At 41.0% G+C, this 72,089-nt stretch overlaps 2 protein-coding genes across 2 annotated transcripts; one reads left to right on the top strand and one right to left on the bottom strand.

Annotated features, from left to right (window-relative positions):
- Positions 1–22,353: 22,353 nt before the first annotated feature.
- On the top strand, positions 22,354–24,459 carry LOC125892883 (zinc finger BED domain-containing protein 4-like). Its single transcript, XM_049583215.1, has 2 exons — positions 22,354–22,850; positions 23,340–24,459. Exons 1-2 carry the CDS (start codon positions 22,470–22,472, stop codon positions 23,724–23,726), a joined length of 768 nt encoding a protein of 255 aa, XP_049439172.1. The 5' UTR covers positions 22,354–22,469; the 3' UTR covers positions 23,727–24,459.
- A 10,086-nt stretch (positions 24,460–34,545) lies between these two features.
- On the bottom strand, positions 34,546–51,630 carry LOC125892578 (uncharacterized). The gene is made up of 8 exons (XM_049582585.1): positions 51,551–51,630; positions 51,269–51,348; positions 50,473–50,915; positions 40,906–41,006; positions 38,060–38,249; positions 37,689–37,829; positions 37,408–37,557; positions 34,546–34,959 (listed from the first exon to the last, which is right to left on the bottom strand). The coding sequence occupies exons 1-8, from the start codon at positions 51,553–51,555 to the stop codon at positions 34,723–34,725; spliced, it is 1,347 nt and encodes a 448-aa protein (XP_049438542.1). The 5' UTR covers positions 51,556–51,630; the 3' UTR covers positions 34,546–34,722.
- Between the last annotated feature and the right edge of the window lie 20,459 nt (positions 51,631–72,089).

The raw sequence follows: 72,089 nt of genomic DNA, 5'->3' as shown, positions 1-72,089 counted from the left end.
GTTACACTGATGATAGCAGAAGGTTATGAGTATCATCATTTGGGTCCAATGGTCAGACGTGCACTTCAGGTGCGAGAATGGTTACCCACCAAGAACAAAGACATCCACATTTCAGATGTCAAACAATACATCAGAATCTCAACTAAGACAGGTGATGAAACAGTCGCAGACAAGGTACATGTAGATGGTACTACTCCCACACAGATAGCAGTCACAGAAGAACACGCACAGTTGTTGAGTAAAGTTCCACCACAGCTATGGACAGCACATAAAACAGACGTAGGCTTGATAAAATCAGCAAAACCTGTTCGCATCACACTAAAACCACATGCTAACCTATCATACCAGAGGCAGTATCCTCTCCAGCAGCATGCCATTGACGGTATCCAACCCACAATTAAAGGCTTGGTAAAAGCCGGAGTTCTGGTCAAAACTAGAAAGTCCCTGCAACATGCCCATTTTTCCAATCAAGAAACCAAATTCCTCAGAAGAGCAGCTAATGCAGTGGTGGAAACAGAGATGCCACATGTGCCAGATTCACACACATTGCTTTCAAATATACCACCCGACACACAGTGGTATACAATCATTTATTTATGTTGTTTTTTTTTCAGTGTACCGCTACACCCAGACTCTCAGTATTTGTTTGCGTTCACTTATGAATGTCAGCATTATGACCTAGCTAATTTGAACATGCCAAGCACTGTATTACAATATGCAGATGATTTGCTTGTTTGTTGCTCTTCAAAAGAATAATGTCAAAAGATTCCATTGCAGTGCTCATAGCATTAGCAGAGGGGGGACACAAGGTTAGTAAAGACGAATTGCAGTTCTGCCAGCAGTCTGTAGAGTACTTGGGCAGACAGTTGAGTGGGGATAAAAAGTGCATTGCCCCATCTCAGATAGAGGCAGTAAGTAAGGCTTCTCAAACGCAGACGGTGGGCCAAATGCTGTCTTACACTACACTTTGTAATACAAGAAACACTGAAGCAACTAGGCATCAAACAAAAGTTTGGCTGTGTCTACCACCCTCAATCACAGGGGGCAGTAGAAAGAGCACATGGGATTCCGAAAACAAAAACAGCAAAAATAGTAGTAGATAGTGGGGACAAGCTTAACTGGGTGGATGCTTTACCACTTGCACTAATGTCAATGCGCTCACAAGCTAGCAGAATCACGCATCTAACACCGCATGAAATGCTTGCAGGTTCACCCATGCCAATACCATATTTGAGGGGTCCCTACGAAGGGCCCCCATTGGAGCAACTTCAAAATGAAGTGTTTGACTATTTACGAAGGGTCGAAATCCCAGAAGACCTTCAACGCATACTTCCTGGAGAGTGGGCGTACGTCAAGGTGTTCAAAAGGAAGTGGGACCAGCCACACAGAGAAGGTCCATACAAGGTCATATTAGCTACACCAACTGCCTTGAAAGTTGAAGGTAAGGACGTTTGGTTCCATCTTAACCACTGCTGCAGAGCTAACAACCCAGAGAGGGTGTCGACAGAGAGCACCTCAGAGGAAAACACCCAATCCTCAGTGGCTGACGATGAACCTCATGAGCATCCAAAAGAGTGAACAACAATTTATATGAAACCTCAATTGACAATACGGACGTATGTGAGAATATGGCTGACAATATAAACTTATATGAGCCAATGAAGGGGAACCTGGAAGGGGAATACAAGGTTGTATAGAGGGAGAGCCGATTCAGAAATAACCAAATAATTGGCAATAGATTCAGGAAAAACCTTGCTGTTACCAAACCCATACTAACAATCGACTGATTAACATATATAGGTTATCTATACCACGGGGAAATTAGGAGGAAAAGGAGGGAAGTGAATTGAACTAAACAATGTCCTTTCCAACACACAGATAGGTGCAGAGCATGGCCAGCATATGGAGATCCCTGTATCCAGAGCAGCAGAATCCAGGGTTGGCCTACCAAGAGCGCCCAGCCATGTCAGAGGACCAGCCACCATTTGAGCCCAGGCTAGGGATGACCTACAGCGACAACTGGTCAACCACCACGAGCTGCAACAGGATATCGAGATGCTGAGGGACCAGGTGGCGTCCTACTGGCGCCTGCGGATGACTGGCACATCCGCCTATGTGCCCGACGGATAGTAACTAGGCAGCATTAACAGCAAAGATAACTATGTACCTTGCTTACTGTAACCTGTATATGAGAAAGTTACAGGGATTAATCACGCATATAATGGTAAATGACAGCAAGGGCACCCAGTTTAACTCTTGTACTCAAAACACTACTACATCAATAACATTCAGAGCAATTAGATAGAAGTGTGTTCATGGGAATTATTGCTGGAACTGTTTTATGTGTGATGTATATTGATAATGGTTCTGTAGTATGGGACTTTTCAAGTCCCACAGGAAGGAATATATTTTTTCCTCTGTCAAGCTTGCTGATTCATGTAGATTATAGTATGGGACCTTCTGGTCCCAAAGGGGGGAATGTATATTTTCCTCCCTCAGTATTTAGTGGGAAGTTTAGTGAAGTTGATTAAGGTTGGAGTTCATGTAATCATGTTTTATGTATCCATGTATGGCAAAGCACTTTTATACAAGTTTGCATATTCATATATTGAAACACACACATACCATACCATGTATTGCCTGGAAGTGTAATAGTAGACAGTAGTAGTAGTAGTAGGCCGGGAGAAAAAGATTAAACCACAGGGACATGTCTGGGCATGTCCAGGCATGTCTGAACAAAGGCAAAAAGGCCTGCCTCCAGTGGGTAGGATGGACTAAAGGAAAAAGGTGGAGATTCTCTCGAATCCTCACCAGCACGAATCCTCACCAGCATAAAAGGGAGCAGTGCAGAAAGTGAAACTTCAGTCCTGCTCCGGAGCTTGACTCATTGAGTTGTGATGTGTTTGTTGCCTGCGAGCACATTAAACTCAGTTGCATCTGATTCTACGTGTCTCCGTGATTTTTTTCTGACCTGAGTATTTGAGTTTTTGATATCTAATGGAAGACAAAGAAAGTCCGTTTGAGAAGAAAAGAGCGAGGTCGCGAGCTTTCTGGCACTGCTTGGGACCTTGACTTTTTTGCTTCAACAACTGTAGCACTGTACAGCCCTGCTGTAATATTTAGTGACATTTATGAGGCCAACAATCAGACATCAGAAAAAACACTATTGTCACATCACAAGTGTACAGCTGTAAAACCTCATGTTACATGTTACATGAGTGAGAGGGGACAGGGGACAGACCCAAAGAATAGTCAGGTGGGTAAAGAGTGGCCAGCTTCATTTTTGGGCAATTTCAATTGTCACAGGTGCGTTCAGGTTTTGGTGCAGTACCTCAGCCAAGCACTCCATCTGCTGGCAGAGCAGAGGTACGGCACATGTGCCGTACCTCTGTTCTGCCAGTGGATGGAGTGTTTTCCCACCAATCTTTTAGTATGTCCAAATGGACACAACTTATTTAGTAGGTAGGAGTAGTATCTAGTGGTAGTATGTAGTAGTAGTATGCAGTATGCCAGTGGGCCTTTCGGACCCAGCCCAGGACTTACCAAAAAGCCCCTTGGAGGCATGCTCCAAACCCAACAGGAAGTCAGACATTTTGAATTTACTGTGCAATTTTGGTGCATTTTTGGCCATTTCCAGGGGTCATAAATTAACAAACTAGTCCTAGAGATTTCATCTGATCAATTTCAAACCTTTGTCAGTCTCACCCCAAGACCTTGAAGATCAAAAGTTATTAGAAGCTTGAGTTTTCGTCAATGTGTATGACCATGGCTTCAAAGTTAGGGGTCTTGCCAATAAACAGTCAGTCAGTCAGTCAGTCAGTCAGTCAGTCAATCAATCAATCAATCAATCAATTTTATTCATAAAGCCCAATATCACAAATCACAATTTGCCTCAAAGGGCTTTACAGCATACGACATCCCTTTGTCCTTAGGACCCTCACAGCGGATAAGGAAAAACTCCCCCCAAAAAACCCTTTAACGGGGGAAAAAAATGGTAGAAACCTCAGGAAGAGCAACTGAAGAGGGATCCCTCTTCCAGGACGGACAAACATGCAACAGATATCGTACAGAACAGATCAGCATAATAAATTAACAGTAATGCGTATGACACAATGAGTCAGAAAGAGAGACAGATAGAGAGACAGAGAGCGATGCAGGACAGATGGTAATGACAGTAGCTTACAACAACATTAATGAAAGTAATAATAATATTGTTATAATTCTGGCTATTTTGGTACAATATGTTGAAAGTACAGTACAGGCCAAAAGTCTGGACACACCTTCTCATTCAATGCGTTTTCTTTATTTTCATGACTATTTACATTGTAGATTCTCACTGAAGGCATCAAAACTATGAATGAACACATGTGGAGTTATGTACTTAACAAAAAAAGGTGAAATAACTGAAAACATGTTTTATATTCTAGTTTCTTCAAAATAGCCACCCTTTGCTCTGATTACTGCTTTGCACACTCTTGGCATTCTCTCCATGAGCTTCAAGAGGTAGTCACCTGAAATGGTTTCCACTTCACAGGTGTGCCTTATCAGGGTTAATTAGTGGAATTTCTTGCTTTATCAATGGGGTTGGGACCATCAGTTGTGTTGTGCAGAAGTCAGGTTAATACACAGCCGACAGCCCTATTGGACAACTGTTAAAATTCATATTATGGCAAGAACCAATCAGCTAACTGAAGAAAAACGAGTGGCCATCATTACTTTAAGAAATGAAGGTCAGTCAGTCTGGAAAATTGCAAAAACTTTAAATGTGTCCCCAAGTGAAGTCGCAAAAACCATCAAGCGCTACAACGAAACTGGCACACATGAGGACCGACCCAGGAAAGGAAGACCAAGAGTCACCTCTGCTTCTGAGGATAAGTTCATCCGAGTCACCAGCCTCAGAAATCGCAAGTTAACAGCAGCTCAGATCAGAGACCAGATGAATGCCACACAGAGTTCTAGCAGCAGACCCATCTCTAGAACAACTGTTGAGAGGAGACTGCGCGAATCAGGCCTTCATGGTCAAATAGCTGCTAGGAAACCACTGCTAAGGAGAGGCAACAAGCAGAAGAGATTTGTTTGGGCCAAGAAACACAAGGAATGGACATTAGACCAGTGGAAATCTGTGCTTTGGTCTGATGAGTCCAAATTTGAGATCTTTGGTTCCAACCGCCATGTCTTTGTGAGACGCAGAAAAGGTGAACGGATGGATTCCACATGCCTGGTTCCCACTGTGAAGCATGGAGGAGGAGGTGTGATGGTGTGGGGGTGTTTTGCTGGTGACACTGTTGGGGATTTATTCAAAATTGAAGGCACACTGAACCAGCATGGCTACCACAGCATCCTGCAGCGACATGCCATCCCATCCGGTTTGCGTTTAGTTGAACGATCATTTATTTTTCAACAGGACAATGACCCCAAACACACCTCCAGGCTGTGTAAGGGCTATTTGACCAAGAAGGAGAGTGATGGAGTGCTGCGGCAGATGACCTGGCCTCCACAGTCACCGGACCTGAACCCAATCGAGATGGTTTGGGGTGAGCTGGACCGCAGAGTGAAGGCAAAGAGGCCAACAAGTGCTAAACACCTCTGGGAAGTCCTTCAAGACTGTTGGAAAACCATTTCAGGTGACTACCTCTTGAAGCTCATGGAGAGAATGCCAAGAGTGTGCAAAGCAGTAATCAGAGCAAAGGGTGGCTATTTTGAAGAAACTAGAATATAAAACATGTTTTCAGTTATTTCACCTTTTTTTGTTAAGTACATAACTCCACATGTGTTCATTCATAGTTTTGATGCCTTCAGTGAGAATCTACAATGTAAATAGTCATGAAAATAAAGAAAAGGTGTGTCCAAACTTTTGGCCTGTACTGTATATATTACTATCTGACAGTATACATATGTGACAATAATCATATGTGTATAATAACAGAAGAAGTGTGACTAATGATAACAGCAGCAGCAGGAGGCATCTGGCAGGACCACTGCAGCAGCACAACCACAAACATCACACTATCCAGCTACACCGCTGTGATATGAATTAACCTGCGAGACAGTAGAGCACAAAGGCTCTGGAGAAGAAGCCGAGTTAGTGACATGCAGTACGGTCGAGTTAGCAAGATGCAGCAACAGGACAGCCTGAGCCAGCCCTAACTATAAGCTTTATTAAACAGGAAAGTCTTAAGTCTAGTCTTAAATGTGGAGACGGTGTCTGCCTCCCGGACTGCAACAGGAAGATGATTTCACAGGAAGAGGAGCCTGATAGCTGAAGGCTCTGGCTCCTGATCTACTTTTGGAGACTTTAGAGACCACGAGTAACCCTGCATTCTCAGAGCGCAGTGTTCTGGTGGGATAATATGGCACTATGAGCTCTCTAAGATATGACGGAGCCTGACCGTTTAGAGCATTCTAAGTTAACAGTAGGATTTTAAATTCACTTCTGGATTTTACAGGGAGCCAGTGCAGAGAAGCTAAAACAGAAGAAATATGATCTCGTTTCTTAGTTCTTGTTAGTACACGTGCCTCTGCATTCTGAATTAGCTGGAGATTTTTTAAAGACTTACTAAGGCTACCTGATAATAGGGAGTTACAGTAATCCAGCCTTGAGGTAACAAAAGCGTGGACCAATTTTTCTGCATCTTTTTGGGTCAAGGTAGGCCAAATTTTCGCAATATTACGCAGATGAAAAAATGCAGTCCATGAGGTTTGTTTTAATTGAAAATTAAAAGACAAATCTTGATCAAATATTACTCCAAGGTTTCTTACAGTAGCGCTAGAGGCCAGAGCAATGCCATCTAGAGAAACTATGTCATCAGATACAGAGTCTCTGAGTTGTTTGGGGCCAAGAACAATAACTTCAGTTTTGTCTGAATTTAACATAAGGAAATTGGTGCCCATCCAGGTTTGTATGTCTTTTAGGCAATTATGAAGTTTCGTTAATTGATTAGTTTCTTCTGGCTTCATTGATAAATACAACTGTGTATCATCCACATAACAATGGAAATTTACAGAGTAATTTCTAATGATGTCACCTAAACAAAGCATATATAGAGTAAATAGGATTGGTCTGAGCACAGAATCTTGCGGAACTCCAAAACAAACTTTAGATCATAAGGATGATTCATCATGAACGTGAACAAACTGAAAACGATCAGATAAATAAGATTTAAACCAGCTTAGTGCAGAACCATTTCGGCCAATTAAGTGTTCCAATCTCTGTAGGAAAATTTGATCGTCAATTGTGTGAAACGCCGCACTAAGATCTAATAAAACAAGTACAAAGACGAGTCCTTTGTCCAAAGCAATGAGAAGATCATTTGTAATTTTAACTAGAGCTGTCTCAGTGCTATGATGTACTCTAAATCCTGACTGAAATTCCTCAAATAAATTATTATCGTGGAGAAAATCACACAACTGGTCTGCGACTACTTTCTCAAGTATCTTTGAATGAAAGGGAAGATCAGATATTGGTCTATAGTTGGCTAACACCTCTGGATCCAGGGTGGGCTTTTTTTTTAGGGGAGGTTTAATTACAGCTACCTTAAAAGACTGTGGTACATAGCCTGTTAATAAGGATATATTGATCATATCTAATATATGAGTGTTAACTAAAGGTAAGACTTCCTTAAGTAGCCTAGTTGGGATGGGGTCTAAGAGACACGTTGATGATTTAGATGAAGAAATCACTGCGGTCAATTCTTGAAGAGAAATTGAGGAGAATCAATCTAAATATATATTAGGTCTTACAGCTGTGTTTGAGGTTAGATAGGTACTATCTGAGGACAGGAGGTCATGAATTTTGCCTCTAATAGTTTTGTTCTTGTTTGAGTTTTTTGATGCATGTTTTGTGGCTGCCCTTGTGTTGTGTTTTCTTTTGTTTTCCTGTCCTTCCATGACCTGCAGGGCTGGTGTGTTGTGGAGGCGGGACTGACCTACTATTCCACCATGGGCGGTGAGGCACACCTGGTTTCCATTTCACCTCATCAACTTCACTATGAAGCCGGCTCTGACTTCACTTCGGTACCAGATAATTCCGTCTCGTTCGGTAGCACTACCCTTGCTTGAGTTTTTCACCTCATGAGTACTTTGCCCGTTTCTCTTTTGGACCAGCTCCACTGACTCATTTTTGTCTCTGTTGTTTACAGTTTGGTGCCTCGCCGCCTTTGTTCTCCGGAGCTCTCGCCTCCTGCCACCGCCAGGCAGCTCACTTCACCATGCAGCTGTTTTTGTGTTTTGCTGCTGCTTTTTGTAATAAATTATTGTAAACTTTACTCCGCCTGTTTCCTGCTACTTGAGTTCCTTTGGGTTTTTGCCAGTCCGTAACAAATTTTGTCGTTAAAAAAGCTCATAAAATCATTACTGCTAAGGGCTAAAGGAATACAAGGCTCAGTAGAGCTGTGACTCTCAGTCAGCCTGGCTACAGTGCTGAAAAGAAACCTGGGGTTATTCTTTTTTTCTTCTATTAAAGCTGAGTAATAGTTTGCTCTGGCATTGCGGAGGCCCCACTTATTCATTTTGAGACTGTCTGCCCAGATTAAACAAGATTATTCCAGTTTAGTTAATCGCTAATTCCATTTGTTTTAACTTATGGGTTTGAGAGTTACACCAAGGAGCGAACTTTCTTTGCTTTGTTAACTTCTTTTTAAGAAGAACTACAGAGTCAAATGTTGTTTGCAGCGAGCCTACGGCACTATCGACAAGATGATCAATTCGGGAGAGGTTAAAGTAGGTACGGGAAACCTCTGTTACTGAAGGACATGGTATTAAATTTAACGACAGAGGAATAATTTCCTTAAATTTTAAGACAGCAGTATCTGATAAACATCTAGTATAGTAACTGTTGATGAGTGGCGTGTAATCGAGTCAAAAGAAATCTAAAGTAATCAAATAATGATCCGATAGCGAGGGATCCTGTGGAAACACTGTTAGGTTATCAATTTCAATTCCATACTTCAGAACTAGAACGAGGGTATGGTTAAAACAGTGAGCTGGTTCATGCACACCCTGACTGAAGCCAGTGGAGTCTAATAATGAGATAAACGCGGTAGCCAGGGAGTCATTATCAACGTCAACATGAATGTTATCTGATTTAAGAACTAAACTGGATAAAAACTCTGAGAATTCAGATACAAATTCAGAATACGGGCCAGGAGCATGGTACACTATCACAAATAAAAGTGGCTGTGAGGTTTTCCAGGTCGGATGTAAAAGACTAAGAAAAAGGCTTTCAAATGAATTACAATCTAGTTTAGGTTTAGGGCTGATTGATGAATATTAATTTTAGTGACCTCTGATTGGCATAACTGGGTGTCATTGCCGCCGACGTGAATAACGATCTTACTAAATCTACATTTAGCCTTAGCCAGCAGTTTTAAATTTGATTCAGTGTCGCCCGCTCTGGCCCCAGGGATATATTTGACTATGGCCGCTGGTGTTGCTAACTTCACATTCCTCAGAATAGAGCTGCCAATAACCAGAGTTTTCTCCCCAGCGGGTGTGTCGCTGAGTGGGGAAAAGTGGTTAGAAACATGAACAGGCTGGTGGTGAACCGTGGGCTTCGGCTTGGAGCTACGCTTCTCTCGGACAGTTACCCAGCCTCCCGGCTGCACAGAGGTTACCGGGGGACCGCTGGCAGAGGCTATGCTATGCGGCTCTGCACCGCCTACAGGGGACTAGCTAACTACCACAGCTACCGAGTGATTTTCCATGGTGCGGAGCCACGCTTCTAATTCACTGAGCCTCACCTCCAATGCAGCAAATAAGCTACACTTTTTACAATTGTCACTATCGCTAAAGGAGGCAGAGACATAACTAAACATCTGGCATGTCGAGCAAGAATGAGCAGGAGGAGATGCCATCGCTGACAATTAAGCTAATATAGCTAACAAGGCTAATAACGTGCAAACAACAACTAAGAGATTAGCAAGAAAGTCGTAAAAAGGAGGAGAGATATAAGTGCTTAAACAGAACTAGTGTGGGTTAAGACTTGAATTAGATGTTAAGCAACTGAAGTGAGGAAAGCAGACAGCAGGCTAGTAGAATTCACTAGAGCACCACAGAGACACTGTCACAGAAAACACCAGAAATGACACAACATGCTTACCGCAATACGTCAGCACGTCAGCCTGGGACTTGGGGTCGAAAAATCCTAATAGAAATAATTGTAACTTCATCTTCTACTGTTTTTAATGATGGATTATAGTTAAGATGAAACAACTCTGACAGCCTGGGAGAAATGTCAATACCTAAGTATCTAATATTCCCAGTGCAAAGTGGAAGTGATAAGTTTTGTCTTGCAGAATCCCAAGTGGGTGAGTGGAAATTTACTGGGCTAACTGAGAGAGTGACATGTATGGCAGGTCAGAAATGCACACACTATTGCAGCGAAAAAATCTCTGCACCCCAAAAATAATTTTTCCTGTAGGCCAGCATTATAAAAGAAACATCTGTAAAACAGTTGACAGGACATCTCAAACTGCAAACAAGGTGAATTATGAATCTTCTTTCATCTTTCTATTATGAATTTTTGATCCATTGAGGTTTTATATTTGGAGCCAAGAAAAGCATAAATCCTTAACGTCATCTCAGTGTAACATCTATGAGAACTTGAAACACTACTGCACATATTCAGTGGGCTTGAAGCAAAACTTGAAGCTAAAAACTTTCATGGTTTGTGCGCCATGCAAACAACGTGGAATTGGACTGAAATTGGAAATTGGAACGAATACGCACCATCCGGTATCTAGGCATTATTATATGTGCCAAACTCAAGGCTTCAAAACAGGAGTCCACAAACCAATGAATGATATCACGGTAACTACATCGATTGATTTTACAATCTCTGTGTTTGACCCATGCACGGACCCATCCACCCACCCTACTCAAACTTATTTGCTTTTTATACAAAGGCATATATTCTTTCCTAATTCTTTCAGCTGTTAAGAATGTCACTCCAAAATTTCAAGATCTTACTGCTGAAACTTGCTGCTCATTAATGGTGAGATATGTAACAATAAGCCATTATTTCTTAATGTCTAGAAATGTTTCAGTTGATGACAGGCACTGTGGAGTCTGATGGACCTTGCTGTCTGCCCTTTAAGGTTCACCATTTTGTGAAATTGAATTCAGTCTAAGTCAGGTATGAAACTAGGTAGGCGTTAGGTATGAAACTAGTGTCAGGACACGATTAGCCCAGCCTGGCATGAATACTGGAAGCAGAGAACACAACTGGCCTAGCTCCAGAGTTCAGGAAAATATACCATCACGTCTAAAGCTCTTTTCAGACATGCACCCCTTGCATTAATCTGAAAGCAAATTTTGGTCTTATGTTTGAATAAGCACCATATCACTTTCAACTCGACATGTCTGTATAAAGTACAGACATGTCGACATGTCAGATTAATGTAAAGGCTGCAGGAGCAGGCTCCTCCAGGAGTACATCCCCTCCCACTCCCTGCGCTCTTCCTCTGCTGGTCTCCTGGCCATCCCCACCTCAGCACCATCGGCACCATGGCTTTCAGCTGCACTGCCCCCAGGCTCTGGAACTCCCTACCTCCACACATGCGACGGTCCAACAGCATTACATCCTTCAAATCCAGTCTCAAAACCCACCTGTTCAAACTGGCCTATATGCACTTTGACATTAGCTGTGACCCAATTCAGGGTCTGCAGGGCGAAAGGCGAATTTGAAGGCCAATTACGTCACAACGCTGCGCGAAGGCTGTCTCAATTCGTCCAAATTTGAAGGCTCCTCCAAATGCAGCCGACAAATGCATTCTCCTTTTCCCTGTATTCGGAGGATGCACCGCTACTATCCTTCGCAGCCTCCCATATCCCAAGATTTTTTGCACGCCTCTATTCAACCCTGATTTTTCTTTACAATGGTGGCAAGCACCGGTACTGGCAGCAGCACTGAATGTAAGTAACGGATTTTTACTTAACGCCAGAAGTTCAAGGGGCCTTAAAACCTCTAAATGGCTGTTAAATACGTGACATTAGTAATGCTAGCCAGCTCCACGATGGAGCTTAAGGCTAATCTGTTGATACAAGGAGCTCAGTTAGCCTTTAAAAGTGATGGTAAAGCCTAAAACCCCTTCACTTTCAATTGTTACAAGCAAGGAGGGTGATTTATATCTTAGTGTACTGTGGAGATGTTGTAGGCTGTTTATACCTCACATCAGGTGCATAAACGCCTCACAATGAACAAATATAAAGTTAATGATAGGATAGGTTGTGAGCCCCGCTGCATTTCTAGGCTGTAGAACTGTAAGCGTTTGGATTGGAGCATTATTATTATTATTATTATTATTATTATTATTATTATTATTATTATCATTATTATTATAATATAGAACAATCATTTTGCCTGTTGACATAACAGAAAATATGTCTTACATTTCATATTGTTGTAGGGAGCAAGGAGCAAACGGAGGAGTTTATAAAACTCCATGGTGAAAACGACCACCTGTTCACAGGGGCCAAGATTACAGCCACACTCGGATGGAGGTACCTGTTAAGGCAATAATAAATAGTCCATTTGTACTCTATACATACTTGTATGTAAAGGTTACTTAAATCAACCCAAATCCTGTACAGAGAACAGTACAAAATTAATCTTAAGATCACAATAAGTGAATGTTGTTTTTGGGTGGGGGTTTTATGTCTGTCCTAATGTCACCTTTTGTGATCTTGTGTGTTTACCTTTTATCATGCTTCTCTCTTGTTTAGAACAATCCTTCAAAAAATGGGCCTGGAGGGAAAAGTGGAGCCTCAACATGCGAAAAAAGTGTGACAACTTAAAAAAACAAAAAAAAAAAAAACAAAGTATGTGCAGGTGTGGATAATGATATGGAAACTACATTTGTTTTACCCAAGTTAATACTTTGATAAAGAAATGTAGAAAAAACTCCAAAGCACTCTGCCATAGTAGTTAAAATGCATTATTCTTTATTCCTTGAATCTGTTTAACTTTCTGATGAAGGCTTGATGCCAAAACGTGTCAAAGGACTGTGCTTTTAAGGTTTATATGACCATGCCATAAGAATAAAGTCATATTAACTGCTTTGGGAGAGTGCCTTGGAGTTTTTTCTTCTTTGAATCCCATTCCAAAGAGCACCTCAAACCTACCTCTTTTTGATTCCATGATGCACTCCTTTTTCATTTTTCCTCATGGATGAGGTTTTAGGACAGAGGCCCTCCATTGCCCCTCCTGTCCTGTTGTCTCTTGCCCTGAGGACACACCAGGGCCAGGTGCTGCAGTGGATGAGCAGCATGAGGAGGAGGATGAGGAGAGGCAGCCAGGGCCAGCGACAGGAGGTATTATACATTATCGGTTCAATTTCTTATTTACAACTAGAGTAAACTTTTGAACTACTTTTCAGTGACAACACAATTAATTTATTTTTTTCTTTGATAACCAAGTATTTACAAAGATACAATCCGAACACTTCTAACTATTTACAAGTTTACAAGTGGGCACTCTTAACATGTACAACTATTTACAAAAGATCAGCAGAAATCACTATTTACAGAGAACAATTATAAAATTATGTAAAACTTGTCCAGCAGCACCTCCAGGGATTCTCCGCTCAGCCTGAAATCTTGCCTTGTGTCACCATGATTAAAGAAGTTTTGCAGCACCGGCACAGCCAGGTTTATTCTGCAGTACAGGGGCCTGGGGCCTCATTTATAAAAGAGTGCTTAGGATTCATACTAAAAGTTGATGTGCGCCCAAAAGCTGAAAATGGCGTGCGCCAAAAAATAATCTGATTTATAAAACTGTGTGCACGCACACTTGCACGCAATGTTCTCTTTATAAATCACAGACCTCCTGGAGTTGTGCACACCCAGATCCGCCTCATATTCCGCTCTCTACACGCCCTAGTTCAACCATAAATGGTCATACAAATCACCTCATGAATGCGATCTGCATATAAATAAGCCGGCATGCGAGTGTTCTCTCGTTGTGTGTCACAGTGACAGGTGTGAGAAACGAACCAAAAAACGGAATTTCTCCGAGACTGAGCTCGAGACCCTTTAACGGGAAGTGGAGGACTGAAGAAAGATTTTATTTGGTGGCCGCAGCAGCAGGATCACTAATAAAGCCAAAAAAGTGGCAACACATCAACGCTGCTGATGTTGTCAGCTGTGTCTGTGGGACTGCACGGACAGTGACAGAGAAAAAAAAAGTGGTCTGATCTAAAGGTAGACCAAATATTTCTACTCCTTTACCAACATGTGGTTAATGTGTTGCTTTTAAATTTGAGGATGTTTGACATTGATGTGCGACATAAAGAATCACATTTATTAAAGGTGGAGGCAAAAAGGAGTATGTGCCATCTTGCGCAATTACACACGAGGGTCACCGCAGTATTTATATGTTTATGGCAATTAGTCTGATCAGACACCTAGCAATGAATTACAACATGAACCAGTGGTATCCCTGTCCCAAAATACAACGTGTAATTTGAAATACAATTCAAAGATGAAAGTGTAATAGGCGAACATGTTTCTTCATGCCGGTTTTGTCATGAACAGCACATGTCTAAGTAGTGCTGATGAAATTAGTGTAACGGTTGTGCTTAATGGCTGTATTTCGAGACGTGATAAATGCACTGGAAATATTTAGTTAAATATATTCCTTGCAGTCGTGCCGTCCTCTCCCCCTCCTGCGCTCACAGAGTGGACAATGAGACTGTTGAGAACACTGGGGGAACCCACACGGAGGACACAAACAGTTGGTGGAAAAAATAAGGATTTATTCCAACAAAAGGAAAAAATGGTGAATGGTGGTGAGCAGGGTCCAAGGGTCAAGTGAGAAGGGTGAGGGGGATGATGAGCAGGGCTGGCTGGGGAGCAGATGGGTGGATGGCTGGCAGGTTGGTTGGAGGCAGATGCGTACTGGTCCTGGAACATACGGAGAATCAGGATTAACAAAAAGGCGGAAACAACACAGGGAATCACAAGCAATAAATTGTCCTTTTTTAAAGTCTGGCCTGAGAGAACTACCACAGAGGGTTGAACAACATTCTGGCGATGAGTGGGTGAGAACCAGGGGTAGATATAGACTGGAGGTTGATGAGCTTGATAGAAGGCAGGTGTGTGTAATCAGTCAGGTGTGTGTAGTCAGCCAGGTGAGTGTAATCAGCCAGGAGCCAGGGAAGGGAAGCCACAAGACACAGACAGACACTGGGGAAAGGGGCGGGGAAAACACAGGAGAACACTGGGAAATGCAGTCCAATAGCACACAGCTGCAACAGAGACGTTAGAGGCAGTGCGGATTAAATACGTATTTAGAAAGAATTTCAATTCAGGATTTGAGTTGGATTTTACAATGTTTTTATGAAACAATTATCACTCACCCCAAGCGCAAAATAAGGCTGCTGGATTTAATTTCAATGATAACGTGGCTCTAAGGTGGATATAGCGTGACATTAAATTTGTGTGAGACATCAATAAAAATCTGACTCCACTTCTCCACCTCGCCACTTCCCAGTGTCTCCAAAATGTGCGCATGCATGACTCAGAGTTTGCTTACAGGTGCGCACATTCTCCCGCCAAGTTTATTTTTATAAATCATAACCTTTGCGTGGGAAGTGGCGTACGCCACTTTCAAGCCCCGTTTTGTGCGTAAGCAAACTTTATAAATGAGGCCCCTGGTCTGAATGGGGAAAGGAGGGTAAGAATAGGAGTACATAAATGATCAAAGCAACAATAGCTATTTAATTTTAGTTAATAAGACAATTCTAGTTAATGCTATAACTTAGATAAACAATGCTATATCTGTCCATCTATCCACTTTGGCTTCTCAATATGGTTTTGATGTTTAATGACAAAATATTTTAATATTGAAATTAAGTAAATTAAATATTTACAGGGTTCATACACATTTTACTAGGTCCATTTCAAGCACTTTACTCTCCCTTTCAAGCATTTAAACTAAACTTAAAGTACTTCTCAGACCTTGAAAATTCAGCATTAATATTACAGCATTTTCAAAGATTTTAAGCACCTGTATGATCCCTATATCAAGTGTAATGGTTAACCCTCCCGCTGCCTCTCTGAACAGTGGTACAGTTCATAGCAGTCAATCTGCCCGTTGTCAAGACGTTGAACCCAGTATGATTGGCCGACGCTGTCCGTTGCCCCTATTGATGTGTATGTATCAATCAATCAATCAATCAATCACTTTTATTTATAAAGCTCAATATCACAAATCACAATTTGCCTCACAGGGCTTTACACAGCATACAACATCCCTCTGTCCTTAGGGTTAACCCTCCCGCTGCCCTAAGGAGGTTAACCCTCCCGCTGCCCCAGACCCGGGGCTCTCGAGTGGTAGTCTTCCTTTGTACGTCCAGCAGTCCGCTGCCCCAAGGGGTCAAAGCGACCCGGGGCTCTCGAGTGGCAGTAGTAGTAGTAGTAGTAGTAGTAGTAGTAGTAGTCCCCCTCTACCCCCTTAATGCCCCAGCGCCCGCTGTCCTAAGGGGTCAGAACGACCCGGGGCTCTTGAGTGGCAGTAGTAGTAGTAGTAATAGTAGTAGTAGTAGTCCCCCTCCATCCCCTTAGTATACCCGGGTAGTTACCACCCTCCACCCCTCGTCCTCCTCCTCCTTCTTCTTCTTCTTACTAAAACGCTGCATGTGTCTCTTACTAACGGCATCCAACTGCACGCGCGCGCATCTGTGTGTGTGTATTGTGCGTCTCTGCATAGAGTTGTGTGATGGCACAAGGATGGCGGCAAGGATGACAGCAAGGACGACCGCCCGTTTCACAGTCCAAGAGGTTCTGGAGCAGCTTGCTGACGATCCGCACCATAAACACTCGGACTCTCCCTCGGGACTATATCATGGTCTCTGGCTCCACGATGCATTTAAATGTCAGAGTGCCAAGCACCACCCACCAGCCAGACTAACTTTCATATATTACAGCTAAACAGTACATGAACATATGTTTTTGAAAACATTTGAGGGGAGAAACAGACAATGCAGTTACAGAATCTTGATTCATATTTGATCAGTGCTGCCTAGTTTGACAGTTTGATCGCAGTTCACCAGCACTGATTCACATTACAGCTGTGACAGAGACTCCTTGGCTCTAATTGGTTGGTGATGACTGCGCTACTGCCTGATTCTAGTAAATACCAGTAGAGGTGGTAGGAGGGGAAGAGGGACATGATTTTTTTCACAGCCTAACTGTCTCATGTACTTCACAATAAAGGGATAGTTACAGAGAATGTGACACTAAGTAATTTTCATAAAAGTTAGTGACTATCACTTTAAACGTGGTCAGAATCAGAATCAGAATCAGAAATACTTTATTGATCCCAGAGGGGAAATTATTTATGTTACAGGTGCTCCTTGCAGGAGAGGAAAGATACGTGAAAATATAAGAAATTTAAACCGTAGTATTAACAAATATATAGTTAAATAAACAGAAATTATTAACAAACATAAACGTAAATAAATATATATATACATATATATATTGTAAACTGAACAAGATTATTTAAACAAACAGAATATATACAGTCAGGGTGAAATGGGGTTATTGCACAAGTTAAATTAAATTATTGCAGTGTGTGAAGAACTCTCAGGGCCACTCAGAGGGAGAAGTTGTACAGTTTGATGGCCACAGGCAGGAATGATTTCCTGTGGCTCTCAGTGGTACATCTAGGTGGTATGAGTCTCCCACTGAAAGTACTCTTGTGCCAGCACATGGTGGAGTGGGTGTGAGACATTGTCCAAGATAGTTCGTAGCTTAGACAGCATCCTCCTCTCTGACACCACCATCAGAGAGTCACACTCCATTCCCACAACGTCACTGGCCTTGAGGATCAGTTTGTTGAGTCTGTTGGCGTCCGCCACCCTCAGCCTGCTGCCCCAGCACACAACAGCATAGAGGATAGCACTGGCCACCACAGACTCATTGAAAATCCTGAGCATAGTCCAGCAGATGTTGAAGGACCTCAGTCGCCTCAGAAAATAGAGACGGCTCTGGCCCTTCCTGTAGAGAGCGTTAGTGTTCTTAACCCAGTCCAGTTTATTGTCAGTGTGTACCCCCAGGTACTTATAGTCCTCTACAATGTCCACACTGACCCCTTGGATGGAAACAGAGGTCACTGGTGTCTTGGTCCTCCTCAGATCCACAGCCAGTTCCTTTGTCTTTGCCACGTTGAGCTGCAGATGGTTCTGCTCACACCATGTGACAAAGTTATCCACAACAGCCCTGTACTCATCCTCATCACCCTTGCTGATACATCCAACTATAGCAGAGTCATCAGAAAACTTCTGAAGATGGCAGGTCTCAGTGCAATAGCTGAAGTCCGTGGTATAGAGGATGAAAAGGAAGGGAGAGAGGACAGTCCCCTGTGGAGCCCTGGTATTGCTGACCACTCTGTCTGACACACAGCGTTGCAAGCGCACACAGACTCCCGCGCCATAACTTGAGAGACCATTGGTCAGGATTGTCACCTGCGGGGACCACCCTTTCCAGGGCTCGTACAGCTCTGAAAAAAATCACCAATGATCAGCAACAGTCAGAGATGACAAAAGTCTGTTTAAATAAGCAGAATTCCAAAAAAAAGAATTCACAGGAGTCAGGGTTGTCACCTATGGGGACCACTCTCACGCTTTGTCACTTGTTGCGCCCATTTTACACACTTCTCTTACAATGTCACTTTTGAGCCCCTGTGTTACACACTTCTCTAATTTTGTCACTTGTTGCACCCATTTTACACACTTCTCTGTGTCACTTATTGGACCCATATTATTACACACCTCTCTAATTTTGTCACCTGTTGCACCCATTTTACACACTTCTCTGTGTCACTTATTGGACCCATATTATTACACATCTCTCTAATTTTGTCACTTGTTGTACCCATTTTACACACTTCTCTGTGTCACTTATTGGACCCATATTATTACACACCTCTCTAAAGCTGTCACTTGTTGCACCCATTTTACACACTTCTCTGTGTCACTTATTGGACCCATATTATTACACACCTCTCTAATTTTGTCACTTGTTGCACCCATTTTAAACACTTCTCTGTGTCACCTATTGGACCCATATTATTACCCACTTCTCTAACTACCACTTGTGGACGCTATGTTATCAACTAGGGATGGGTCACGATTTTCGAATTTTGAATAGTCATTTTATTTTTGAAAAATCGATTTTTTAATGCAACTATTAATATTGGCCGCCTTATTTCCCCCCTTTATTTGACATGCAATTCAGCTACTAACCACACGAGGGCAGTATAGGATTGCTACAGTGGTGTGAGATGGGCTACCAGGTAGTTTGATGCTCTTCTACAAACAGGAGAAAGTAGGAGGAGAATTATTCGAAAAATTGTCGAATAGTTGCCATGATTTTCGAATAGTGTTTTTGCTTGTGCGGCCCATCCCTATTATCAACGTCTCTAATTAATAATCATTAGATTTTTGGGCTATTGCAGCATACTATTTTAGAATTAAGTTTTCAGATAGTAGTGTAATGCTCATTGAGGGTGGAAGAAGGTTGCAAAAGTTACCTTTTGACAGACAAAATCACAACGTACTATTCATTTATGTGCACAATTTTGGAATGAAAAAGATAACTGTTACCTAAAAGGTGATTAGTTTGTCTTTCTGTATGTTAAAATCAAACTATAATGTGTAACATTAAATACCCAATTTGTGGCTATAGATTAATTATATAGTAACAAAGAGAGCAAGACCACTGAGTGTACATTAATGATAAATCCAAGCATGAGATAACCATAAACTCTTCATTTTACCTAACACAAACACATACTCAACCTCCATGGCAAGTGGAAACCTCCTAGAGCGAAATATTTGGCAATGACAGATTGGAGAGTTTGTGCCGACCCAGAAATCAGCCAATCATTCATCCTCCTTTAAACCAAATGGGATGAAACAAAATACAGATATTTACAGACAAACACTCAATCTCCGTGCCGAATAGCAACCTCTGAGAATGAACACTTTGGCAACCACAGGCGACTTCAAGAAGAGAGAGATATTCTGAGTTCAATGACAACATTAGGAAACAGACTCTGGATTGAGACTGTTACTCTTAGAAGACAGAGGTTGGCACCGCTTCAAAACAGCAGCAAGTTAAAAAAAAAAGGCAATAGCAGCTGCCCTGAACAATGACTGTTTATTGAGGCAGTGGATCATTTTTGCTGATGAATGAGATATATAGAATATATTTCACCATGTACAAGTGTAAACAGCTCAGATAGTAAGTGAATGACTGATCAGATTGATTCCAAGAGAGGATAACTCAAATGTAGGATATCGAAAGGTTTGCAAAAAGTTAAAGCAATACTGAATGTGTCTATGCATCTTAGCCTCTCCCCAGTGGCACAGGCAGACATGACATTTTCGGTGTGCTTGATAAAAATGGGTGGGCCTAGTGCTGTGCGATATTACGATATATATCGCTGTGCGATATAAAAATGTCTACCGTGCGATATAACCCTCTATTGTTTATATCGTAATTTTAACGTGTGGGTTAGGCTACTGGGTTACTATGGGTCGCAGGACGCGTCCGTTCTGGTGATACAAGTCAGCAGTGTAAAACTCGAGGATGTGGGACTTTGAAACATCCCTGGATGCTACGAGTGACAGGCAAACAACCAATCATTTAACTGCTGTGTAGTTCAGTTGCAGCACGTGTTTGTTTACAACAGAACAGCTATAGTGAGAATGTGATGCCGAAGGAGACGAGATTATAAACTAAAAAGAACATGTTAGCTCATTGGTACGGTAACGGTAACAGGTGACTGTTTATATGAGTTGTGGAAAAAAAATGTTGTGTGGAAAACCACACTGTGGTCCGTGATTGAGGTGAAGACGAGAGAGCGAGACGACGCGGCCGTAGCCGCCGTGATATGACAACCCCGTCCACGCTGAGGAGGAACTATGAAGAACTCAGCTGTAATGGAAAAGCACCAAAACCAAGTTGAGTAGAGCCGAGCCGAGTAGAGCTGCAACTGTGTAGTGGAAAGGGGCCATTACTGTGCGTCTGCCCCAACTCTGACTTAGCGGTGGTAATAATGAAGCAGCGGCAGCTCACCGTCACTGAAACACTCAATGAAATCTATTACTCAATTAAATACGATGAGCCGCGAGCGCCGTATCTCACTCAGTAGAGCATGCCTGCTGCAGCGACCCTTGGTTCGATTCCACCCGGCAGCTTTTGCTGTGTGAGGGTTTTCCTGTGTACATTATCCAGGGTTTTTCCTGGCACCAAATAGGGTGGTGGTGGTCGTTCAGAGGCAGGTGACCCATCAAATAAATTTTTGCGACAAAAACATCTGGATCGATCATTTTCATATTTTAAAACTAATCACTAACTTTACAACAACTCAAAATGATTGAAGTAGCCTATATTTTATTTAAAGTAGTAGGCAACATTGTTTTGGTATAATTGAGTAAAAATTTCATAATATCCTCTAAGCATAATGTAAATCAAGTGGTCTGAGACAAAGGTTTCTGCACCTCACCATGGCTCTGTGGTCAGCCTCTAAAGAATCAGTATCGTGCCGATGTGTATCAACCAATCAAAGGTCAGCTCAGACCACTGTGTTCCTATTGGCTGTTCTACTGCGTATGCACGTTCCCGTGCCGCCGGCAGAAGGGGAGAGCAAGCGGCAATGATGACAAAGACACCAAATGCACAAAATGTGGTAGTATTTTAAAGTACAACAACTCCACAACTTTGTTGAATTACCACCTGAATACGACACATTCAGTCATGCTGCATGGAGCGAGTGGATTGGCTTCACAGCCGACAATCACCACAACGTTGGGACGGACGGTATGTGACGCTGAGAAAGCGGAGGGCATTATTCAGAGAATATGTAACATGGTTACAACAGACATGCTGCCGATAAACGTCGTTAACGGACAGGGATTTCGAGAAGTGATAAAGTACATTGAGCCAGGGTATAATATCCCCTCTAGAACGACCATAACTACCCACGTGGAAGCAAGCTATGTGAGGAAGAAGGCTGAGTTGAAAACACAACTTGCAGCTGCGAATGTGGCCCTCACAACCGACTGTTGGACTTCCTTAAATACAGAAAGCTACATCACAATTACATGCCACTACACTGAAAAGGATTGGCAGGTAATGTCAGCAGTCCTACTCACAGAGTGCATGGCAGTGAGACATACAGCTGACAATTTAGCTGACAAGTTGAACGAGGCTGTGGAAACATGGGGACTCACCGGGCGTGTAGTTGCTTGGGTACAGACAATGCACGGAATATTATCTCAGCAAACAGTCCCACACGAGTCAGTTGGCACCCGGTTTCATGCTTCGCGCATACCCTGCAGCTGGCCATTAATGACGGGTTCGCTACCTACATTAACTGAGTCATTGTAGCTGCCAGCAGACTGGTACAACACTTCAATAATAGCAATCCAGCAAACAAAGCGCTTGAAGCAAAACAGAAACAGATGCAGCTGCCGTCTCATAAACTCATCCAATCCTGTAAAACCAGGTGGAATTCTGTCTGTGACATGTTTAGCAGAGTAACGGAGCAGCGGTGGGCCGTGTCTGCTGTACTATCAGACCGCACAGTGACCAAACTCACAGACGCGAGGACGCTGGAGTTGAGAGATGAGTTCTGGCAGTTGATGGAGGATGTAGCGCCAGTGCTGGAAACACTCAAGTGTGCAACTACCGTCATGTCTACTGAGACTGAGGTGTCCATATCAGACACGTATCCCATCACCTTCAGCCTGATCAACGTGCATCTCAAGACAGACGAGGGAGACACCAGCAAAGTGGGGGAATTCAAATCCAGAGTGCGCACTTCACTGGGTGAAAGGATGAAGGTAAGCTAGGTCCATTAATTAAATTATTGTTAAATTATTGCAGATCTTTTTAACTGTATGCACAAAAAGCACTTTATGTTTGACAGTTGTATTTTTGAACTGCTTCTACTGTCTATCTAATTAATAATTAATAGCAACTAAGCAATTAATAAGGGACCACTATTGGGGGCACTGGTGGCTTGGTGGTGGAGCAGGTGCCCCATGTACAAGGCTGTTGCCGCAGCGGCCCGGGTTCGGCTCCGGCCTGTGGCCCTCTGCTGCATGTCACTCCCTCTATCTCCCCCCTTCACGCTTGTCTGTCCTATACATTAAAGGCGAAAAAGCCCCCAAAAATATCTTTAAAAAAAAATAAAATAATGGACCACTATTAAATGATTAATAGTGGTCCATTCATTATATGATAAAACACTACCTGTTGGCAGTTATGATTAAAAACTAAACACTAACTAAATCACATTTAATTCTAATTTATTGTCTTTTTATTTAAAGATTGATTCTGATGACCTGATGTCAACACCACCAATGCTAACCATTATGTTGGATCCTCGACACAAGCACCTGGCATTTCTGATCCCAACGAGGAGGTTTGCAGCTCATGCCAAACTGCTTCAACTGCTAGCAGAAGCAGAACATGCGAGCTCCACATCAGCAGATGCAGACGCCGCTGGAGACCAGGAGCAGGTGGTCGGTGAAGTGCCAGTCCAGGAAGCTGTGCACAGACACAGTTCTTATGCTTTACTCATGGGTGAAAACTATGCCACCAGGAGCACCAATGACGTGGAAAAAGAAGTGGACAGCTTTCTGAAGGATCCACCACCACTCCTTGATTCTAGTCCCACAGCATGGTGGAAAGTCAATGAAGGTTTCCAAGGCTGACAAACCTGGCACAAAAATACTTGGCCATACCGAGCACGTCAGTCCCAGCTGAACGTGTATTCTCAGCAGCTGGCCTCATTGTAAACAGGCTGCGCACACGACTTACTCCTGACCATGTTGATATGCTGATATTCTTGAACAAAAATAGATAGGTCTACAGTATCTATGCTATGAGGAGCACCAGGGATGTGTTTTTGGTTCTGTTTTAGGCAGGTGGGCACACATATCTTTCTCAGGGATGTTTTTTGTTGTTTTCAGGCAGCCTGTATTTTAGTTGACTAGAGCTACGATAGTCCAGTCCTGGTCTACTAATGTTATTGTGATATTGTCACATTTCCCAGGGATTTATAAATGCTGCTAATATTCCACATGTGACAGATGAGACAGTGCACAATTTATTACCTTAACCTTATTTAATTTTCTTTTCAGAATTTATTTTATTTGGTGCTATTTATATGCTGCTAAGAGACAGTGCACTAATTTATTTTCATATTAAAGTAGCCTACATATTGTATTCTTCTCTTCAGGAATGTGAAGCTGCTGCTATTAATGTTTCCCATGTCACAGATGAGAGAATGCCCAATTTACTTTCATGTTAAGTAGCCTGCGTAATATTGATATTTACTGTTCAGAATATCTTTGATATGCTACCAAAATGCTGTCCTCAAATATATCCCAAAATAAATCTTTGATTAAGGAATATGATTTGCATTTGTTCTGTATATCATAAGGAAGATATGGCTTTTTATGTTATGTATAGATAGAACCTATTGATTCACAGGGAAATTCAGCTTCTCTTCGCCGCTTATCAATTAATCAATCATCGATCGATAAGATGAAACAACTATCAATTAATGAATTAATCGATAATTTGCATCCCTAATCATCATTATTATTATCATTATCTATATTACTCTTATTACTATCATTATTATTACAACAACATACTGCATCTTCTCTTACTCATTAGTCTAACTATAGACATTCTGGGCATTATATTTGTAACACATTTTATTTGTGAGGATTGTTAAGAAGTTAATATTTATGTTCAGTAAATGTGGTAAATATTTAGTCAAAAGAAGACTGTACATTTCATTTGAAAATTTGATTTTGAAGTAACGAGTATAGAAGTTCATTTCCAAGTAAATGCCTTACTTTGTATGAAAAGGGACTTCACTACCCAGTACATATCACGTGATGACGTCACTTAGCTTCTGTTGCTGTTAGCGCCAATGCTGTGTTAGCAGCAGTTGAGCTGTGTACCCCTTGTTTGCACGAGCTAACGTGTCTGTGCCTTTATTCATTCACTAAAGATGACTTTTGATTTTAAGTCCAGTCTCGTCTCGTCATTTGTAAGGTTGTAGACGAAGCTGCAACAACATCCGGGCAACAAAATATGAATTAACAACGTAAGCATTTTGTAACATGAGCTCGACCGGCTCTGACACACACCCTTGTGTCTCTAGGCTACACAGCGAGGCGGCGTCCCAGATTCAGATCAGCATCTGCGTCCTGGAGTCTGCTCTCATCAAATCATCAAACCACTTTTCTCGCCTTTATTACTATCTCTAGATAGACAATTGGTGGAACAAATCTGACACCCCATGCCAATGTGTGCCTTACACAGCACAGCGAAACGGGAACACACAGGTGGCACACAGCATGCACGGGAGCAGAGAGCCTCAGACTGATGCAGAGTTGTAGGGGAAATATGCGGATTTAACCTCTCAAAATGAACAGACCCGATCATAAAAACAGGAAAACACAAACACACGGTTTCACTTTAAAATCTGAGAGAAACTGATAAGTATGTTGGATGATTATACTGCATTGTGTTAGTTTCAGCCCACATTGACCATTTTAGGCGGTGGCAGCCGCCACCAAAATTAATATGCAGGAAAAAAATCAACCTTATTATCTGTTTCATGCCTGCGAATAAAAACAACCACCCAAATTGACATTAGAGCCAAGTCCTGTTTACTTCTGAGGCCCGATAAGGAGATAAACACATGCTTGATGTGTGATTTTACAGCTTGGTTGTAAATGTCTGAACAAGTTGAAAAAGCAACAATGCACACTTTGAATACCTACAGTACAGGCCAAAAGTTTGGACACACCTTCTCATTCAATGCGTTTTCTTTATTTTCATGACTATTTACATTGTAGATTCTCACTGAAGGCATCAAAACTATGAATGAACACATGTGGAGTTATGTACTTAACAAAAAATTAGGTGAAATAACTGAAAACATGTTTTATATTCTAGTTTCTTCAAAATAGCCACCCTTTGCTCTGATTACTGCTTTGCACACTCTTGGCATTCTCTCCATGAGCTTCAAGAGGTAGTCACCTGAAATGGTTTCCACTTCACAGGTGTGCCTTATCAGGGTTAATTAGTGGAATTTCTTGCTTTATCAATGGGGTTGGGACCATCAGTTGTGTTGTGCAGAAGTCAGGTTAATACACAGCCGACAGCCCTATTGGACAACTGTTAAAATTCATATTATGGCAAGAACCAATCAGCTAACTAAAGAAAAACGAGTGGCTATCATTACTTTAAGAAATGAAGGTCAGTCAGTCCAGAAAATTGCAAAAACTTTAAATGTGTCCCCAAGTGGAGTCGCAAAAACCATCAAGCGCTACAACGAAACTGGCACACATGAGGACTGACCCAGGAAAGGAAGACCAAGAGTCACCTCTGCTTCTGAGGATAAGTTCATCCGAGTCACCAGCCTCAGAAATCGCAAGTTAACAGCAGCTCAGATCAGAGACCAGATGAATGCCACACAGAGTTCTGCAGCAGACCCATCTCTAGAACAACTGTTAAGAGGAGACTGTGAATCAGGCCTTCATGGTCAAATAGCTGCTAGGAAACCACTGCTAAGGAGGCAACAAGCAGAAGAGATTTGTTTGGGCCAAGAAACACAAGGAATGGACATTAGACCAGTGGAAATCTGTGCTTTGGTCTGATGAGTCCAAATTTGAGATCTTTGGTTCCAACCGCCGTGTCTTTGTGAGACGCAGAAAAGGTGAACGGATGGATTCCACATGCCTGGTTCCCACTGTGAAGCATGGAGGAGGAGGTGTGATAGTGTGGGGGTGTTTTGCTGGTGACACTGTTGGGGATTTATTCAAAATTGAAGGCACACTGAACCAGCATGGCTACCACAGCATCCTGCAGCGACATGCCATCCCATCCAGTTTGCGTTTAGTTGGACGATCATTTATTTTTCAACAGGACAATGACCCCAAACACACCTCCAGGCTGTGTAAGGGCTATTTGACCAAGAAGGAGAGTGATGGAGTGCTGCGGCAGATGACCTGGCCTCCACAGTCACCGGACCTGAACCCAATCGAGATGGTTTGGGGTGAGCTGGACCGCAGAGTGAAGGCAAAGGGGCCAACAAGTGCTAAACACCTCTGGGAACTCCTTCAAGACTGTTGGAAAACCATTTCAGGTGACTACCTCTTGAAGCTCATGGAGAGAATGCCAAGAGTGTGCAAAGCAGTAATCAGAGCAAAGGGTGGCTATTTTGAAGAAACTAGAATATAAAACATGTTTTCAGTTATTTCACCTTTTTTTGTTAAGTACATAACTCCACATGTGTTCATTCATAGTTTTGATGCCTTCAGTGAGAATCTACAATGTAAATAGTCATGAAAATAAAGAAAACGCATTGAATGAGAAGGTGTGTCCAAACTTTTGGCCTGTACTGTACGTCGGTTTAACCCTCCCCCTGACTCCATTCTGAGACCACAGAACCAGCCGCACCAAAATGAAATCAGCTGGAAACAAAACCAAACTGTTCCACAACCAAGCTGGTTGTAAAATTTCGCCACCTATTAGGCAAGGCAATTTTATTTGTATAGCCCAACAGTTTGTCTCAAAAGGCTTTACATAGCATCATAACAACATCCTCTGCCCTTAAACCCTCACATCGACTGAAGAAAAACTCCCAGGAAAACCTTTAACAGGGAAAAAATTGGAGAAACCTCAGGGTGAGCAACAGAGGAGGGATCCCTCACCCAGGACAGGCAGACATGCAATAGATGTTGTATACAGACAAGAAAACAGTTTACAACACAGAATATGCAAAACATGGAAATGGTTAACAAGAGCTGATGAAGGCAGCTTCTGGTTGGAGGGAAGGCAGGGAGAGCAGGCCAGCTTAATGGGAGTACTATTAGAGTGACATGCTTGGCTGCTATAGGCTGTGGTTTCGAGAACTCAGATGCCTACTCTGCAACAGTCCCTTCACAGCCAATTGACATGTGACAGCGCCCAGCACACCTTAACAAACTCACACTCAGCCTCTATGACAAATGGCAACCTTCTAGGGTAAACATGGTGACCGCAACAACTTTTTCTCCATGATATGCACACATATACACCCACAAGTCAAATGGGCCCCACGAGTGGAGTGGGCTTACTCCTTTTCGTCCCCACAAGCGATGGCATGGGAGAGCAAACATACGTACTGTACATGCAAAGGCTACTGTACATACACACAAACTACATCATGATGTCGATTCGTAAAAAGTCTGAATTAATGCTTTGTCTGGCTCGTCAGCATGACGAAAAGCAAAAAACTTTTAAAATGCTTGTTTTCTGAATGGGGTTCAGATCGGTCAGGGTTATCATCTTAGCTGCTCCATCTGCACTCAAAATAACGTCATCTAAAGGCATGAATATGACAGCGACATTATTATTTATATGTATAAATATCTACACACTGCATAACTTTAAAATTATATAAACTCACTGCCACCGGCATTTAAGACGTTTCAGCACCTCCTGAGCTGAGGGTCTTTAAGTCCGGGGTTAGCTCCGGCTAACATTAGGTTGTCGGATCCAAAGAGTTCAAAAAATAAACTCCCTTCGCCCGTGAACAGCTCCGAAGAGAACTCCTACCGCCCAGAGAACTTGGTGCGGTGGCCCGGTTTGTGTTTTTTCCTCCAGCAGCAACATGCTAACGTGTAGCTGCTACGTAGCATACAGGTTGTCGGATCCTAAAAGTTAAAAATAAATAAATAAATAAACTCCTCCCGTCCATAAACAGCTCCGGAATTAGTGGAGAACTTGGAGTGGTGGCCCGGTCTATGTTTGAACCTTCAGAAACCCTCCACTTGTATTCCTCAAGCAGCTACATGCGACGTAGCCTCGCGTCGCCGGCTCTTCACGTACGGCGAAGAGAGGTTCCGGTCTATAGAGCGGATGCGAAATTCACCAAAGTAAAAGTGTTCACCAAAGTAAAACTTTAAATTCTGGCGCACCATCGATTTGGGGTGATGAGGGTTATAAGAAAATCGATTAGCTGAATGGCTCGGAGCTATTCATGTAAATTATATTCTTTAAATTAAAAAGTTTCACCGCATTTTCATTAGCTTGCTGCTTTTATTTTGGCGGAAAGGCGCATCAATCGAATTACGGATCCTGTCTCACTCACCCTGGTTCCGGTTCCTTATCAAAACTACCCAGACTAGTGACGTGCCACCTTAACTTTACTCTGCATGCCCATATAAAATGAAAAAAACCCTCCAGCAAACTTTATGCAAACAACTTTTGCTGTCTTTTGTAACAAGATGTAGCACCTCTTGAATAAGGTGTACTGCATAGTGTTTGTCTATCTGTCTAACTGTCCTTTTTTTTCCCTTCTGTTTTTTGTATGAAACCATAGAGGATGTTGGGGGTGGGAGGAAGGGATGATTTGTTGTTCATTTGTTAAATGCTAATAAAAAAAAACCTTATGCAAACAAATCAGTGGGGACACTGTCCAAAGTGAGGCATATGACTTTTCCAAGAACAGTAGGAGTAAATCAGATTATCTTAATTTTTGATTTATTGCAATTTTTCAACATTTTTTATGACAATATTAGCGCTCCATCATTAAAACAGGCAATGAAAGGGTTAATTTATAAACATATTGATGAAATAACACATCACACATCTGAAAACAAATAAAATTAAGCAAATATTACAAACAATTGTCATACATATTTCTACTTTTATGTGGTGTCTGGGGGGATCATAGGGTCCAAAAATGGGCCCAACAGGAACAAAACAGGTCCCCATAAGTCACTTAAATCTCCAAAAATAAAGGTAAAAAACACTTTTCTTTAATATTTCATAAACGCTTTGAGCCAGACGGCTGAAAATTTAGTATGTGCATTGTGACTTGCAGTGTGACAAGTGTGCTGAGTTTCGAATGAGTTTAAAATGATCAGACTTCCACGACTTTTAGAAAAGAATTTGCTTCAAGCTGGCCAGCTGTGTCAGAGGCTGTTGGAGTGTATGCACCTGACACCCTCTTGAATTTGATTTTGTGAGACATCCAGTTAAGAAAACTAAATGACTTGAGGAGTTCTTGTATAAGGGCCCGATCGCATCGTCTGTGCTGACTTTGGGGTCTCTAGGGTGACAGGGGACTGCACAGGTGCCCCTAAAGGCACTAAAATCTGCAAAAATAAAGGGAAAAATGCTTTTCTTTAATATTTCATAAACGCTTTGAGCCAGACGGCTGAAAATTTAGTATGTGCATTGTGACCAGGAGCGTGACGAGTGTGCTGAGTGTCGGACGCGAGCGACCTTCAGAAGTGTCAAAGGTCAGGGGGTATCTGGCAGGAGAGGCCTCATCCTGAGCTTAACTGTTTAACCCCTGACCTCAGCCTAATCCTTACCATTTTTGAATATGTTGCTCAACAGAGGGTGTTGTGCATGGATTCGCTGGTCCTGTTGCAATACGACCACCGTAGAGCTACTTAGCTTTCAAAAGGCCTACTGGCTTGACACTGGAGGTCATCAATCTATGTCCAAAATAAAGTTCACACACCAAGTTTCAAGTCATTTGGTTCATTTTTGTGCTACCCTCTGGTCCTGTTGGCCCATAAATGGGCCCACCCTCTATTTCATTTGGTCGTCTTTTTGGCTGTAATCATGCTATTAAGTTCCTACGTTGCACAGAGGTCACTTTTCCAGGGTACATCATGCTCATGGAAGATCTCCTGTCTACACCTCAAAATGTGCTGTATACAACTTTGGGCCCTGTTCTCCTGTTACGGCCAAAAATGGGCCCTATTGAAACCCATTATAAAATGTAAAAAACACACATTTTTACCTGGTGGTTATTTTTTCTCAGATAGATGACTTCTCTATTTTCATGGCTTAATTCACAACAGGGAAAGTCAAAATTTAGGTTTCTGAGCAATTTTTGAAAATTAATTCCAGAATACCATTTTAGCACCTTTGCAAAAAAACAAAAAACAAAAAACAGGCTGCTCCCCCCATGCACCGCTGGCAGCTACCTGGCCAGAAACAAGAGGAGGAAACTGGTCCTGTGTGCAAATCATTTGCTTGAATTCATGATTAGGGTAAAGTTCCTATGTGCATTCAAATATACCAGCTGCTAATTGTGAAGTTATGTTGACTGAATTTTACCAGCTTGCAAATTTGATCAAAACTTGTCCAGCTGCTCCAAATTTCCTTTATTTTAGTCCTAAAATATGCATTGCAGTAAGTGTGCGCTCATGCCCGCAGGGCCCGTTCATGTGTGTGTGAGGGGGTACGTGTATGCGACATAAGCATGTGTGACTTGAAGGGAGTTGACATATTATCTTTATTTGCAAGCAGCAGCTGTAAAACTAAAACTTGTCACAGCAGCTCCACACCCGGAGATCCAGGCCGGTTCTATCAGCGGAGCCTCCCAGAGCGCTCGCGGGGAATGCTGCCTTGCTTCCCCGCTAAGATGCGGGAGGGACATCGCTGAAAAATTTTCCGCTTTTTTCAAAACTCTGATCTAAATATTATCTTCATTTGCAAGCAGCAGCTGTAAAACTAAAACTAGTCACAGTAGCTCCAGACCCGGAGATCCAGCCTGGTTCTCTCAGCAGGTGCTCCCACAGTGCTCCCCGACAATGCTGCCTCGCTTCCCCGCTAAGTTGCGCGAGGCAGACCACTGAAAGATTTGATGCTTTTTTCAAAACTCTGATCTAAAATATCAGATTACACCGCTTCCTCTTGGTCGATTGAGGTCAAATAAAAAGTATAATGATCTTTGAAATCCCCTCTTTGCGATTTGTGCCCGATGACAGCTCAGCTTGACACAGAAAGTCACGTGATCAGGTCATTAAAAAATCAGACTTCCACAACTTTTAGAAAAGAATTTGCTTCAAGCTGGCCAGCTGTGTCAGAGGCTGTTGGAGTGTATGCACCTGACACCCTCTTGAATTTGATTTTGTGAGACATCCACTTAAGAAAACTAAATGACTTGAGGGGTTTGCTTTTTGTATTCTTGTATAGGGGCCCGATCGCATCGTCTGTGCTGACTTTGGGGTCTCTAGGGTGACAGGGGTGCACAGGTCCCCATAAGTCACTTAAATCTCCAAAAATGGAGGGAAAAACGCTTTTCTTTAATATTTCATTTATTCATCACTTCGAGCCAGGAGGCTGCTATGTGCATCTTGACCTGGTGTGTGACAAGTGCGCCGAGTCTCGGACCCCAGCGACCTTCCCAAGTGTCAGACGTCTCCCCATTGCAACTTGAAGAGTGGGCACCTCGGTAGAGTAGGCACCTCAGTGTTCAATTCACAATTTAGTCCAAAATGTGAAGGGGAAAAAAAAATCAATAATTATGAAAATGATCTGAATTATGTTCAAATCATGTCCACTTTACATTATTTCAGTCTATTTTCCAAATTCTTCTCTTTTTACATTTTGGACAAAGTTTTTAAAAGCAACATGACACTCTTTTTATTCTCTTTTAATCATGCCAATCTTTGAATATTGTGGCAAGCCAGGGGAAACCTCTGGGTCACCACAGCAGAGCGGGCAGACCCACAGGCTCAGGGCCTGCAGCCCATCAAGTGATCAGAGAGAGAGATTTACTTGCCTTTCTCCCAAGCACTCAGTTTGGTTGAGGACAAGCAGCAGTCAACATTTCTCTGGTTTCCACATGATTGAAGATCCTCAGTTCACGTGAGATTTGATGAACTTTGATGAACCCCACACCACAATGGAACCATGTGCAAAGTTAATAATGTTTGTGACTCACCTGGTCTTTCTCCCTCCTCTCCACCCAGGGAAGCTGGGCTGCATCCCCCACATCAAGTGTAACTAAATTGAAAGCCTCACCACTCTCTCTCTCTGTGCCACCTTGGATTGATATGGCCATGAATCCTTCAGCCACAGGTGGACTATGAGAGAACAGGCCCTAATATGGCCTGGTAAAAGGCCCCTTGTAGAAGTATTTTGAATAGCAATAGGATCTACAGTGCACATACATAGGCTACACTTATCAATGGAGCCATGGTTCCCCCACTTTTTGGTCTGGGGTAGCAGGGTTAGTGGGTCAAGGTCAAATATCACCTATCTACAATAGTTATGGCTATATATCAAGACTATGCCTGCAAGGTCAGTAAAAGTGAACTACTCAAAATGAATAAGTACTACAGTTCCTTGTTCAAAGGCTTTGCTTGGTTGAGTAGTTTGTAATGGGTTTGTCTCAATGAAAGCAGTGTTGATGAGCCAGTTATAATTGTAACTAGGTTCTCAGGATCACACTTCTTGTTTGCCTGGGAGTAGGGGTTTTCTTCCTACCTGTTGCATCTAACTGCAATTATACAGTGTTATAAGCAGATGCAAAGCATTTATACTTGACCTTGTCATTATAAAATGCTTTATATTGTGAGTATTTAGTGCTTATAATTGCAATTTTAGTGTTATAAGAAGATTATAATTTATCATAAGCATGACTATAATGCATTATAAACATGGGATGCATCGCTGCTGTTACCCAGCATTCTATTGATATTAAAAAGAAAATGTACTATTTAATACTTTTTTAAAAGCAACTACTCTAGCACTTTAACTCAAATAGAGAATCATCCATCTTCATAACATTCAAGAGGCTTCTGAAGGTGTGGATTAGGACCAACCAGATCTGTGACCATGTGTAATCACCTCCATGAACTTGATGTAACAGAGCAGTGTACAACAGGGCCATGTGCAATTTCTTAAGCACTTTAATATGCAGTATGCACTTCATATTTATAACTGTACTATTTATTAGTAATATGTAGTAGGACAATGTGCAATCTTCATTTAGTACTGGTCAATTTTCTGTTATGCAGTAGCACTTTATCTAATATCCACTAGCACTTTGTAAGACCATTGTGCAATTTAGATTTGTATTATTTAAATCTGTGCAATCCATGTTATCTATGCAACAGCACTTTATTTACATGCACCAGCACTTTATGGTAAGCACTTTCCTTTTTTGCACACTAGCTCGACCAGTCTCTGTACTCTGTTCTGTGTACTTGTATGTATATGTCTTGAATGATCTGTGTACTTTTATTGTGTATGTTCTGTTTCTTTTCTTTTTTTGTATTTTATCTGAAGTAATATCAACCTGCCAAGGGACTACAGATGGAAACTAGCCCATGGCTATAATCTGGCATATTTACGTGTATATGTGGATCCCTCCTCAGTTGCTCTTCCTGAGGTTTCTACCGTTTTTTTTCCCCCGTTAAAGGGTTTTTTTTGGGGAGTTTTTCCTTATCCGCTGTGAGGGTCTTAAGGACAGAGGGATGTCGTATGCTGTAAAGCCCTGTGAGGCAAATTGTGATTTGTGATATTGGGCTTTATAAATAAAATTGATTGATTGATTGATTGATATGTTCATTAATATGCACTGTCCCTTTTTAAATAAATAAATTGAAATTGAAATTGAAAATAAAAACCTTGACTGATCACTGACTTCACATTGACCAAAGTAATTTAAGGTTTAGAAACCCTGCTCTAAGCACTGACTCTTAAGGGCTTTGTAAATAATTCAAGAATACACATTTTGGACAATTTACTAGCAGACAAAGCAGCCAGCAGGTGCAAACCTACAGAAAAAATGCTCAACATTTACACCAATAGTAATAAGATGGTTAGAATATGTGTATATTAAAAATAAATTCACATCCAAACATGAGATATCAACTAGAACATGGTTTATTTCTTTTGCTGAACAAGCACATTACTGTTTGTTTGGTTTCTTTTTTTTCCTACGCTGAAGGAATCCCATTCTGATTCATCACCCAACTGATCCACTGTGCCATCCGACTCCAAGTCGTCTGAAGAACGATCCACTGCCGACTCATCTTGCGTTTTAATAGTCCGCTGCCGGTGCTGTCCTGATGTCTTCCGTTTTGTCTGTGTCTGTTCTGCTGCCTTTTTGTCCACACTTTTCTGCAGGGGGTAAAACAAAGAAAGAGAAACTCATGACTGAAGTTCTTGTTAAACCAAGTCACAATCTGTGATTTGTCAGAGCATGTGAAGCGCGCATGGTGATTCCTAAACAACTACCACAGTGTGTCACAACTGCCCCCAGGCAGTAGTGTTTTGGTGTTTGTCCTGTCATTTCCTGTTTTATTTTGTCATCCTCCCTCTTGTGTCATGTCTGGTGTCTTTACTTCCTGTTCCCTCCTTTCCCGCTCATGTGATTACCTTCCCCCACCCTAATGTGTTTCACCTGCGTCTCGTTATCTCCCTCTCCCTGTGTGTATATAAACCATGTGCTCCCTCCTGTGTTTGCCAGTTCGTATTCGTCCGTTTGTGAGATACTTACCAGCGTTCCTCCTGCCTGCCTGCCTGCCTGCCTGCCTGCCTGCCTGCCTGCGAATCATCCTGCCTGTCTGTTTCCTGAGCCTTGCCTTCCCCTGCCGGTACCTTTGCCTATGGACTGCCTCCCCGTGTTTGACCCTGCCTGTTACGGTAACCCTGTTTTCGCCTTTTCCTCACATGTGCCTCAGCCTGATTTCCTGCCCTACTGTGAATGACCCAGCCAGCCTCGTTGACCAAATTCTGCCTGTCTCTAGTTGGTGCCTCTGCCTGTCTGTCTGGAAACCTGGTTTTGATCCTGCCAGTCTGGTTATCGGCCTCACGCCTGCCCTTGCCTGCTTCTGTGGACTTCTGGATTCCTACTACTGCCATCAGTCCATCAGCTTTTTTGTGCTCATTATTAAATATTTTTGTGAACTTTCTATCTGTCTCCTGGTCTTGCATTTGGGTCCTCCTGTCTGAGTTCAGTCGTGACACAGTGCAGAACTACTGTATGTTGTTTTGGCGTTATCGTTCTAAACCTATGTTCTGGTCGTGCTGTGGAATCACAGACTGAGGCTCTTAAGCTTTGCCTTTATGAAATATCCAATCATCAAAATTAACATGCTCTGAAAATGACTGAAGCCCACCCATATAACCCACTGAACACAAGGTCTGCAAAAGCTTTTGAGATTTCAAAGTGTGCCCTGTTCCGGATATGTCTTAAAGGGATATTTCGGATCTTTTGACATGACCTCCCAATCGCTAGGTGCTATTTTCTCTCCCTTTGTATCACTGCGCGCTGCAGCCTGTCAACAGCTGTCCATCACCTGTTTCACGGTGTTTACTGCTCGGACAGTTAACGTAAACATGTCTGACTGTGACACAAGTGATGAAGACATCCCTTTTAGCACAGAGCCAAAGGGATATCTTTATGAATATACAGATGCTGAACTTCGTCAGATGAACGGGAACGGGCAGAGAGAGAGAGGAGGGACAGAAGTAACAAGCTGAAGTTGAACCCACAGCTGTAGCTGTGAGAGACAGGGTGACCGGGTGATCAGTAATGCAGCCCAGTCCTCGATGGAAGATCAGACCGACAAATGTACACAGACATCTGCGCGTGCATCACCTGCAAGGATGGTGCTGCTACAAAAAAAAAAGGACACCGCTGTGCTCTCCAGCCAGCTCACCTGTAGCTCACCAGCGGCTCACCTGCAGCTGTCAGAGGAGCCTCTGCTAGTTCTCTCTCTTCAGCCTGGTGTTTGGCTGCACTTTGTTTGTATAAAAAGAGTTCAACATGTGAAGATCTAACCGCCATCTGAGCTGATCAGCGGAGCCAGAGCACAGTGGATGTGGCTGGTGTGTAGCCTATGTGTTTTATAACGGCAAGAAAAAAAATCGTCCACTCAATCCCTGACTGAGGATCTGGTTGCTGATTGACATAACTGTTACAGACGTTTAATATAGCATTTTAATTGTTTCATTAAAGCCTATGGCAAGAAGTTGCCTAATAGCAATGTCCATGATAGGAAAACTGTGAAATATATAAGGCGAGTCAGACAGATTTTTGTTGTTACAGCCCGGATAATCACAGGTCTGCACCATTTTTATATTTTCTTGTATAATAATATATTTATTGCTCTAGCTCTCATGTGAACTCTCTCACGTCGCAGCGGTCATCATCAGAGCATGTAAACACCGTGAAACAGGTGATGGACAGCTGTCGACAGGCTGCAGCGCGCTGTGATATGAAGGGAGAGAAAATAGCGCCTAGCGATTGGGAAGTCTGACTTTTTCGTGGACAACGGTTTTGTGATTCAAATGTATTACTCTTTTGAAGGCATATTGTTTTGAGAAGCAAAACGCTTTATTTTTGTGACCCCAGCCAACTAGCCAAACTACCTTCATCAACACCAAAACCAGGCCAGAACTCTGCTCACAGGACGCAGTAGGGGGAAAGTCACTGTTGATGCACGACACTGCTAATAGGAATGTCATACAGCTTCTTGTCAAAAGATCCAAAATATCCCTTTAAATCTAACAAAAAAGACTGGAATTACACATAGCATTTGAGACCTTGAATCCATGTCCCACCTTGTCACGGGACTCTGGGCAAGATGAAACGCCTCCCACAGTAGCTGGAGGAGTGTTGAGAGCAGACTCCGTAGGCTGTTCCATAGGAACGGTGACTGTGTCCACGAATGCACTGTCAGGCGAGGTTCTTGGCAGATCCTCTGCTGGTTTCTGTAAAACACAATAAAAAAACATATGTTCCACAATAGTTAGGAGAGTGGGCCCTGATCCGGAAAGTCTTAAATCTATCAAAAATGACAGGAATCAGGCATAGTGATTGAGACCTTGAATCCATGTCCCACCTTGTCACGGGGCTCTGAGCAAGATGAAACGCCTCCCACAGTAGCTGGAGGAGTGTTGAGAGCAGACTCCGTAGATGGAACGGCAACCATGTCCAAAACCGCACTGTCACGCTGGGTTCTTGGCGGAACCTCTGCTGGCTTCTGCGAACACAATACAAAAGCATGTGGTCCCCACTAGTTATGACATTGCCCTGTGAGAGTAAACAAGTTTCTGCTTGACAGAAATAGGCTGCTGAACAAGAAGGAAAACAGGCAGCTATTGAACAATAGTGTTTGGCCTTTTAAGGACGTTGCACAAACCACTCAACCTTGCACATCTGAGAAAACATTGCACAAACATAGTATATTAGCTTGCATAAACTTATACATACCTTTCGCCATGGCCAGTCATTTCCTCCATAATCATAGGAAATTTCTTCGCCTATACTTATGGGCTGGATAGCGAAGAGGCAAATGTGACTCTTCTTATCAACCTCCACTAGCCTCATCCTACTATTTGGGTTCTTGTGGTCGTCGTTAACGAGCCGACTAAGGGACCCATCTTCTTTGGCGCCATCAACACTAAAAAAACCAACATCAACCAGTTTTTGAATAAGCGGTGACGTTAAAGCAGTCAGGCCAAATGCAATTCTAACCTACACAACCAACAGTACAAATTGTTTTAATCTCAAATAAAACAATTTGCGCAATTGAATGCAATTGCATTGCATTGAGATCATTGCCAACGTGATGCATTGTGAGCTTGTAGATCTGCTATTTTCACTGTAATTGTGAACATTTTTTTTAACAAATCTTCTCTTATGGGGGTCCCTGGCACAAAAGGCGTGTTTCCACCACAGGAACTTCGGGGTAATTTTACGGGGCCAGGGCCGTTGGTGTGTGTCTCCACTGCAGGAACTTCCCCAGCAGGGCCATTTACAGGAACCTTTACGGGGCCGAAAGGAGTCCCTGCCTCGGGGTAGGTACTCAGATCAGCCCTGAAAAATTCCGGGTGGGGCTTGAGATTTACTCTGTGCTGATTGGGCAGACTCAAAGCAGGATGTGACGCCAAAAGAAAGCCCCGAAATAGCGTTGTTAAAAAAGCATTTTCACGTCCAAAATAAGAAAGAATAAGTCAGTAAAAGACGTATGAGAGTGGTAGTAGTAAAAAAAATAAGTATGATAAATACGCAATTACGCAACGATCGAAACGGCAATTTAAACTGACTAAAAACAACTGCGCGATGATTGTTGCACGTCGCCGCCAGAGCCCGGCGGGTCATGGTCTGCAGTGGACACATGGCCACTGAGAGGGCCGAATGAGAGGACGGTTCCTGTAAATAGGGATGCACCGATCCACATTTTTTCACTTCCGATCTGATCCGGATACCTGAATTTGGATATCTGCCGATACTGATACTATTCTGATACCAGAGCTCTGTTTGCTTTAATATTATTATTATCATTATTATTGTTGATTTTATATGAGGCTGTAATAAACTCTTCTCTACAGGCAAGTATGATATGTACGTATGTATGCATGTATGTCCCAAAAGGCAACTTGAGGTAAGTATAAGGTCAGAAAAGCAGGAAATCCTGTTCACAGGAAAAATCCCATCCTGAAAACAAATATGCAGCTGTTCGGGTTTCAAATTGATTGTCAATATTTATTAAATTACAAGACAGTGTTAAACTACTACTGCAATATACACTATCAAAAAACAAAAAGTACCTGTCATTTTAATCTGAACAGCACAGATACAAATCAAGTAGACACTACTATGTATTAGTGTTGTCACGGTACCAAAATTGGGACCCACAGTACGATACCAGTGAAAGTATCACAGTTCTGAGTAGTATCACAATACCACAGCAAAAATGAGGCAGATGTGCCTTTTGTCATTTATAAAAAGATAAATCACTTTTCTATAATACATCAATAATATCTCAATGGAATAAATTACTTATTGACTTATTCATACTTCAAAAACAGCATCAATAAGTGATTAACATAGGGGGGATCAAAATAAAATAAAAATCAACTAGCCACCCTCCTCCCCTGACAAGTTAAGAACAGTCCCTAAAGTGCGGTGAGGTTTGTGGACCGTTACCTGCCACAAAGAGAGAAATGTGAACGGCTCGTTTCTCCTCTGACACGCCACATACCTGTGTGCCGCCACAGTTCGGCTGTTCAGGTACTTTTGGGCAGTCATGACGCCAAGAAGAGGAAATTATTGGACCTGGAGTCGGACTTCTCTGATGCCGGTAAGCCGTTCTTGCACCGTGCAGCACTATGAGCCTCTGCCATATTTGACAGGAATACATTCCCGTCTGTGTCTGTGACCCCCGTTCAACCCACAACTGGCAGGATTTGCCTTTAGTTTCTGCTGCTGGTTGAAATCTGTACTCCACGCTGAATTATTTGTTTTGCACACACAAAACTATTTTTGGCACAAATGCGAGTAAAATGCTCGCACCATAGAGCTCTGTAGTGGAAAACAAATCACTGTAGCATATAAACAAATTGAACCTACAAGTAAAAATAAATTAATAATAACTTTAACTGCTTAAAGGTACTCAATAGCTCAGTTCATACCTGAAATGTCACTGGATACAAACCACTGCAGCGGCATACCGAGTGCCAGGTGGCCAGCGCGCACCGTTATTGGACGCCGCATGGACATTCATGCTCTTGTGATTGGACTTTGAACTTATCCCACAGTAGTGGTACCTGAGGTACCGTAGTACTACAGTACTCCAACATTATGGTATCATATGTACCGTCGTGTTTTAGTACCGCGGTCAGTGCAACACTACTATGTAGCAATCATCATATCATTCCAGCAGACAACGTGAAAGCACAGACGCGGCTCGTGGATCGGAAATATCAGCAGGTGGATCGGATCGGCCCCATCCCTACCTGTAAAGTTTCTACACCCCTCCCTTTACCAGGAACTCCTGCAGTGGAAACGCGCCTAAAATGTTTTTTGATGATGGGGGTCCACGGCCAAACACATATCAGTGTAGGGGTCCTTGGCATGAAGTTTTTGAAAACCACTGGGCTAAACAGTGGATTTAAGATGGGCACATTATGAAATGAATTATGAACCCAGCATTATGAAATGCAGGGTGAGAACTTGCAGCCAACATTTTCCTTTTTTTCCTGGTAGAGTGAGATGAAAACCTACCACAGAGACTTTCCAGCGAACATGAAAGCGCATTGAGTAGGTGTGTATACCTCTCTCCTCCTCTGTGCTTCCATGTCAGAGATAAGGTCGCCTCTATACTTAAGGATGAAGTCACCTTGGTTGAAGGGTCTTCTGGCAAATACTCCACGCCCTGTAACAAAAGCGACAAAGTTTATTCAGGGGTCAGGGGAAAAAATAATATGACCTGACTCCCTGACTTCAGTATTATTGCTGAGGCTCAAAATCATTGATTGATTGATATACTATTGATATACTAGTAATATTGGACTCAGATTTAAACTTTGAGCAGGGCTCTACAGTGCGAGCGATTCACTCGCATTTGCCCCTAAAAAAAATATGTGTGCGAACCGGAAAAATGATTTAGGTGCACAGTGTGCAAGTCAAGATCACAACCTGTTTTATCTGCCACCGTTCAAAAACTACAAATCCCACAATTCTCTGGTCACAACGCAGGCGACAACGCCACACTGTTACCTGTTGTATATTGGCCTTAGGCTTGGCCGATTGTAGCACTACAGAGAGTCAAAGAGGAGCGGTGTGTCTCTGTGCGGGACTGTTACTGCACAGCGTCAGGTGTGCAGAACCTGCACTGGTGCTGCTGCTGTCTCACGGGGCCAACACCGATCCACATAGGCCTAATTAACCAACCACAAAGCCGTGTACGATTGCTGCGTGGCTTAAATGAAAACAGCCAGTGAGTCTGACAAGTCAAATATCCGCCGACACGGGTCACTGACTGAAGAGTTTGAAAGTAACTTAACATGAACGCAGCTCAAACTGACCCGGTGCCTCAGCAGTACAGGGTGTCCTCCCCTATTTTACCTGGGTCGCTGTACCGGAGCTTGATGTTTAAAATAAATAAATAAATAAAATGCCAGGAGCACGTCGCGGTGGAGCAGAGAACAGTTGAATTTACAGCTGAACAGCTTACATGTGGTGAAGACGTACAGCGGAGACCTGTCAGTCTCAGGGTGCATTTTCATTAATATAAACTTCAACCTCAAAGCTGTCTGTCCTCAGACTGTCCTGACCTGTCCCTGAACATCACAGAGAGAACATGGAGCTGTGTGACAGGTTGCATTTTATTTACATCAGGCTGATAATCATGATAATTAATACATGCTAATTAACAAGCTTGTAAGCTTACCAAATCAGATGCTACTGTGATTTAAGTAGTTGTAGATGTAGATGTAATTCATATTAGTTCAAACATTATTGAATATCATAACATATAAGGCTAATTTATGGTTAATGTGTCAAATATTGTGTTGATCATAATACAGAACAAGTTATTGCTTGTGTCTGTTGATTAAAAATATAGTATTTTCATGTTTGTATATTCTGGGTCACATTAGAAGTGTTTAGGGTGTTTTTTTTACTGTTCTGTTTTATCCTCTCGTTTCTGTGGTCTTTCTTTTAGTGTAAAGCAGTTTGAGTTGCACTTTATGTATGAAAAGTCCTGTATACATAAAGATCATCATCATTATCATTATACCTCCATCCATAACAACATAAAAAATGAAGTTTGGAAATTTTGGTTTGGTAGATTTTTGGTCAGTGTTTGGGTCACGAGAGGGAGAGGAGGAGGAGAGAGGAAAGAGATAGAAGGAGAGGAGAAGGAGAGGAGGGGGGGAGAGAGGAAGGAGAGGAAGAGGAGCAGGAAGGAGAGAAGAGAGAGGAGAAGTGAAGGAGACCAGAGGGGAAGGAGAGAGGAATGAGAGGAGGAGAGAAGATGTTACTTTTATGAAAGTTATGTTTTCCAAATTAAAACATAGCTTACTGAGGATCGATTCAACCATTCATTTGTGATTACACTGATCACTAGCTTTTAGTCGAGTTTCTGAGCCTTCTGTGGGTATAACCCATCCCCCATGAAAGGAAGACGGAGCTTAATAAGCCCGACGTGCTCGGTGTTTCGGTTTAACTGGTGAGCGTGTTAACTGGTGACCTCTCGTAATGTAGCTAATATAATGTGAGAAAGTCGCTAGTTAACACGCTCACCAGTTAAACCGAACCGGAACACCTGGGCATCCTAGCTAAGCACCCCTGTTTTGCTCATATTTTTTCCTTTTGAAAATAAGTCGCGTATTTGACGCAGCTAAACGGGGCTAAAGTTAGCAACATCACTCGTCGTTTCATATAATCCGTTACTTCCGCCACTATTCCGTTCGTTAACATTTAGCATTGAACAGTTCAAAGTATCAGCAATGTTAGGACAGGACTAATGGTAGGCCTACTAAACACTCACGCTTTATGAACGTATTTAATGACAAAATAATTAACAAAATGTTCTTACCTGTAGCGATCCATGATGTTAAAGTGTAGACCTATGTAAACGTCACGACTGATCGCTGCAGTAGAACGATTCGCATTGGCTCGATGTGCGGAGGGGCGGGGATAATCATACACACTTCCGGAAGTGTGTATCAAAATGTAGTGGCGATGTCTCGCCGCTAGGGGAGCAAAGCATACACACATGATACACACAAATCTCAAAAATCGTGACATGTGGGACCCCCTCTGAAACTTAGCTGTAGCATTCTGGAGGCGCTCTTGAGTTGATTTAAATGAAAAAACTTGTGGGGTCCGATTTTTGGACCACACAAGTGAAGTGGTCCCCACGAGATTGGTGGGCTAACTCCTTTTTGGCCCCACAAGTTATGGCATGGGAGAGCACATACTGTGGTCTGCCAGTCAAGTAGTCTACAATCCAGGACACCAGGGGGGCATCCACCTGCATTGCTGTCAGCTTGTCACCCAGTAGAGCTGGACGGATGGTATTGAACGCACTGGAGAAGTCAAAAAACATGACCCTCACAGTGCTTGCCAGGTTATCCAAATGGGCGTAGACACGGTTGAACAGGTAGATGATGGCGTCCTCAACTCCAGGTCGGGGCTAATAGGCAAACTGGAGGGGGTCCAAAAGTGGCTTGACCATGGGCCGGAGCTGCTCCAAGATGAGTCTTTCCAGGGTCTTCATGATGTGGGAGGTCAATGCCACAGGTCTGTAGTCCTTGGAGCCACTGGGACGCGATGTCTTTGGCACAGGAACGAGGCAGGATGTCTTCCACAGCAAGGGGACCCTCTGGAGACTCAGGCTCATGTTGAAGACATGCTGAAGTACTCCACATAGCTGGTGGGCACAGCCAGTAGTGTCAAATCTGTTAAAAAACAGATTCAGTTCATTGGCCCTGTCCACGCTGCCTTCAACTCCTCTGTGGTTGTTGGTCCTGAAGCCAGTGGTGGTCCTCATTCCACTCCAGACCTGTGGGGTGGATGGGCAGAGCCAGTAGTGTCAAATCTGTTAAAAAACAGATTCAGTTCATTGGCCCTGTCCACGCTGCCTTCAACTCCTCTGTGGTTGTTGGTCCTGAAGCCAGTGGTGGTCCTCATTCCACTCCAGACCTCTCTCATGTTGTTCTGCTGGAGCTTCCTCTCCAGCTTCCTCCTGTACCTCTCCTTAGCCTCCCTGATCTTCATCTTCAGCTCCCCCTGTATTGTTCTCACCTCCTCCCTGTTACCAGCTCTGAAGGCCCTCTTCTTTGCATTGAGGGTGGCTTTGATGTCCTTTGTTACCCACGGTTTGTTATTTGCGTAACAATGGACAGTCCTGGCTGGGACAGTGGAGTCCACACAGAAGCTGATGTAGTCCGTGATGCATTCTGTGAGCCCGTCGATGTCCTCCCCATGTGGCTCACAGAGAGACACCAGTCAATCAATAAATTAATATGTTTTCCATGGGGGCATGCAAGAAAAGGTTGTTTTTTTTCACAAACTCAAGGTAACATGATTTGAGTAATTGATTTACAAATGGTATTTTTTTTCTGGTGAAATATTACTTTAAGCTCACACTTGTGAGCTTAAAGTAATACTTTGTTTCTTTTTGGGTATTGGCATACCCAAAAAGAAACAAAAGAAGTACATACTTTGCTAGCGCACTTGTGTGTTTGTGCGTGCATATATACACACACAGTTATGTACAGCTGGATCCAGCTATGAGCAAAAGAGACAGGTTGCTAACTGCTATGTTACAAGCCACATAATCAGAAACATGAATGAAGTATTGAGATGAGATAAAACAGTCAGGTGTAAGTACTGAACTGTGTCGCTGTGAACTGACTAGGTAATCATTATGTTGTTGATCAAAATGCAGTATACCCATCTATCAGCTAAAAGGCCATTGAAATATATAGGAACGAAACACCAAGGATGGAGGGTGCCCACCTGATGACCCCAATGAAGTATTTACCCCTCGCCCACTCAAGTTACCACGCAGGAAGCTAAGCTGATTATTCAAGGGATTGTAACATCTAGTCCTTACAAGCGCTACTAAATATGTATATAAATCCCATTACCACCACCCTCTTCCTCAAACTCAGGTCCTCTACCAGAGGCCTGGGAGTTTAAGGGTTCTGCACAGTATCTTAGCTGTTAGTAGGACTGCGCTCTTCTGGACAGAGACCTCAGCAGTTTGTAGATCACAGCCCCCAGGCCTTCTTCTGTTGTTTGTCAATCAACATGATGTACAGTTTGTCAGTCTGGATCTGGAAGTCCCACACCTTAAGAGGTGCCTTCCATTCCGACCTTGGGACCTCCAGCCCATACTCAGTGCAAAAGTTCCTGTACACTATGCCAGCCACTTGGTTATGGCATCCCATGTACGCATCTTTGCATAGCCTGCACCTGGGGTACTGTCTCTCTGTCTCTGTCTCTGTCTCTGTCTCTCTCTCTCTCTCTCTCTCTCTCTCTCTCTCTCTCTCACTATATATGCACACACACACACACACACACACACACACACACACACACACACACGCAAACCTGACCAACAGTGCACTATCGAGTTACATTTGCCAACAGTGGACTTCAGTTTCTGGGCATTTTAAAAATACAAAAATAGAATTGAACATTAACTTTAAAGCTCTTTTACCATAATATTACTGCAAATGTGCTTTTTAATTTTTTTTAAAGAAATTGCCAAGAGGGGATTTGTATCCTTCCATATGCTTCACTTTAACTGTCTGTGCTCAGTCTTTCACAGTGTTTGTTTATTGCAAAGATTTTCTTTGTTTCTTTCAAAAACAGATTTCACTTTAATGTTATCAATATTTACATATTTCTCTGTGATACACATATTAAAACAATTATGAAGACATTTTTTAATTTCAATTTCTAAACGTTTCTTGGGGGAATTCATATTCTTCTGTATGGTTGGTCATTTTTTCTGACCTGTGTGTGATGGTGATGTATGCATTATAGAGAGGGCTCCCTTCCTCCTATGGTTTATATCTTATTTGTATATCCTTTTAATAATGTAAGTGGAGAAAAAAACATTTGTCAATCTAAGACAGATTTTGAAGCATGCATCTACTACACCTTGCTGTGGCTGTTCAGGCATCTTCAGGGCATTCATTTCAGACTCATTCATGGGGTCAGATGAAATTCTAAAAATTCTAAAATTCTTTTTTTTTTTTTTTTTAAAGGATAATGTGCTGATTTGCTCTTGTGTTCTTACTCATGAATAATTACGTGTAAATGTTGGCTTCTGTCAGTTTTGACAGTACAAGAGGGGACCCTCTAGTACAATCTGTAGTGAGTACACAATGAATTTTCTTGAAAATACACATTATGTAGAAATCTTGTATTGCATGAATCTATCTTGAAGATAAAAACTAATCTATTTGGATATGAATCACAGATCCCATATTGTAGTCAAAAATGTGATATTTACACTAACTGCTAATGCCTCTCTCAGATCCATCATAAAAAGACCTCATAGGGTGCTGAAATATTCAGTGTCTTGATGGAGTTAACCTTAATCCTCTCTCAGAATCAAAACAACAGGATGCAGACCTTTAAAGACTTCAGGTATGGAATCTTGTTTTGAAGTTTGACTCTATAACAAAAAAGATAGACTTTATATATTGACTCAAGTCCCCTTTTTGCTTGTACAAAATGACACAGGTCCCCACTTGAATATGATGCAGTGACATACACACTCCTTCATGGATGTGAATAAAGTGTCTGGCTCCTGTGAACAATATTGAAGTTAAAATGAATGATTTAAGATGTAAGATTTGCAGGAAATGTCACCCAAGCCTGCATGACCATGCAAGTTCAAGTAGACCACAGACATTACACCAAATAACAACCTGGAAAACTTAGGTCAGAGGTTATCTCCCACCTGATTCCATTCTGCTCTTGGAATTAAAATGTATTTTTTCCTCAGTTTTCCTTGTTAGTACAGTGAATAGTATCTATTTTCTTTTAAAAATCATCATTAATAATATTTTTCTTTATTATTAAAATTATCATACTTTTGCCATTCCGGCATGCCGCAATTCTTACTTGTAGCCTACTCTAAAACCAAAGAACACAAACACAGATACAGAGAAGACATACATATAAGTTGTATATATTTTAGGTCTTTTAGTAACTACTGTGCTTTGGGTGTAAAAACCCCAAATCTTGTCTCATAACTAAACCAAAAAAGCCAGGTTTTTCTCGCGTACAATTTTTTTCTTTTGCTGAGCTCATACTTTTGTGATTTGCATGTGCTGCAATTCATCAGAAAGTTCATTTTCGGAGTCGTGTGTTTGTATTAAGCATTTATTTACAATTTATAACATTAAAAATATAAATATATAATATATGAATATATAACATAATACATTCATCATTAATAATTATAAGGCACACAAAAAGGTTTCTCTTCCAACTCCCCAGACCTTCTCCAGAAGTTTCCTCATTAGCATAGTGAACAGCATCTCTTTTCTCGTGTATAATTTCTTCTTTTTCTTGTTGAAATATTTGAATAACCTGGAAAACCACATCCAGTGGTTCCCCTGATCTCCTGTTCTTAATGGAGCATGGGCTCATGTAGCAAGCCTTTCCGAACTGGCCATGCAGGCCATCATCTTGGGGGTCTGATTCTTGTGCTTTGAGTCTAAAAACTAAAGAATTTTTTTTTTTTTCCTGAGTTCATTCTTTTGTGATTTTGTGTGCTGCAATTCATCAAAAGGTTAATTTTTTGAGTCACACTATGGAATTTGGATTTTTGTAAAGTATATTACATATTCATGTTAAATTCATTAAATATTTACAAAAAATAATATACACTTAAAATGTACAACATAATAAATTAATCATGAATAATTAGAAAACAATTTTTACAGTACAGAGCAATTTTTTGAGAACAAAAACAGCCATGAAAAAACAACAATAGAAACCAAAAAAGAGAGGTTAAATGAATTTTAAAATATAACTGAACTGAATTAATTGAAAGTTGATTTTGATGAACATGGCTTTTGAAGGCAGTAAAGCATTTGGCTCTCAGTGACTCAATATATCTGACTAATTAACCCTTCCTGCAGAAGCAAATGGACAGGTGGAGCAGAGAGTGACAGAGGCAGACTTCATATAAACTCTTACCCAGCCTACCAGCTCTCGAGAGCCTGCAATCTGTTACACAGACCTGGTTCTCTCTCTGCTCTGTAGGGGCTACTGCTTCTTTCTCATGTCAAATAGAGAATGATCTGCAAATATGAAAACATAATAATGATATATACGTAGCATAAAAATCACTAAATGCATTTATGGAAGCATGTAAGCTTCAAAAACTAGTTTGAGTACTGATTTTGCAAACTTCTACCTTTATGGATATTTTACAACTACAAGGAGTTTTCAGTTGCTTATGAAACAGTCTCAGTGTGTTTCTCCAGAATCATGCCTGACAAAGAAAACTCAGGAAAGACTATATTGTGGATTTGTGCCATTAAACATACCATGTTGCCTCTGGAGAGCAAACAGTGGCAGCTGTCAAAGTACACACGCATTTGCAGCAAACACGTCATCAAGGTTTTCATTAGATTATGTCACACGTTATCATGTTAACCTAACAAAATGATACTGCCTTGTCATTACTGTCCTACAACACTGACTACAGTGTCTCAGCTGGGAGATGCGTGTGAGCGACAAATTCCTTATGTTACATACACTGCGTATGTTCACTATGTCCATTTAACAACATAAACTCACAAAGTGTAAAGAAATTAAATATTCTCACACCTATTCTCCTTTTAAAACAGAGAAATACTACCACACACCATCTGGATTTAAGTCTCTCTCTTTTACCGAACTAAGACGAACTTAATTGGCTCGTTAACTTCTTGAAAAACACATGTCATTCAGACTCGACAGAAAAACACGTACAACTCACCTAAACCATCTTTGTTAGTCTGTTCACTGTCCCAACAACCAACAACTCTGGTTTGGTCGAAATAAGTCCTTAATTCACTGAATCAAAGAGTTTAAAGAGTGTGACTCTGCAGGCCCTTTTCCTCTCACTCCTCACCAAGTTTAGCGCACTTATGGTCAAAAATGTCTTGATGGAGTTGGCCTAAAACAAAAAAGAAAGATTGTATAGATTAACTGAAGTCCCCTCTTTGCTTTAATAAAACGACACAGGTCCTCTGTTGAATACTGAGGGACGATACTCACACTCTTTCATGGATGACTTGAGAATTGAGAATAAATAATGTTTTAGCTAAAAATCAGAAAAGATTGATTGTACCAATTTTGCAAATGTCTCATACTCCTATAGAGGGCTTCCTTCATCCTGTGGCTTATATCTTATTTGTATGTGCTTTTAATGACCTGATTGGACTCGGGGGGAAAATATCTTTGTCAGTCTAAGACAGGTGTTGAAACGTGTTAACTACACTTTGTTTTGGCATCTTCAGGTCATTCATTTTAAACTCATTCATGCCGTCAGATAAAAGAAGCTTGATCATTCTTTTTTAAGAATAATTTGCTGTGCTTATTTGCTCCTCTGTTCTTTCTCACGCATAACTGCATGTAAATGTTGGCTTCTGTCAGTTTTAACAGTTCAAGAGGGGACCCTCTAGTACAATCTAAACTGTGTATACAATAATTTTCTGGACAATGCACATTATGTAGAAAAACTTGCAATGCTCGAATACGTCTTGCAGATAAAACTAATCTATTTTGATATGGCACACAGATCCCATATATGTAGTCAAAAATATGACATTTACATTTTAAATTGAAGAGGCACAGGCCACCTAATGGTGGTGTCACCTGTTATAGCCTATCTCAGGTCCACCATAACAAAAACCTTTAAAGGGTGCTTCTCAGTGTCTTTGTTGCAATGCTGTGTCATTGGTCAGATGTCAGATATGATCTATCTTGTTAGTTTGCTGGTAAATTTGAATATGTTACAGATTGCAGCCATCAAGAAAAAAACAACATACACATTATATTGTAAACTTAAATTTATTTCAAGTGTTTTTTGTTCAAAATGTCCTTGTTCATTTCTTTGCAAATATATTTACAGAAGAGAAAAATTATTATAGTCGATACAGTCAACCTTTGCTGCTACTACTGACAAAAATAATGTAATGTGGGAGGTGGGTTGCTTTAGAGCACAGTTTTCTGGCACCAAAAAATTTGGTCCTAAAATGAAATCAACCTTCCAGGTCTTGCAGAGCCTGACCAATAGCACTTAAAAACAGGCAATATCCCTGAGAACTTAAATGAACATTGTCATTTAAAAACAATTCAGGCTTATCATGTACAATGTGAGGGTGGTGCACAGTCCTCCCATTAACAGCCAGAACAAAGCTTGCCATCACATGGTTCACAAACTTCCGGGCTTTATCCACTTTCTCTGGGGGGGCATGCCTCCAGTGGCACCTCTGATTGATGGCTGAAAACAGGATTCTCATCTGGGGAAACTGTTTGTAGAGTGTAAGCAAGTCCTTTTTCATCACTTTCAGAAGCTCTGTGCTTTTCACACGTCCCAGGTCATTGCCCCCACAATGAATGACCAGTACGTCTAGAGCAGTTCTTCCTTTCATGCACTGCTTGAACCAGGGAAGTAGTCCATCCCAACAGAGGCCTCCCCTGCCAAACCACTGGATGTGGGCAGACACACCGAGATTTGTCCCCATGGTCTCCTTTGCCTGCCTTTGGCCACGTCGGACATAGCTGTCACCCACAATCCAGATTGTGCGTAATCCTGATAGAAAAGACAATACAACATACATGATTAGAAACAAGATCAATGACATTGCAGTTTCAGTTTTATTTCTTAACTTACAAGATCTGTGCTACACTGTTTTGGTGACTGAGTTATAATTCAGAAATTGCATCACAATTAACATTTATCTTTATGTTAACAACGTGTCAGGTCCATCACATACTTTTACTTACTTTTACATACTTATATTTAAAACTGGTTCAAAAATGGCAATAAATGATATTTTGGAATTGTAACAATTTGTAAACTAGCTACTACTATGTTAATAAAACTTAGTTCCGTTTTGAAATGATGTACTGAAGATATTCAAAAAATACTGTGCAGTAACATACCTTTCTCTTGGAATGTGAATCTCCTGCCTGATTGTTGTTCTTGTTGTTTGTGATGAACATGAAGTACTGACTTGAGTTTTCTGGGGAAAAAGGAAAGTGGTGAGAAATCGAAACCTGATGAAAAAAAACAAAACATTTTCATAGCAGCACTTGTAGAATAACTGTTGACTGGAAGTTATATGATATCTAAGACTGCCAATATTATACATGCTAGAGTGTTCTGTAAAAAACAAAAACAAACATTTTTAAGAAGAGGAGAAGCAATTAACATGTGTAACTTACCTCATCTTGAAGACTTGATTTTCTGATGCAAAAATGGCAAAATGCAACACCTGAAGACTGAAGTCTCTTATGAAGTTTCTGTGAGGAGCCCAGAGTATATATACAGTCCTGACCAGCTATTTAAACAGTGATTGGTCCTTTCCCCCAGGGAAAGTGGTCCTTTGGATAAAGGACCAATTGCTAACTCCTGTTGGCATAATAATGCAAATGTTCTCAAAAAGCTACATTCACAATCGGGGTAAATGGGTTGGTTTTATGTGGGATGATTCTGGTGAGGACTACTGTGAAGTGTCATGTAAATTGGATGAGGATAAATTTGTAGTAGTGAGAATAGTTATCCACACTTGTCTGTATACACGATAAATATGTTATTCATAAGCCTCTCTCTGAACCAGCTTGCTGAGATTTGTGTCAAACACAGGATGTAGACCAGTAAATAAGAAATTAGAAAGAGATCAGCTTGAAGCCCCCGCAACATTGTAATACCTCTTGTGCTGTAATGTACTCGTAATGATAAACATTATTGGGCTTCCATGAATTTTGGTGTACACACTTCATCATTCTTGTTATTCAGACACAAATGTACAGGTGACTTCATCTGTTTCAGACACGAATAAGGTGTAAGCTAATGTTTCAACTTGCACCAATCTCTCCAGAGCTAGCTGAATCCTAACGCACAGGTCAGCTCTTAGTTCTCTTCTTTTGTTTGTATTCATTTTGAACAGGAGTGTGTTATTCATCATACACAAATCTATACCAATGGCAGCTTATCATGATCAATATTCAAGAAGGAACGCTGATTAAAAAACAAAAAACATTTTCATACTTTGTGATGGTATGGCACTGTAAAATTAAACTGAGATTTAACACAAAACAGCAGACACACGAGCAACGATGCATTTAGTGGCAAAAGCAAATCACCTACAAGGTTATAAACAATGAAAAGTCATACAGACAATGTGTGGTTGTGATCCAAAGGACTGGAATGATAATGAATGATTTAAGCACAACTCATGATCCTTGCTAATGAGACACCAATGTGTTTTCAGACACAAATGTGAATGAGATCTTGTAGCAACAACTTGCAATAATCCCCGTCATTTATGTGAATGGTGCATCAGAACACGCCAGACATGGTGCTTAAAGCTATTGTTGTAGAATGGGCAGTTTTTGTTGTAGAATGAGCAGTTTGCTATGAATGGTCAGCCATGGAAAGTCTGTCTTTGCATATGATAATTACTGTTTTCTGCACTTCAACATCCTGTTTTCATCTGCTTCTTTAACTTGAATGGTGAATCAGTGCAGGCTGATTAGTTGTAGACAGTACAGATGGACTGGGGGGATGTAAACTCTGTGACACTGGATCTCTGACAATCAGTATCAGACCTGGATTGTCTGCGGTGTGGGCGTTGGTCTCCTGTTGTGAACGATGGTCGTTAGGGTCTTTTCACCTTGGGCTTCATGTTTATTAGCCTCTCATAGACAAGATGTTGTTTCTGATTCAGAGTGACTGAGACGTAGGCGATCAGGTGAATAAGGTGTCTTAGTTTAAGATATTGTCTAGGTACTGTGGAAATTTAAGTCTCCAAACTTTGAAGACTTGGTTGACTTTAAAATGGTACAAATCATGTATGGAGCAGAAAAGAAAAAAACACTAAAACAATCAAACAAACAAAAACCAATCACAGTTATTACATGGAAGCTTCAGGCCAAATCTAAAGTGTCTGTCCAAAAAATTTCATACACAGAAAATTTCTAGTGCATATCCATATTAAATTCATCATTATATATTTGATCCTCACCACTGAGATGAGTAAATATATATACTTAAAATTTAAAACACCATTGTCGTGAGGAACTGAAAACATGTAGAACATTCCATTTGTTTAAACAAAGGTTTAGAAATAACATGCTGCATAAATATGACAATACGTAGATGATCAGAGAGTAACATTGGCATAGTGAGGGAAAGGGTACAGGAACTGCCAGGATGTATAGTGTCTTTTGTTTGTCATAGTTTTCAGTCACGAGTCTCCATAGGCACGAAGCTCAAGCCAGTACAATTTCCTTATGTTTCAAGCCACAGATATTTGAAGAAGGGCTGTGGCATATCATACCGTCCATGATAACCCTGGTATCAATTTTTACTTCATAAAAAAGTGTCATCTTCCAATATCACTGATATAGCAATGTGTTCCATAGTGCGCACAGCAACAACACAAGTCCAAACATGTTTTAAGGCCAAAACGCTTTGAAGTATACCCACTGTTGAGCATCAAATGAGGACCAGAGCTGTTTTTCTGCACCCACATATGTGTTCATGGAGAGCTAAATGGAATTTTAAAAAAGGCATGGACGTTGGGACAAAAAATCCCTCACCTTACACTGCTGCCAGGATGAAAGCGTACAAAAGTACGGACAGTCATATGTATTTTCCTGGATGGATCAATTATGCTGCTGTTTGGGAGGCAAAGGACAAGAAATTCTTCAGTGTTAAAGCAAAGGGGAGTACTAATTATATTTTAGCTAACAAACCTGAAGCCCAAGGTGAAAAGACTCTAATGACCATTGTTCACAACAGGAGACCATCCTCCACACCGCAGACAATCCGGGTCTGATACTGATTGTCAGAGATTCAATGTCACAGAATAGCACCCACCAGTCCATTCACTCATCAGAGGCAGTTTTATGTTCACATTATCAACTGAAATTACAACATGTGTAACTTGAATGATCTGCAAAATGAAAACATAGTAATAATATATATTGACGTAGCATAAAAATCACTAAATGCATTTATGGGAGCATGTAAGATTCAAAAACTAGCTTGAGTACTGATTTTGCAAACTTCTACCTTTATGGATATTTTACAACTACAAGGAGTTTTCAATTGCTTATGGAACAGTCTCAATGTGTTTCTACAGAATCCTGCCTGACAAAGAAAACTCAGGAAAGACTAGATTGTGGATTTGTGCCATTAAACATACCATGTTGTCTCTGGAGGCCAAACAGTGGCAGCTGTCTCTAAAATTAACTATAATTCTTGGATTAATGTTAGATAGATAACATTAATTAATGAGCACTCCCCTTTGCTTTAACACTGAAGAATTTCTTGTCCTTTGCCTTCACAGGTGAAGACGACAGTGGTGTTTTAAATTTTAAGTATATATATTTACTCATCTCAGTGGTGAGGCTCAAATATATAATGATGAATTTAATATGAATATGCACTAGAAACTATTGTGTATGAAATTTTTTGGACAGACACTTCCATGTAATAACTGTGATTGGTTTTAGTTTGTTTGATTGTTTTAGTTTTTTTTCTTTTCTGCTCCATACATGATTTGTACCATTTTAAAGTCAACCAAGTCTTCAAAGTTTGGAGACTTAAATTTCCACAGTACCTAGACAATATCTTAAACTAAGACACCTTATTCACCTGATCGCCTACGTCTCAGTCACTCTGAATCAGAAACAATATCTTGTCTATGAGAGGCTAATAAACATGAAGCCCAAGGTGAAAAGACTCAAATGACCATTGTTCACAACAGGAGACCAACCCCCACACCGCAGACAATCCAGGTCTGATACTGATTGTCAGAGATCCAGTGTCACAGAGTTTACATCCCCCCAGTCCATCTGTACTGTCTACAACTAATCAGCCTGCACTGATTCACCATTCATGTTAAAGAAGCAGATGAAAACAGGATGTTGAAGTGCAGAAAACAGTGATTATCATATGCAAAGACAGACTTTCCATGGCTGACCATTCATAGCAAACTGCTCATTCTACAACAAAAACTGCCCATTCTACAACAATAGCTTTAAGCACCATGTCTGGCGTGTTCTGATGCACCATTCACATAAATGACGGGGATTATTGCAAGTTGTTGCTACAAGATCTCATTCACATTTGTGTCTGAAAACACATTGGTGTCTCATTAGCAAGGATCATGAGTTGTGCTTAAATCATTCATTATCATTCCAGTCCTTTGGATCACAACCACACATTGTCTGTGTGACTTTTCATTGTTTATAACCTTGTAGGTGATTTGCTTTTGCCACTAAATGCATTATTGCTCGTGTGTCTGCTGTTTTGTGTTAAATCTCAGTTTAATTTTACAGTGCCATACCATCACAAAGTATGAAAATGTTTTTTGTTTTTTAATCAGCGTTCCTTCTTGAATATTGATCATGATAAGCTGCCATTGGTATAGATTTGTGTATGATGAATAACACACTCCTGTTCAAAATGAATACAAACAAAAGAAGAGAACTAAGAGCTGACCTGTGCGTTAGGATTCAGCTAGCTCTGGAGAGATTTGTGCGAGTTGAAACATTAGCTTACACCTTATTCGTGTCTGAAACAGATGAAGTCACCTGTACATTTGTGTCTGAATAACAAGAATGATGAAGTGTGTACACCAAAATTCATGGAAGCCCAATAATGTTTATCATTACGAGTACATTACAGCACAAGAGGTATTACAATGTTGCGGGGGCTCCAAGCTGATCTCTTTCTAATTTCTTACTTACTGTTGGGCAGCATAATGTGAAAGGATATGTCGTGCGAGAATGTTGTCATTCGTCCAGATCATTGCAATCTCAGGAAAAGATTAAATCGAAAGCAACTGGACTTGTTTAAAAGTCTTATGAAGACGAGGCGAAACGTTTTCATAAGACTTTTAAACAAGTCCAGTTGCTTTGGATTTAATCTTTTTCTGAGGTAAGGATATGTAATTTTTCATTAATTGCCATTTGGCAATGGACGTCAATGAACTAAATTCTGCTGAGTATCAGTATCAAATTGATGCAGCATTGTTCATGCAAGCTCTCCAATGTGTTGTTCTGGTGCTACACCTTTTACATGCACCACATGCATTTGCATGCAATATATGCATATAATTGTGTGTGTGTAATAATAATAATAATAATAATAATAATAAAAAATCTAAATTTAGTTTGAGTATTTTTGCCCATGGCACAAATGGACATGGATAGAAGAACTCCTGTAGTACCAATACCTTACAGAGGAGAAATTTGTTTTGCAGTAGTTTGAAAATGGGCTTTTGGTGGTTAATCCATCCTCTAGATGATGTGTTTGAAATTCTGAATCATAATTTCTCATTACATGTTAAATAGTTGTTCCTGGGAAGAATTTCTACTTGCAGAAAATAGGATGTCTTTTAAAGGCTTTGTGATAAAATATTTATTTCTCTCTACAAAGACAGAGAGAAGGAAACACCTTTACAAAACTGATCAAACACTTGATACGTCTGTTTTTGTGTTAAATTTTTGTCATGTAAGAACCTTTTGATAATGTCTACATTTTGTGCATTTTCCTGTCCTGATGAATACTGAGTGTGAATCTTGCTCGATAGTAATCAACAGTGGACCTGTGTCATTTTGTTCAAGCAAAGAGGGGACTTCAGTCCATCTCTACAATCTATCTTTGCTGTTTTAAAGTCAAAGTTTAAAACAAGATTCTACACATGAAGCAAATGAAACAAATGACTCTGGAATTAATAAAATGTAATGTATTTTACTTTTACAGGTTGCAACAATGTTTTCCCATCCTTGATATTAGATACACTGTAAGATAAAAACAATATATCATGAGTAATTGCACTAAGTCACTGTCATTTCTATCATAAATGTTTCATTTCATCAGTGAGTGCAAACTAAGATTTTCAGGTTAAACAGGATGTAAGGATGTTGAAGTGCAGAAAACAGTGATTATCATATGCAAAGACAGACTTTCCATGGCAGACCATTCATAGCAAACTGCCTGTCAATAAACAGGTGAACATTTGCATTATTGTGCCTGCAATAGTTAGGAATTGATCACTTATCCTAAGAACCAATCATTGTCCAGGTAGTTGGTCAGGGATGTGTATATATATACTATATATATATACTATATACATATACTCTATATATATATACTCTGGGTTTCTCAATAAGATTACTACCAGTCTTTGGCGCCTTTTGGAAGTGTTGACCACTTTGCGATTTTTTGGATGAATTACTCTGCTCCTTTTTCATTTGCCTGCTTGTATCTTCTATCATCAATCTTCTATCTAAATTACTCTGCTCTTTCTACCACTCTTTTACCATTCATCTACTTATATCTTCTATCTCTCTATCTTCTCTCTCTCTCTCTATCGTCTATCTACTTTACCTACCAGTAGGTAGTATAACTACCTATCTAGGTATATAATTCACCTCTGTCTTTCTTTTTTGAGACATTTTTATCTACGTTTACGTTACACGAGAGGTAAGTTTCACTGTTTCCTTTTTATGGATCAGTAAAATCAGTCTTTTGGTAAAACTATGTTGTACAAGTATTGCTTCATATCATTTCACAAAGTCATTCAAGTTATACTTTTCATCATGTATTGCATTCAAATTCATCAATGAGGAGAAAGGTATGTTGTTAAATTCTCATTTCAATATTGTATGCTGGTAGAAAATTTCAAGAAACTTGAGTTTGTTTAGTTTTGTATGTATAATTATTATAGTGTATGCTAGCATAGTTTGGATTTTTGAAGTGGGATTTATATGGTACTAATCCACAGTCAGTACCTAAGCAATTATACTGCTGTGGACAGGGTCAGCAGCGACATTTATTTTATCCAACTTAAAAAAAACCAGTATCAGATAAATGTACATTGTAAATGTAAACGTATTTAAAATATTTTCACAGTTTTACCTTGCAGCCAGGTAGCCTTTTCTATAACCAATGTTATATTGCCCAAATACTGCTCTCTCTCACTCGACTTTTGGTGAAACCAGCAATTATACCTTGTAGAACACAGAAGTTGCTGGTCTACAGCTGTTATTGTGTGACTTCAGAGAAATCACACACAACACAACAAAACTAAGTGATAGAGGCAATGGTAGACCAAGAACTCCCATGTTCTGTGAGATAAAGTTCAGTTTTTGTCAAAGGACACTGGTGGCTTTGGAGAGAGTGATATTTGTCTTATATAACAGTGGTTTTCTGTTCAGAAAAGGCTCTCTGATGTCAAGGTAAAATGGTGAAAATATTCTAAATATAGCATATACTTGAACTGATGCTTTTTGCAAGTTGAAATATGTTGCTGCTGACCCTGTCCACATCAGCACATTGCTTAGCTTCCTACTGTGTTACTTTGCTGCTTCACCAAATTGGGGGGATGTAGACCTCCCATCAACTGATATGGATAAGTACCTCATACAACCACACTTCAAATAGATCAGATAATCTACCTATCCAGTTAAAGGCATAGTTTGACATTGCGTTAAATACATTTATTTGCTTTCCTGTCATGGGGTAGATGTAAATTTAATTGCCATTCATACTTGTATGCTAAAGACAAAGCCAGCGGGCTGACAAAGTAACAAAGTGAACCTATATTGGGTGGCTGCTGTGTCTAATTTAAAACTTGAACATGGATATAAGAATGACATTGATCTTCTCATATGGCTCTCAGTAAGAGAGTCATGTTAAGCAGGGAACATTTTAAATGATTTAAATGTTTTCACAATAAGTTTCATAATCTGTATTTATTCATAATCAATCTGTTCATCAGGTTATGGGGTATTTGCCAACAAAAACATTGAGCCAGGAGAATTCTTGCTCAAGTATGTTGGCAGACACATCACTGGCCCGGAAGGAGAGGACCTGTTCAAAGAGTACATGGATGTAGATGCAGCATTTTTGTATTTCTACTCCTTTCAGGGGCAGACTTTCTGGTAAGAACAATTGATTGAATCTTGCAGATATTTCAATCACATTTAATAATATTTCTAATCTGTAACAAATCTGTTTCTCTATGCAGTGTTGATGGCAGTAAGACTACAGAAAGACTTGGAAGATTCATAAATGACGATCACATCAACCCAAACAGCAAAATTAAAATAGTAAGTAACACAGTCAAAAGTCACCTGTCTTCCATTTTAACTTTACCATATTGTCATTAACACAAAACAACTGATTGTAATGATGATTTTTTTTGTGTTTGTGCTTCTGTGATCCACAGATACTGGACGAACAGAAAATGCTGCATCTGTGTGCGTTTGCAATCACAAAAATAAATGCAGGAGAAGAAATTGTGTATGACTACGGAGACCCTAACTGTCCATGGCGACATGTATGTTTATGTTTATATTAATATTTATATTTACAAAGTTTGTTATATGTCACTTATCTCAGAGCTTGTATCATTTAACTAAGTGGTGAGGACCTCTCTGATCTTGTCAATATTGTAAACCTTGCAAACTAGCATAAATTGCTTGTTATATTGTATTGTGTATTGTTGAAACTCAAAATATTAAATAAACCTTAAATGGAGCATGTATGCAACAAAAAATAAGGGTGTGGAGGAACGTAGACATAGGGTGTTGGTGAGTTAACTTTTGTAAGACATGGTAGTTATATACCCCTAACATGAGTAATCTTAACAATTAGGGTTGCTGTAGTAAGAGCTAATATATTACGTGTCAAGAATCTTAATTTCCAAATAGTTATGAAGAACTTTGAAGTAATTAATTTCATGCTGTAATGTCATTTGTTGTAGAAAGCCATTGCTTCCTCCTGTGATGAGCACATGGAAAAGAGGGTAAAGATATCATAATATTTTCCAGTTATGATTTGCATACATTATATCATATTTTGTACCATTAGTGTGTATTTGCATAATCTTACTGGTTTATATGAATTTTGCAGGAATCTCGATGGAAGAAGTCATTTGAAAATCTTGACTCCAAGCCTGGCATGATGAAAATTGATGGCCTCACTTTTAACACAACAATGAAGATTGCAAATGGATGCAATGCTGCAGAGATTTTAGCGGGACTCTATCAGAACCGTCTTGTGGCAGTGAAACGAGTTGCCAAACATATTTCCAAACACGAACTAGAAATGGCTTATTTTCTGTGTTCAGGAAATTTACAAGGGCAACATCTTTTGCAACCCATTGCAGTGTTGGAAGACACTTAGTTGGCTTATTTTGTCTCCCCTCTCTGTGAATACAGTCTGCTTGAACTGATTGAAAACAAGGATTTCCCAGAGAGACAAAGCCTGACTGAGAATCAAAGACTGAAGATCTGCCAGGAGTTATTGCTGGGACTTCAGGAACTCCACTCACATGGCATTCTGCACAGAGATCTGAAGCCTGAAAATATTTTGTTTGGTAAGAGAAATTTAATGGATGAAGCATCCTGTTATATGCATTTTGATACATGCATTTTGTTATGGTTTTTTTTTTGTTTTGAATGTTATAATTTGTCTATAATTAAGGAGCATTTTTGCTTTTTTGCAGATATCAACAACACTGCCAGTGAAAGTGATGAAGCTAGGACCCAGGGCATGTCGACCTCAATGGGGAATGGAGAAACGCCAGAACAGCAGGATTTTATACCAGTGGAAACCAATAGCAACCCTGAAAACCCTGAAAATAACGTGGGTATTTAATACCTCTCAAGTAGAGTTGGGTAATATAAAGTAGATTCTTTGTGATATTGTTCATACAGAGATATACATCTCTTTAATATCTGTAGTAGTATGAGATCCTTATGGGCATATGCTGTAAATGAATGAGCAGGACTGCACTATGGCTGTATGGGATTGCCAGGATTTGTGTACCTGTGTAATTTGAGGTGAATTATTTTCTACAGTAGCCAAAAAATTATGGTCTCATCTGGATATTTTGTCTTAGCTGTGTTTTTTAAAATTGATTTTCCCGAAACAGAAATCCATGCATCCATATTGCACATCCCTATTTTCAACCAATGTGTAATATGTAAAACCTGCATATTTTCACCTAATTGGCCAAAGATTAGATGGACAATACTTGTAAAACAGAATGAGGCATGAGATGAACAGCAATAATAATAAAAATGAACACGTCAAAATAGCAGCGCACCACAAATAAGCCACTTGATATGTGAATTAATGCACTATTTTTTGTTATTATTTTGTTGCAGGATAGAGCCCATACAGAAAATTTCTCTCTCCAACCACCAGAGGAGATGGACTCTGCAGAGAGTTTAGTCTAGAAATTACTGGCCGTGACTTGATGGATTCATCTGTGTCAACTGAAGAGGAATTATCTGAGTGTGAAATGGTAAGTAGGGGTGTATCTACATACACATAGATGGTGAGAAATACACATGATAACTTTGTATGAAAAATGTATGTATGTACAGCTATGAATTGCTCTATTATTTCTGAATTAATAAATAAATTGTGTTTCTTTATTTCAGACCACTGAACAAGGGGTTTCTCTTTCCCTGGAAATGTCAGATGAAGAAGAGGACGAACAACAACAAACAGTAGAAGAAGAAATCGGAGAAAAATCACCTTCAAAAATCAGAAAAGCAATGGATCGCAACGCCCATGGTGATAACTATCAGCAACATAATATTGAGGTGAAAATACGGAAGAAGAAAACACGGAGAATCAGCGGATCTACGATAAGAAGAACTATTGCCTGTACTGTGACAGGCCTTACGCTAAAATTACAAGGCACCTGAAGCAGAGGCATTCTGATAAAGCTGAAGTAGCCAAGGCACTTGCACATCGTCAAGAATCAACCAGCAATCTTCTTTTAAGTAAAATAAGAAACATGGGTGATTACCACCACAATTGCGCAGTCCTGTCCTCAGGCAAAGGACAAATAATTCCCAAAAGACAAGCAATCTACCCATCAGCAGCATCTGACTACCTGCCTTGCAAGTTTTGTTTTGCAATGTATGTCAGAACAGATCTCTGGAGACATCACAAACGTTGCAAACTGCAAGTGAAGGAGGGTGGGCCAAAGAAAAGAGGAGTTCAAGTAGCATCTGCCATGATGTTGCCCTTGGACGCCACTGTTTCCAGGGAATTAAAAAGAATTCTTGCAACCATGTCATATGATCCAGTGAGTGTACTTGTGAAGAGTGACACACTGATCATTTCATTGGGAGAAAGGATGTTTCTTAATGGTGGAGAAGTGCAAAGACATCAAGCGGACATCAAAAACAAGATGCAAGAACTTGCAAGACTTGTTCTACAGGCAAGAAAAACTGACAAGGACATTGTCTTTTTGAAAGATTTGATCACTCCAGAAAAGTTCAACACAGTACTCGAGGCTGTAAAGCAGATGAATGGGTTTGATGAGACAACGAACAGATATTCGGTTCCTTCAACAGCACTCAAACTGCGCAGCTCCCTTACGTATGTGGTAGAAATTTTGGAGGGAGAAGCTGTACGTCAACAGGATGTTGCCATAATGAGAAGAGCAGAGCAATTCCAGAAATTAGTGGACCTGGACTGGATGATGCATGTATCATCTAATGCACTGAAGACCCTCTACCAAAAAAAATGGAACAGTCCCCAAATGCTGCCCCTCTCCAAAGACATAAAAAAAACTCCGGGATCATCTGAAACATCTTGAGGACACCAACAAAAAAGCTCTTATTGACAGTCCATCAAAAAGGCCATGGAGTGACCAGTTGGCAACTTTCATGGGAAATGATATTGAGGTCCACAGGGAGTATTACAGACTTCCTGAAGAAACACTTCAAATGGCAAAAATAAGCAGGCTTCTTTATGCCCTGCAAGATGGAATGGGCAAATTCAAAGGCAGCTCCTTGGAAGACATAACACCAAACATCAACTGTAAGTAAAGAATTTCAAGTATTTCTGCTGCTGATATTAATTGAAGACTGTATACTTAGTGAAAAAAATACTACAAGTGCTGAAGTATTTATTTATTTGTTTAACATTTTGTTGCAGTTGAAGGGGAGTTAAGCGACTTGGATGCAGAGGATGCCCATTCTGAGAGGACTGCTACCACAAGCCAGGAAGGTAAGATTTTCCACTGCATGTAAAATATTAATGGTAAAGAAATTATTCCAATAAATGCAATGTGACTTTGAATTATTCAATCATTCAATCAATCATTTCTTAAATATTCTTAAATTTCTTTAATCACACATGTTATTGCTACCCATGTGGTTTCAGGAAACTCGGATGATGGACATACTGAAGAAAGGCCTACTACCTCAAGGAAGGCAATTGATGACATGGCCAAAAGGTCATCATTGCCATCAAATCAAAAAGGTATGTAATTCTATTGACTCTGGTGAAAGAATATTGTTTACATGGAACACCTTGACATTTGTTGACAAGACTATGGTGGCATTGTCATTCATCCATTTGTTCACTTACTTACTTTCCTCCAAATCCAGAAGGCCCTGGTCACAGACAGTAAAGGACATCATTGAGAACCATTTCAAGGATTTCCTGAAGGAAATGAAGATCTCTGGAAAACTGGACTGTCAAAGATGCTTGACTGAAAATCAGACTCTAAGGGATAATGGAAGAGACTGGAAAGCAGTGAAATACTTTGTGCACAACAGAATTACAAGTAAGAAGAAAAACTGGAGCCATAAGTATGGAATCTAAAAATACTGGGAGCCAGAATCCTGAGAGCTTGCATTATGTTCGTTATTATCAGTGTTTTGTGCCTGAATACTGAGAGCTCGCATTATGGTGTATCAGTGTTTTGTGCCTGAATACTGAGAACTTGCATTCTGCTGTATCAGTGTTTTGTGCCTGAATACTGAGAGCTTGCATTCTGGTGTATCAGTGTTATGTGCATGAGTACTGAGAGCTCGCATTATGGAGCATCACTTCTAAATGTCACAACACTGGTAGTCCATGTAAACGGAGCATCAGTGTAAGGGTCCAAACATTGGTAGTCCATGTAAACAGAGCATCAGTGTAAGGGTCTTAACATTGGTAGTCCATGTAAACAGAGCATCAGTGTAAGGGCTCGCATTCTGGTGTATCAGCGTTTTGTGCGTGAATACTGAGAGCTCGCATTCTGGTATGTCAGTGTTATGTGCATGAGTACTGAGAGCTCACATTATGGAGCATCACTTCTAAATGTCACAACACTGGTAGTCCATGTAAACGGAGCATAAGTGTAAGGGTCCAAACATTGGACCACTCTTTTAGTGAGCTTATGAGCTTTTTCATGTGATAAGCTGTCTTTATGGTTTGTCATGTGGAAAGCCATTTCTGTCATTAGGAGTGCAGCAAAAGCAAGTGAGAAACTCTTGGTTTAGGAGAGCACATGTAAATTTTTGCAAAATAAATAATAAAAAAAAATTGTAAAAAAAGAAAATGCGAAAAGTAGGTAGAGGAAGGTTTTCCTTTTTGACTGAAAAGTTTTATAGGTCCACTCTGATGTCCACTTAAAGTCTGACAAAAGTTATACTAGTTTTCTTTATTCTGTTTATTATTCTGCTGCTCTCTGGATGGCCCTTCAGTTTAATATAGTCCAATGCTTGAAATTAGCTAGTAAAGGATATTCACCAAAGTTGGGCCTTCATGATTTGCTACAAAAATAAAACATATCATGGTTCAAGAGGGTATTATGTTGAGAACTGTATTTATTTCTCATAAGTATTGTTAATTTGACTTGACTTTTTAATTCATCCATGCTGGAGTGTGATTATCGCTCTATGCTATCCAAGAGGGAACTTGTGTCATTCTGTGCCAGCAAACAGTGGACTTGTTGTGGACCTGTTGTTTCATAAAGTATAATCCTATATGTACAAAACAAAGTGTATTCTTATAAATACTGCTTTTTTTTAAAAAAAAAACTTTCCTTTCTTTTGATTTTTTAGTATTTATTCTGTTATCCTATAGTTGTAGGTCAGCACAAAGTCACTTTCAAAAATTGAGTTGATTGACATCCAGTGCTTGGGAAAACTAGGAAGAGGAGGGCTTTCCTTTTTGACTAACAAGTTTTAAATGTCCACTCTGATGTCCACTAAAAGTCTGATAAAATGTCTGAAGCCTGGCTATTTTATTTCTGTCATTATTTTGGTTGTTTTTTCCTTTGTTTTTAAAGTAAAATTGTTAATTATTCTGCTGTCCTCTGGATGCCCCTTTATTTTAATATCGTCTAAAGCTTGAAAGTAGTTAGTAAACAAATTCACCAAAGTTGGGCCTTCATGATTTGTTACAAAATTAAAACATATCATGTTTCAAGAGGCTATTATGTAGAGATTTTTATTTCTTTCTCATAAGTATTGCTAATTTGACTAATTTCATAAATTCATCCATGCTGGAGTGTGATTATCACTCTATGCTATCCAAGAGGGAACTTGGGTCATTCTTTGCCAGCAAATAGTGGACTTGTGTTGTTTCATAAAATATAATCCTACATGTGTAGACACAAAATTACATTACGTTTTTTAGTTTTTAGTTTTCTACCACTGAATAGTTAGTAATTATTGAAAATAATGTAAAGTGGTGTACAAGTGTATTGAAAAAATTGTTGACATTGAGTGCCTGTGAAAACGAGGTCAGGTGAGTATTTTTGGACTAAAATTCACAGGTCTAGTCAAAGTGTGATGTCAAATTAGTTTTTAGTTATTAATTAAAAGTGAAAGGAAAGGATTACTGCTGGCCATTTTATACATAATTGTTTTTTGTTGTTTTTTTGTTTTTTTTTTGTTTTTCTATTTTTCATCCTTTTTAGATTCATAAATATTGTGCTGCCTTTTGGGTAGCCCTTTATTTTAATAGTGTTGAGCATAAAACTTCCACCAAAGCTTTGCCTTTATATTTTGCTACAAAAACATAATGTAAAAAAACATGTTTCAGGGGACTAGTTGCTTCACCAAGTTGCCAGTTTAATAGCCCATTTACATACTAATAGACTTTCTGTGGCTGCAAGCCATTCACACTATGGGGAGTGTTAAAAAGCGACATGTGTGACTGAAGCGTTAAAATCCCGGCTCCAGCCAGCAGAGGCACTGCTGAGTATGCACTTAAACACTCATACACCTTCAGGTCCCCTCTTGGCAAAAGTTAAAAAAAAAAATTCACCAGAGGGGTTTAGACATGATTTTATCATGATTTAAAGCATGACCAAGAGGGGACTTAAAAATTGTCCCCTGTTGTCCGTCAAGTCCACTGTTTGTGAGTGTGTAACGACGTGGAAGTCCACTGTTATATATGTATGCAAGAGCACACACACACACACACACACACACACACACACACACACACACACACACACACACACACAGGCTGTCTGGCTGTCTGCACTTGCTTAGTACAGGCTCTATGCTAAGATAAGCTAAGCAGTTCTAAACTCAACACAGTGACGTGACGTTGCTATCCATCTTATCATTAAGCAAAAAAGCATTATTTCCCAAAAATGTTGAACTGTGTCTCTAAGTTCTCACTTTTCTCCTTTTCTAAATCTCTGCTCTACAGTTGCTTTTGGTAAGAAATCCATACAAACAAAAGGCAAAGATCCATTCCAGAGGGCGTCCCACCATCCAAAAACAACCCAAACAGAGCTTGTGATGTGCAAAACCATGGGACAACCAGCTCCATCGCCCTTTATTTTCCAAATATACTCTTGGAAGTTGGCAGGAGCATCTCCCAGCTCAGAACACACTGCCTTTTTCTTCCCTGTGTAATGGAAACCAATGTGAAGTTTGGCCCATTACAGAAGCACTGTGTTATGGTTAAATCAGAGGCCTGGGGAGAGCAGGTGCTTCCCCAACACCCTTGGGAGCCCCTGAGTACTAGTCTTGGAACAGTTTTCTCTACCCTGCATTTGACTTCAACCACTATGAGCTAATGGGCCAAACCTTCCCTGGATCAGTGCTATGAGGTGAAACCCACCCCCACGCCTTCATGCAGCAGCACTGGGACAACTGCCACAGAGGCAGCAGTGTTCATGGGAGGAGACATGTGGAGGGGACGAGGCATGAGGGTTACTGAGATTGAGAAGCTTTGAGAGCATGGGAGGGACTACTCATGACTAAAACAAGGCTATAAACAGGATGATTTATTTCTTAATCATTCTTTTGGGACAGATCGAGCAGTTTAATTGGGTCAGTTTTGTAAAGTTAAATCACACTGTATCATATGCTGTCCCTGTTGACCTTTGTGCTGACATGTATGCTTCTGATTTTCTCAGTAACAGAAGGAATGGAGAATACATCCATCCACATCAAAGTCAAGCCTGAGAATAAAACGATATTGCCAGAAAATTCCTTGGCCTCCTGTGAGCATTCCCGCAAATCCAAAACTTCTGCTCCTATGCTGTAGGTAGAAGGAATCACAGCTTACATTCAGAAAAGAGGAGAAGTACAGTTAGAGAGGTTAACAGCAGCTGAGTGCACACCAAACTGGGCCGATGCTTTTAGTATTGGTATCCTGTTAAAGGTTGGGTGTTTACTTAGGGGTTTTGTCCATAAAAAATGTATACTCAGCTACACTTTCATGTTGTGTGAGTTATGTGTCTCTCTCTGGCAGGGCTGCAGAAAGGGGGGCTTTGATGTGAAGCCATAAAAGCTGGAAGACAGCAGCCAAGGCAGCATACTGCAGTGTAGGTTGAAGCAGCATACTGAGGTCAGCAGTGATACACTGTACAATGGGGTGAAGAGGGGTACTGCCAATCCCACATTGAGCAGAAAACAGGGAAGCGGATGAGAAACACTGAAGGTGAAGGATGTCAAGAACAGTCAAATTCCTGTGCTGAAGCTTCCAGCATAACTAAAACAGTAGTAAAAACTACTCAAGGTGAGATAATTGAAGCGTGCTCACTGAGCAGTTCAGGTGTGAACACTGTCACCTGGTTGAAATGTCTTGAAATATTGTGTATTTGCATGGAAGGTATGCGAGCTGCAGATGAAGCAGCTCCCATATATTGAGATGATTGTCTAGCTGTTAGATTGAAGTGTCTGTCTGTATGTAAAACACTGAAATTATTTTAATTAACAACTGGAAAAGTCAAAAGAAACATGGTTGAATGAATTTTTGGATCTTCTTGGAATGGTGAGAATGGCTGATTTGATTAATGAAACAGGACATAATCGGGAAGTATATTGGGATCAAGTTATGGGATCCTTCTCAGGGTTGCAAACTTAAGATTTAATAATGATGTTGTGCAGCCTTATAAGACCTTGCTTCCATGTAGATTAACTTGATGATGATGATGATCACTGGGTAACACCACCGGGCAGTGTTAGTGTGAAACGCCACTGGATAACAACTGTTGGGAATAGAATGATTTTATGCATTTTACTATCAGTTGTGTTTCACTATATAAGTTTTAGATGTGTGAACAATGAGAATACTAAGATGATTTCAGCTGATCTGAATGTGTTTGCTTTGCAGAAGCGGAGAAGTACAGGAGAGGAAGAGACATGAAATCTGAGGAGCACATACCGCAATGCTTAGATAATTAGTTTCATATATGGTAAAAATAATAGAAAGTGATGTACAGATAGTAAGGTACAGCACGTGTAGGGAGTTGTGTTGTTCTCTTGTCTTTCAAAACAGGAACCACGCCCCCACTGTCAGCGGGAAGGAGTCAGATTAACACGAGGCAGGGGCGTGGTGTGGTGAAGGAGGAAGTGGAACTGCCAATGAGAAGAGGACAACGCCTTGCGTGCACAATGACACTCTGTTACGCTCAAATATACTGGGTCAGGGAAAGGACAGGAGGTCAGACTTCGTGAACTGACACACCTTTGTTGTTCGTCAGGGACTTGAAGTTGAGACCCAGAGCTCTGTAATTTTATTCCTTTACTGCTTAATAAACTACATTAACTGAGACCGAATATCTTCTCCTATTGCTTCATTAAAGAACATGCAGGACTGAGCTCACACATAGCACATTGGAGAGTAGGATGAGCCCCAGTCCATCAATTGGTGACCCGACGTGATTTGAAGCCGGAGAAGTGACGGGATAAAAGACATTCAACAGCGGAGGACAGCAGTATTGTGACAACACCTGCCGGCCTAAAAAGAAGGTAAGCAGACGCCTGTTTTATCAAAGTTCTGCAATTGGAAACACTAAAACTTGTGTTGTCATTGTACTAAAATCTCCTAGTCTGAAATGTAAAGGAATAAAGTTAGAACAAAACACAAAAGTGAAAGCCCCGGGGCAGGGTGAAAGGCCCTGGAGCAAATCATAAATTTGACTCCTAAATACGAAACATAGTCAACACCTCGACAGGACAGGGTGAAAGGCCCTGGAGCAAATCATAAATTTGACTCCTAAACATGAAACATAGTCGGGTGAAAGGCCCTGGAGCAAATCATAAATTTGACTCCTAAATACGAAACATAGTCGGGTGAAAAACCCTGAGATTAGGTTTTCCATCTAATCTCTAAAAAAGAAAAAGACAAGTGTCCTGAGGTGGATAAGCTCGGGAGAACCCATAAGGTTGCCTTGGACAGCTGAGAATATAGTCTGAAGACACGGGTTGTCTGAGGTTGAAAGACCTTTGTGTAGATTGCTACAACACAAAAAGAGGTTACAGAGTTCTGCGGGCAGGGAGCGTTTTCCATGTGATCCCTAACACTGAATACTATCGCTCATGTTGAGACATCTATTCAGTGGTCCGCAGAACCACCCTGATATTGGGAGTGTAAATAAATAAGTCTTTTAGGGGATATTGTTTTGTGGGTGGCTTACCGACAACCAGCTATCTTTACGGGGCGGAAGAGTTGTGTAGAGTCTATTAGAGGTGACTCGAATTCCAACTCTTTTCGTGCCTGAGCGGTGGTCGCGTTCTGTGGGGAAGAAAAAGAGGAAGCTGTGTAATTTTGCCTTAAGATAGAAGCCAATTGTCGCCGAGCCATAGGCATCCCGCACCCTCCTAGGAGAGTGGTGTAGAAGCTTGGATGTGTCGGCCTGCAATTGGTGGAACTTAAGCAGCGAAATCACAGCGATAGAAAGGGGAAAATAAGTCCGCGCAGACTGCGCTGCAGAGCGGTCACGTGGCGCTGAGTATTGTGTGTATTGTTGTAATTGTGTGAAGTTTTTTTTTTTTTTAACATCGTGACGAGTAGTACCCTCTGAGTAAAATAAGTAAGGACAGAGGAGGGACAGAGAGACATCATGGACGGTGAATTTGACAGGGACTGTCGTGAGCAGGGTGGATGTCCTCCCATCCTAGTAAAAACACAGTACGGGGAGATTAGGAAACAGTTATTGTCAGGAGTAATAGATAAGCAGAGACAGGCTGTAGGAAAGGAGTTTGATGATTTATGGAAGGCATTACAGGCCCAAAATGAGCTTCCTCGGGATGAGGAGGCAGTAAATGTTACAAAGAAATTGCTGGCTGCAGAGTTAAGCGAGAGATGATTTGGAAGAACACGCTAAAAAGGAGAACGAACCTAAATTTATAAAGAGAAAATGGAAACATCAAAAAGAAATGAAGGAGCGCAAACGAGCTCTGCTCCATCAGATGGCAGTTACAGCCATGGCCTATTGGAAAAACACAGACAAAAGTCACAAAAAACAAAACAAAGATAAGCAACCTCTGTCTGCTCCTGCAAAGGATCCAGCCTCACCCCCACCAGAGCCCACCTCTAATAGGTTGTATCCTGAGATACCCCAAACACACACACCTCCAATTCCCCCACCATATTCAGGAAAGAATATGCAAATGCCAATGTTGATGATTAAAGACGGTGTGCTTAATACAGATGTGATAGGGGAAGGAGAGTATGTGAAGGCCAAAGAGGAAGTGATGAAGGAAATAAGACAGGGAATAGTACAGGTGGAGGCAATGAAACAGGACGTGATGAATATTGTGGCGGAGCGCAGAATGTGTATCAGGAGACTCTGAGATCTATAGACAGGAGTAGGGACATGCAGGATGATGTGTGCAGCATAGAGAGCAGAGACAGTAAGAGAAGCATGAAACAGGGCCCTCTTTCCTCCAGCACCTCTAACGTGGAAGCAACGGAGGAGGAGCCGAGGCCACTAGCAGAGGCAGTGTTTCAGTTGAGGGCACAAAGAGAGAGGTCAGATAGAAGCAACAGAGAAAGGAGAAATAAGGAAAGGAAAGAAGAACCAGAGGAGTGTTCTGAGATAGAGGAAATGGAGGATGAGGAAAGTCAAGGATGGTCAGGGTCAGACTCTGAGAGTGACCAAGGTACGAAGGCTGTAAGACTAACAGGAATAATAAAGTCAATCAAAAGGCCACACAGTGCTGCGGGCTCACGTTCAGGTTGTCCACATTCTCCTTATAATCTCCGACAAAATAAGAACAAGCCAAAAACATTTGCCATGCCACTCCTGGAAAAGACCCCAGGAGGAGGAGAGGTATACCAACCCTTCTCCTTTACAGATATGCACTGCATCCTGGATAAGATGCCCCGCCATTAGAGGAGGAGGCCCCTGGATGGAGCGTTTCTGTAAACAGACCATGGGTCACAAAGTAGCATTAGGGGACTGGAGAGCGCTATTGGGACAACAGCTCTCCAGCTGGGATTTAACTGCACTTGAGGCGTTGGCAAAAACAGTTAATTTAGCGGATAAAGAGCCATTCGCCCAACATGCCACTGCTATCGGTCGGGCCATGCGACAACAGTTTCCCATTCCATCGGCCGCCATGCACCCGCTCACGTCTCACAGCCAACCGGACGAAAACGTCGCAACCGTCCTTAGCAGATGTACGAACACATGGCAAGATGTGGCTGGAGTACACCCAGGGTCTTGTGACCTACAAACCACCC

The sequence above is a fragment of the Epinephelus fuscoguttatus genome, linkage group LG8 (assembly GCF_011397635.1).
Source record: "Epinephelus fuscoguttatus linkage group LG8, E.fuscoguttatus.final_Chr_v1".
Lineage (NCBI taxonomy): Eukaryota > Metazoa > Chordata > Actinopteri > Perciformes > Serranidae > Epinephelus > Epinephelus fuscoguttatus.
The sequence above is the reverse complement of the archived record's forward strand: the minus strand, read 5'-3'. Positions and strand labels throughout refer to the sequence as shown.

Excerpts from the sequence above, each read along its gene's own strand:
- LOC125892883 (XM_049583215.1), top strand. The coding sequence starts at position 22,470 with ATGCAGCTGCCGTCTCATAAACTCATCCAATCCTGTAAAACCAGGTGG. Across the intron at positions 22,851-23,339 it reads CACTGGGTGAAAGGATGAAG|ATTGATTCTGATGACCTGAT; the intron begins GTAAGCTAGGTC and ends TTTTATTTAAAG.
- LOC125892578 (XM_049582585.1), bottom strand. Across the intron at positions 50,916-51,268 it reads ATTCACATTCCAAGAGAAAG|GATTACGCACAATCTGGATT; the intron begins GTATGTTACTGC and ends CTTTTCTATCAG. Across the intron at positions 34,960-37,407 it reads GCCCAGAGTCCCGTGACAAG|AAAAGTGTGGACAAAAAGGC; the intron begins GTGGGACATGGA and ends TACCCCCTGCAG.